General features: G+C 42.0%; 4 protein-coding genes across 9 annotated transcripts; 2 read left to right on the top strand and 2 right to left on the bottom strand.

Annotated features, from left to right (window-relative positions):
- Positions 1-1,890: 1,890 nt before the first annotated feature.
- On the top strand, positions 1,891-28,732 carry clocka (clock circadian regulator a). Of its 4 annotated transcripts, none has more exons than XM_041040243.1 (23): positions 1,891-2,019; positions 7,171-7,255; positions 13,597-13,788; positions 13,887-13,978; positions 17,087-17,146; positions 17,426-17,574; positions 17,669-17,760; positions 17,853-17,942; positions 18,169-18,289; positions 18,449-18,562; positions 18,657-18,775; positions 19,301-19,383; positions 19,792-19,898; positions 20,014-20,161; positions 20,281-20,356; positions 20,494-20,632; positions 20,734-20,834; positions 21,006-21,182; positions 21,940-22,098; positions 22,289-22,450; positions 22,592-22,779; positions 23,001-23,280; positions 23,963-28,732. In XM_041040243.1, exons 4-23 carry the CDS (start codon positions 13,959-13,961, stop codon positions 24,188-24,190), a joined length of 2,613 nt encoding a protein of 870 aa, XP_040896177.1. In that variant the 5' UTR covers positions 1,891-2,019; positions 7,171-7,255; positions 13,597-13,788; positions 13,887-13,958; the 3' UTR covers positions 24,191-28,732. The 4 variants fall into 4 exon arrangements, with proteins under 4 accessions (XP_040896177.1, XP_040896175.1, XP_040896178.1 ...); XM_041040241.1 differs by having other exon boundaries at positions 22,253-22,450; XM_041040244.1 differs by having other exon boundaries at positions 22,241-22,450; positions 23,001-23,202.
- A 163-nt stretch (positions 28,733-28,895) lies between these two features.
- On the bottom strand, positions 28,896-33,451 carry tmem165 (transmembrane protein 165). The gene is made up of 6 exons (XM_041040951.1): positions 33,117-33,451; positions 32,455-32,680; positions 32,186-32,361; positions 31,337-31,519; positions 31,072-31,177; positions 28,896-30,591 (listed from the first exon to the last, which is right to left on the bottom strand). Exons 1-6 carry the CDS (start codon positions 33,264-33,266, stop codon positions 30,515-30,517), a joined length of 918 nt encoding a protein of 305 aa, XP_040896885.1. The 5' UTR covers positions 33,267-33,451; the 3' UTR covers positions 28,896-30,514.
- A 547-nt stretch (positions 33,452-33,998) lies between these two features.
- srd5a3 (steroid 5 alpha-reductase 3) lies at positions 33,999-36,205 on the bottom strand. Its single transcript, XM_041040558.1, has 5 exons — positions 35,973-36,205; positions 35,657-35,808; positions 35,269-35,454; positions 35,061-35,186; positions 33,999-34,690 (listed from the first exon to the last, which is right to left on the bottom strand). Exons 1-5 carry the CDS (start codon positions 36,182-36,184, stop codon positions 34,431-34,433), a joined length of 936 nt encoding a protein of 311 aa, XP_040896492.1. The 5' UTR covers positions 36,185-36,205; the 3' UTR covers positions 33,999-34,430.
- Positions 36,206-41,447: 5,242 nt separating this feature from the next.
- Positions 41,448-57,145, top strand: kdr (kinase insert domain receptor (a type III receptor tyrosine kinase)). 3 transcript variants are annotated; one of them, XM_041040521.1, is made up of 30 exons: positions 41,448-41,761; positions 42,615-42,708; positions 42,800-43,002; positions 43,300-43,421; positions 43,744-43,909; positions 44,179-44,318; positions 44,745-44,928; positions 46,329-46,446; positions 46,567-46,733; positions 46,835-46,991; positions 48,085-48,205; positions 48,293-48,404; positions 48,494-48,838; positions 49,216-49,362; positions 49,451-49,582; positions 50,986-51,092; positions 51,442-51,577; positions 53,006-53,110; positions 53,201-53,314; positions 53,591-53,679; positions 53,934-54,096; positions 54,203-54,294; positions 54,406-54,528; positions 54,619-54,730; positions 54,816-54,915; positions 55,013-55,118; positions 55,499-55,641; positions 55,742-55,826; positions 56,107-56,192; positions 56,345-57,145. In XM_041040521.1, the coding sequence occupies exons 1-30, from the start codon at positions 41,695-41,697 to the stop codon at positions 56,559-56,561; spliced, it is 4,053 nt and encodes a 1,350-aa protein (XP_040896455.1). In that variant the 5' UTR covers positions 41,448-41,694; the 3' UTR covers positions 56,562-57,145. The 3 variants fall into 3 exon arrangements, with proteins under 3 accessions (XP_040896455.1, XP_040896457.1, XP_040896454.1); XM_041040523.1 differs by having other exon boundaries at positions 43,741-43,909; positions 55,499-55,638; XM_041040520.1 differs by having other exon boundaries at positions 41,449-41,761; positions 43,741-43,909.
- Positions 57,146-60,948: the final 3,803 nt, after the last annotated feature.

Genomic DNA, 60,948 nt, shown 5'->3' with positions numbered 1-60,948 from the left:
ACAAGATAATTTTGCTGTAGAAAGGTTAAAATGATAATCCTTGTTTTTCCATTATATATGTTGCTTTAAACATGTCCCACTGGCCCTGTGAAGTACAGATCACTGGCAGATAATTGTCAATAATAATTATTATTGATTGTCAGATAATTATGACCTCAACCCAAATACAACTCCAACCTATGCATTTTACTTACAAAGATAACATATACAGTATTAACAAATTTCCAAACAGGCACAGAAATGTTCAAGACAGTAAAATTATTAGTATTTCATGCATTACTCTTAGAATTGGTACACCATGGCAGGAGTTCTTTAATGGTTCAGCTGCCCCACAGCAAACCACCCACCACACTGAATGTGAACAATTTACAGGCCACAACATTCCTGGCTATGTCCCAGTAACCTCATCAAGATGGAGTGCCAGCATTTTCAGCCACAAATTGTGATTTTACCACAAACAACAATAAATATAAACGTTTTCACAGTAAAGTTTTAATTAGTTTGAGAGCCTCTGGATTTTAGAACAAAATGAGCTACTGTGTTTATCACAGGACTGGCTGTTCAGCTCCATAAAATATAACACCACTGCAACACCTCACACTGGACTTCAATCAATGATGTAAGGCTGACTTCCAAATTGTTTACTGTGAGCACTCAATATTACCTGAGAACAAGAGTACGATTGTCAACAACTTGACTGAAGATTAACTAAAGCAACAGAAAATTATTTTGACCAATGTTCCCATTTGGCATTTTTCCACTGAAGTGGACACATGAATGTAAAGTCATACAATACAATAACAATTTGCACTGGATGTATGGAAATGACTCAACATTGTGTGTAAAAACAGAGGTGGTATACAAAACCTGGGTTCAGGGTCTGTAATTTGTCAGAGCACAACCCCCTGTCCTTGCCTCTTCAGAATAAAATGAGTACATGGGCTTGTAAAGGAATTATGTACAATACAATAAATGATAAAGATAATGAATGGGCATAGTATATTACATTTTTTTTCACACACTAATAGCCAAGTTTATACTGTTAATCTCCCACTCCCAAAATGTGGAAACAGCGTCACATTGACTCCATCTATGTGGCCAAAAATGGTATTGCAGCTTTGGCTGCTTCAGCTGTTGCCACGGTGATGAGTACCACGCCAGAGAGGATAAACATTAAAACAATGTCTTTTAATCCAAAGACAGTTGTCTAAAGGGCAGAGTAGAGAAGTACATTGTAAAACTACAGAGTTGTTTTTTTTCCCATTCAGAATCTATTTGTTTTCCCACTGAAAACTGTGACTGAGATAATTGAATTAAAAATAATTCTGCAAAGTCCAAGGCACAAGCCCATCTGTATGGTTTATTAAACGAATGTAGAATTTTAACTCATAATGTCATAAACTATAAAATATACCATCGTCCGAATGGGATTAGGAAAAATCTGGATAGCATATTTTTGACCATGTGCTTCTTTCCTGTGAAATGACTGGAAATAACACAGACGTAAAAAATAAGAAGAAACAAACAAACAAACAAATAAACCTTAGGTAGAATTTATGTTTTTTTTTAATGCTGAAAACCTTCCGAACAAACAAAAGAGCACTTTTGTAGAGTTTTTCAAAACTAAATTTACAGTAATGGGACCAATCAGGCATCCAGATGACAATATGTTGTATGTTTTATTATTTATACTACAAAGCGATTGGGGGAAAATAAAGTAGCTACAGTGCATTTCTTCTCTCCACAAATGTTTCAGTCTAATGCGACAGATTTGACACTATTAAAAAAAACTACTCGATAAAAGTATAATATGGTGTAAGTGTCCACTCCAGGTAATCTGCCTAAATCTGGGTTTTGATTACCTCCCTCTATCAGGCATGTGTGTTATCTGGAGTACAGCAGTAGGCCCTTTTGGCTCCAGCTACAACTTCAGTCAGCCTGCCTCAGCTCTGCGCAGTCAACCGTCAGCAGCGCCACCGGGTGCAGGGATATCCCGATGAAAGGGGAGACTGTTCGGGGGTAAGTGTGACATCTCTACCGGTGAACTCCGCTCCGTGTTCGCGACGCTCGTATCCGCAGTCTCTCTGTGTGCTATTGACAGGCGTGAAGCAGCAAACGGGAACAGTTTTGCCTTTGCTTGTTTGGTGACAGAGACTGGCCAAAGGCCCGGTGACCCACATTCTTATCTAATGCTGCATGTTAGCTAGCTAGCTAGCTCCGGCTAAAGTGGGTTGACATACATACAGTATGTTGTTGCAGACGAGTTGAATTCTTCGCTACATTACATCGTAAAGTCGCTAGCGAGCGGGAAAATAACGTATATTTAATTTTCACGGATAAAGGCGCCTTGACAGTGTGCGTCTCATGTCGCAGTAAGTGTGGAGAAACTATAAAGCTGTTGTTTTGTTTCTGTAGTTGACGTTAGCTGGCAAGCTAGGTGACGTTAGCTTTCTAGCAATCACTGCCCGGTTTTGCCGGCCGGCATCACCGGCAGACCGGCAGATGGATGTGCTGTACCGGGGCTCCTCACTTCAGGGGTGACTGTAGTTCAGTTGGCTTTACATACATGACAACCGTACCGCCTTTTCCACATCTGCTGCCCCCTTTTTAAGGGTATGTCTCCTTTTCCCTGGTGTTAATTACTAGATCTGTGGCGTCTGCGTTTCTGTATATCTATATATCTGCTGGTGCTGCTCATCATTCAACACACGACATTCATCACATAGTCACTTTACACAGTGTTCAAACTGTCATACGTGTCCAGAAATGTCTGAACAACACTGTACATCTTGTCTAAGGGGTGAATGATTTGGACCAGAATCATATGGGCTGCCGGGTAAGATGATTAGTTATGCAGTCTGATGTGGGGATCAAAGATGTCTTATTTGTGAACCAAATGTGTAAGAGCAATGGCTGCTTCGTGATATAAAAACAAAAAAAAGTTTAAATTTGGCTTGGAAAAATATCCGAATAGGATGCCAATTAGCCAGTGTGATTTATTTAGACGAAAAGACATAAATGGGAACATTGAATCTCTGAATCAGGTTCATGTTTTTTCTGAGTTCATGTTTTCTAGCTTAACTGTAGATACAAATTTCATGGTTTCTATGAGTAAATTAAAGCAAGTATTAGCAAAGAGTAGCTCTCCCTCAGACACTAGTTTAATACACATTTGTATACAGCTTCAATAATAAAGTGCCTTTAAAGTCCTTTGATTCAGTACGGTTTGATTCAGACTAAATGCCATATGGTGTGATGTGTTTTGGTACAGTGCCTAATGCAATAATTTCAGTTCAGTTGTGCCAACAGTTTCATGTCAAATCTATTTTAGCCCAATGTTTGTTGCAAGATGGAATCGTTCACACAAAGATGCAAGTCAGTTATTGTAGGATATAGAAATGTTTTTTTATACATTGGACTGTAGTAACACCGTTTTTTGAGTGTAATTTCAGGATATTACAGCAATACATCAGAATTTATCATCTGTCATTGTAATGGCTGTAAATCAGTTGTATAGGCTTTTGATTTGAGTAAGAGTTTGACCAAAATGATTTCCTAACTACTTGAGGCTGCAAGCTGATAAATAACTAATATGCAGTCTAATGCAGGATTTATTTTTTAAACTAAACCTTTCTTTAAGCAACAGTATTTCATTAGTTTTTTTAATATATTATCTGGCCATAGGTGATTGTAAAAATGAGAAACAATGCTTTCAAAGATGCCGTTATTATTATCATATACCTTATATCATAATACCTTTAAGATGTATTAACCACAAAAGAGATTTATTAATCAACCACTCAGAGTTGTTGGACATGTTAGTGGAGCATTGAAAATATTTACGATTACAATTTATAGTATAGTATAGTTCTTAAAAAAATACCAGGCAAAATTCGTAGTAGAGCACCGGCAAGTTTGCTTTCTTTACATGGTGGATGGGGTGGGACTGACAACACTGTGAGGAATGAGGAAGGGAGCGAACGCTTACAGATTACATTATGACATGCTACGCCTAATAATGTAATTACTATACGCCTGTCGTGTGAATCATTCAGTGCGCTTCTAAGAAATGGTGGTACTACTGGTACTGTACATCCCTAGCTGATAGTGACTGTCAGCAGAGTGGAACACTTCGTACCAATTAGAAATCTGTTAATGACAGCGGAAGTTTGGAAATTGCTGCAGTCTGTGAAGGAGCTTCCATATTCTGCTTCCGCAGCTTTGGTGGAATGAAAAGTCGACTCAGTGACTGTGTAATCGTCAAGACCATGAGCTTAGTGCTTAGGGCTCACAATGTGAACTGCACATTCAGTGTCTCAAGGATGACTTCTATAGGAGCCTTACCTCAGGGTAATGCAGGCATCAGTGAGAAGTTTCACATCCTACAGCAGCCAAAGTGGTATTCAATTCACGTACCAAGATTTAGGTACAGGAAACTTTCACTCTTTATTGTATTTGTTTTCTAACACGACTAACTTCGTTAAGGTTTGCAGTGTGTCAGACCTGCTATCATGAGATTAAAGACTTGACTTGTGTTGTAACTCAGTCTTTGCCAGAAGCGACCCTGACTTTGATGTCATCTGAAGTCCTTTGCAGTTGAACCTCTCTTAGTTATCCCGTCAAAAAGTAAAGGAGCAGTAGAGGTTTTTGAATTACGCCACATGTGAGACTTCATTTTTGATGTGATTTCAGAAGTTGACATTTATGTTGTCAGTCTTTACTTTTGGCTTCATCTTGTGATGTTAAATATAAGTTTACATGCACCACGTAACTGTAATTTTAATTTGCTATGCCAGTACTTCAGTATTTGGTTTGTTTTCAGTGTATTAGATCAGCTACATAAAGCTTTTTGTTCTTGAAGTTACTGTGACTTTATCATCATTTAGGTATTTAATATGCCGACTTCACCAGCAGAGCTCATGCTTTCCGCTCTCGGCCCCACAGCAGATCATTTGGTCTGCAGTCGGCTTCATACAGTAATTGATACGATTTGTTGAGATAGACTGTATTGCACGTTGAAATGAATGATTTATTATTATGCCTCTGTGCAGCCTTGGTCGGAGGCATTATGTTTTCAGGTTGTGTGTCTGTCCGTGTGTACAGTGCGGTCCAAAAGTCTGAGACCACTTTCCCAATCACTTGGGAAGGTGGTCTCAGATTTTTGGACCTCACTGTCCGTCTGTCCGTCTGATTCTCTTGAACACAATATCTCAGGAACGCCTTGAGGCAATTTCTTCAAATTGGGCACAGACGTTCCCTTGGAGTCAAGGATGAACTGATGGTGGACAAAGGTCAAGGTCACTGTGAGCTGGTTATTGTACGGCCTGTTGAGGCTGGCTTTATTAGACAACAGTGTTATACTTCACTGCTCACCTTTAAACACTTTTGCAGTGTAAACTGGTTTGATGAAGGACAGTATAATTTATATTTGACCATAAGGCCTCTTCTAAAAACTCCTCCAGACCATCTAAGACCAGGATAACACTGTCATGAAGGAATAAGTCATGAAGGAATAAGTCATGCAGTTGCTGTTTGCATGTAACACACAGAGATAGCTATATGTTTTTTGCTGTAGTAGGAAATTGTGTGTATGTGGTGTGGTCTTGTTTTTATGACTGTATCATCATCATTTGACTGAAATAAAGGTAGTAAGATATAAAAGCACAGGATATGTGTCACCTTTAACCATATTTATCTATACTTGAGACAATAAAAGTTACACTTGCTCAGTGTTTTTCAGGCAACAGTTGTTTTTTGTACAAACGGAAAAACAGTGACCTACATGGAGATCAGGGGCAATCGAAGACTGTCTTAGAAGTGATGCTATCTGATCTTACTATGATCAAGAAAAAATGGGTCAAGTCTGTTTTCCCTAAAAGGTCTTGGGGATAGATGTTCATGGGTGTTATCTGTAGAATCAGTATCCATGTTGGCAGCTCCTTAGCGCTCATTAGTTAATAGCAAATTAATTTTACTGTCGGTTGTGCAACTGATTGTTGTAAGGTAAGATGTGATGTGTTGTGACAGATGTTGTCCTGCAAAAGAACATAATGAGTTTACTGTAGTGAGAGACCAGAAATTAGTAAAAGTTGCCTGGCAAAGCAGCAAATAGCCCTCTGAACAGGAACATGAATGGAACTCACATTCAATTTGTGGTGATTACTTTGTCGAAGAAAAAAAAAAATCATTAACATTTTTGATAATCTGTTTATTTTTTTGAGTCATTTGTCAAGTGAAAATCTGAAGCATTTGCCAGTCGGAGACTTTCTGTGATGATTTTCTCTGTGTTTTTCTTTTTTATACAAATTTAAAATTTTGTATTGTGGTTTATTGTTAGGATAAAATTACCGCTTTGAAGATTTAACCTTGAGTTCTGAGAAAATGTGATTGTCTTTTTAAACAGTTTTCTTACTGCTCTTACTCTTCCAGTAAAAAATAGTTAATGAAAAAAACATTAAAGGCCAGATTAATCAATAATGAACATAATATTTGCAGTTCTACACTTAACTGCCCCATTTCACGCCACTGATAACAGTGTAAACGAGTCCTTGGTTTTGAGAAATCAGTGTCTACACTGATATTTGAACCAATAAAAGACTATGTATATTGTAAAACCGTGGCAGGAATCCTTCAAATAAATATTGTAGTATGAGGCCAACGTATTATCATGAGTAGCATATTAACACCATTTTGGTGTAAGTGCTAGTATGATAGTCCTTGATCATGATAAGGGCTATAAAATAATCAGTTTCCGGTGCTCAAATGCACACTTGGATGCACACTCACGTACCTTTAGCACCACTTTTTATGATAATGACACAAAGTGACACTCAGGTTTACATGAATGTATGAATGTACTTCTAAGAGCAGATGCTTATGCTTACTTTGCCTGGAAGTAGACCCCTATCCCAGCTGATGGCCAGGGGCTCGGGTTGAGATTGAACTTCCAAGAGGTGTGTGTGTGTGTGTGTGTGTGTGTGTGTGTGTGTGTGTGTGTGTGTGTGTGTGTGTGTGTGTGTGTGTGTGTGTGTTCAGAGCTCCTCTCTTATTTCTGCAGTGCTGTGGGAGGCTCTCGATGACCCAGATGTTTTAGTTCTGATTTAGTAATGTGAATTTCTTTGCTCTAAGCTGCTCATTTGTAAATTTAGCTTTTCTCTTTCTGTTCCACAGGTGAAGAATTCAGACGAGTTGACTACAGAGCCATCCATCATGAGATGAAGCAGTTACCTGATCAACCATCACTCAAAGACAAAAGGTAAGACATCTTGGAAATAACCTACTGGATTTTCCTCTTGCTTGTGGCAGTGGACTCTTTTGGGATTTGTCACATAAGAAATGGACAGTCTGGGCTAATGAAGCTCTGTGAAGCCTAATTCATCAGGAGCTGTTACAGAGCTATTAATCATCCATGTATTAGAAATGGTCTATTTTTGATTTACAGTCTGCTGTTAGAGATGGGATTTTATGGATACCAATGCCATTATTGTTCCTGCTTATCAATTCTTTATCAATTCCCGTAACTATTCCTGATTGGTGATTTGGTGTGGGGTAAAAAACGTAGGCGTAGACACATTTTTTCAGTGTCAATGCAACTGTTTTATTATCTCTGAACACATGCTGTAGAGTGAGAGCTAGCTATAGCAACAATCTGTCAACATCTAAAATGGATGAAATAACAGAGTATTTGTACAGCATTCATTTAGGTTTTTTTATTCAAAGAACATTCAGCGTTTTAGTCCATTGTTTTGGCTTTGGGAGAGTTACTTATGTTCAGTGCTGCCCGAGAACTCTGGCACACAAGACTAACCGCTGCAGTAGATTCATCGAATGTGCACGATGTAAGAAAATGTTCCCTGCCAGTTATTTTTACAACTTTCTACTTGTGATCTCTGAAGTCTAAGAACGTATACACCTTTCTGTCCACTCTTTCCTGCTGTTACCACAGACATCTTTGAATTAGGCCTGACTCATGAACTGTCTTTACTGATGCTTTTCGGACAAATGGCGGACGAAAGAATGTTGTAATCTTTTGCATGGCTTTACTGACAGTGCACCTCCTCTTGTTCTCACTTGAGCATTGTAGGAATTTTTTACAAGGTCCCAAGTAAGCAGTGTAAAGTTTGATGAAAAATGATTTGGCGTTCTTTTCAAACATTATTATTTTCATTGATTTACAACAACTTCAGCACGTCACATTATTCCACAAGATGTCAGTAGGCTCTGCGCACACGGTAGCATCTTCAGTGTAAATGTTTGACCAACTGTCAAAAAGTGTCATTTAGTTTATAAAATATTCGATTTACAAGGCAGATAAAAGCAATAAATCCTCACATATGAGAAGCTAGAAGCAGTTAATGTTGGTTTTCCTTGAAAAATTATAAATCAACTATTGATGCTGATTCTGCTTTTTCTCTCTTCTCAACCACCAAGTAATTCATGTGTTCTTTGACACTAATACCAGCTACGGTGTAAGTCTAAGTAGGAGTTGCGAGCTTATCAAATCTCGTATCAGTAGTTTGCGGGTTCTGCGTGATGACTAATGTTTGATTTGAGATTGTGCATTGGCACACTAAGAAAGCGCTTGTCTTTATCTGAGATTAACTACAGTCAATAAAGTGTGAGTTTGGCCGGGACAAAGTAGGTTGGGCGTGTCCTGACACATTAATCCGTAGAGTATAATATAATGTGGCTCAGAGTCTTCTGGGAAATGACAAGGCCATATGTTCACATAGAGCAAAGTCAAGAAAAGATGTCAGTTGTTTGGATTTCTAATGGTTTAACTTGATCAGAGCATTGCTGCTGTATATTGTGAGAACACAATTGTTGAATCATGTGGTTGGTTAGTTAGCATACTTAGCGTTTATAAGTGTTGATTGTCATGTGTCGGTCACATGTTTTGATCATACACCCTCTATGTCTATAGTCATTCTTGATTGCTTCCCTTGTGCTGCCACTCATCCCTCTGAACTTCAGTAACCCACTTGGCATCAGTATGAGGCCCCTGGCTGAGTTCCTGCTCCGCTGGGACAAGAGGCCAGCAGCAGTCGAGGGGCCCCTGCCAACCACTGCTGCTTGCCTCTCAAACATTCCTGTCTGTGGGCTGTGGAGTGAAAATGCAAAAACAAAGACTCCTTTTGTGCTGCTGCTTCTGTCGATGTGTTTGCGTCGAGTGGAAACACAGCTGGCTGTCCAGCGCTGAGGGTTTGGTTGTTTCAACTGTGCAGCAGTATGGTGGGCAGTGTTGACAAGCTCGTGTTGTGGATTTTTTTTTTGTTTTTTTAAGTGCCAAGTGAACATGACATTATTAAAACCATCCTCCGTTGAGCCTCATACCCCAGTCATCAGGAAACAGCAGTGCCTGGAAGCTGAGGGGATCACATCTTTGATTACTGCGTGGATGCCTTCATGATGTGTAGGCCTCGATGCTGCCCACAGACAGGATGTATGACTGAGTAATTTATTCGTTGATGTGTTTTTGTTGACCTCATTGGCAGCAAGTCTGTTTCTTGCCGGCTGTCAAAAAGTGCGTAACATTATCCTAGATATTTCCCAGCACTCAGAACGCCTCTCTCTTACTTATTTCCTACTAACTTGAGCACCAAGTCTGTAGACTGCAGAGTATACAGAGCGATGTCTACCAGCACCGGTGAGTTTTTAAGTTTTAAATGGGTAACTGAAATTAAACAGTCTTTCTAGAAACCCTATCAAAGCTGTGGTTGTGACATAAACCACATTATGGGATTGTTGAGGGTTCACAAATCCTGTGCTCTCGGGTGTCAGGGCGTGACGTGGATGATGAAGAAAACACAAGAGTTGCTATGAAACCAGAGTTAACCTATTCATGTGATACGAAACCCACCAGACAGAACTGTCAGCAGTTAGGGTTAAAAGTCCCAGTAAAACATGCCTCTGTGAAGACTGGAACAATAATATTGGATAATTTGAGGCATTTTAACATATTAAAACTGCTAAAATGCCTCAAATTATCCAATATTATTGTGCTAAAATGATCGGTCAGTTACTCAGACGATTGCTACTTTAATAAGCTCCACTGAGTGTGGACACGGTGCTAGGAAAATTCCAGATTTTTTTTCCACTGAACTGAAAGCATCTGGACAGCCCTCAGGTTTAGTTTGTCACCGACTGAATGAGCGTTCAAGATGACTGAGTAGCTGCTTGATTTTAGAGCTGCCTGGAAGTGTCCACTATGACTGTTAAGGTCCTAAATCTTACTACCACAGAATAATATAAGTTGATTTTGAAAAAGAAATCTAATTTTAACTTATTAGTAAATTGAATTAATATTTTGATCACAGAGGACACATGTCACAAATCTTATTTAAAGAATCATATTAATTTGTTTGTTTTCTGCATAATTGATAAATTTGATTTGGTAGAATTGCATCCTGACATTTAAATTTTAAAGGGATGTGGCAAGACAAGGTGCTTGGGCTTTAGTCTGCCTCTGCATTGAGTACTGCAGCTCCAGCCTTTGCATATCAACAAGTAGTTTCAGCCCTCATTAGAGTGATCTTCTAATACGCAGTCATATTATCCTCTCCAGTGGAGCATAAAAATACAAAAGCGGTATGCCTGCTGGATATTGATGAGTGGTCCTTGGCTTTCTTTTGGATGTGTGTTGGATACGGTTAATATATCACCTATTATTTGAATTTCTGAACTCACAGAATCATTAGAGAAATCTAGCTTTCCTGTGTTCTTTCTTTCTCTCCTTTTGCCTCATCCTTTCTCTGCTCTGTTTGTCATGTCCTCTAATTTAATAGTGATAGCACTCGCCCTAATGCAGAGATTCCGCCTTATAATAGAATAAGGATGGGAGGGCTTGCTTGTAATTGGTTCCGAATGGGGTCCACTGCATGACACAGTAATGTTTACATGACACGTGTGTTACTGCCGTGCTGCACTGGTCACCCTGTCAGTGTTTTCCAACACAACAAAGGGAGTAACTCCCTATAGTCTTAATAACTCTCAGTGTATGATGGAGGGAGTATCAGCTGTGGAGGAATTCAGCCGGGCTATTTTTACTCCGCACGGTGAGGCCGGTTGCTATGGTGTTGCCCATTGGCACTGTTGCTATGCTGGCATCTCAGTGCGGGGTGTGGCGGGGTGCGTGACGAGCGGCGCCATAGATCCACTTCAGAGTGACTCATATCCTCAGAGCTCTGCTGCCCTACATCTGAGTATGCTCGCACACACCCACATGCACACATACGCATGCACTCAGACATCCAACAATGCTGTGTGAGCAATGGAAAAATGATGATAGAAGAGAGAGTTTTCAGTCTGTGACTTGGTGTGTGGAAAAAATATGCATATTAACACCTCACACATGCATTTTTATTCATGTGTGAGGTGCTCATTTGAATACATCTGCTAGTCGATAGGGTTGACATTCATGAAAACGGATCATGCTGCTGGAAATTCAGCACCTTCACACATCTGCACTGTTTTTTTTTTTTTTCCTTGATGTCTGTCCCCGCCGACGCTCAGGAAACACCAGGAAGCCTTTGTACATCATGTGATTGATGTGATATGCGGGGACTTTGATTCCCTGCTCACATTCCCTGCCACTGTGACGTTACCCGCTGTGCAAAATGTGCGACTTTTAAAGGGTTTGTGTTGACAAGGAGTGTTGTGTTATTGGTAAGAACAGGAAGGTGCTGCCTGTGGAGCTGTGATTAAGTTCATTGAAACGGAGGAGGAGGAGGAGGAAAGTAGGTCATTGGGCCAGCGGGTCAGTGAAGCACGGATGACATCACAGTTATACAACCCCTGCTCCCCCGGTTACACAACGCTCGCTCTGTGCTGCAGCTACTGCTGCAACCTCTGCTGATACACTATTGTCAGTGGCTCACAGTTTCCTATCGTCTCTTATTTTGCTTTCATTTCACTAATATCCTTATTTAATTTCTGACTTCCTGGTTTTTTTTTTCCTTTTTTTTTTTTTTGGGCTTTGGTCTTCAGGCTCCAGTTAGACTCTGACTGTCAGAGACGCTGTAGAGCGGAAATTCAGAAAAGCCTCGTGCTTGTGTTTTACAGTATGTACAAAGTCTGTAGATAAAGCTCGATACTACACTCCACACTTTATGGTGCTGCCACAAAGTGTAGTTGGCCGCTTGTGTTGACAAAAACTCTCATCTTAGATAAGACACCCATTCTCTGTAAGTTATTTGCCAGTCACATGCAAGGAGCAGTGAAATAACACTGCATGTCTCGTAGTCAATGGGCCATGAGAAAACCTACTCCACCTCTTACTGTTATTTTTTTCCGTTGCACGTCTGAACTTGAAGGTGTGAATACTCACAGTACTGGCTCCCTTTCCCAGTTTTGACGGACCTGGCACCAAGTTCATTTTTATAACAACAACCACAGTTAGAGCTGAATGGGGTGTCCCTCACAGATCTCCTGTGTGCTGCAACTAAATAGACTGTGATCCTAGGTCAGTAGTTTTAGTACTAATTTTATTCTGTTTTTTTTTATTATTTGTATGTGTTATGTTTGTCCTACTGTATGTTGAAATCATTTTATGGCTTCTAAAGTTGGAACACGGGTCTCAAGTGCTATCAAATGTGAAAAAACTGAAAAATTAAAATTACCGAGAACCAAGTTCCATTTTTGTAATATGTGTCGTGGCTGCTTTGATATTTTTCTGGGCCTCCCCTGATTATGAATATAGGGTTATGCAAGTTATATCAATAAATGCAGGTGTATTTAACGCTGTTTGGCTTTACCAAGTGTTGTGAGAAGAATTTAGGGATGAGTCAGAATTTAGACATGTGTGTGGCATGGCTGTAAAAGTCATGTGGGTAAAATGATACATGCGGAGCAACACTGAAGGGATTTTCTCACCAACACAAAGGGGCCATTTTGGTGAGAAAACCTCCCACTCAGGTTGTGACGGTAATTGGTTCATGAAATAAATGGGTCAAATATTTAGGCTAGAGACCCAGTGGGCCTTCTTATATTAGTTTGACAATCTATTGTAAGCCTACCTGCGCAATGAGAAGAGTAGAGTCAGGTGACAGGGCGAATGCATGGGCAGCTAGGGACAGGCTGAATCAGGAAGTGATTATCAACACTTTTATGCATCCCTGTGCAAACCCCTTAGCTAATGTCGGGTAATTGGACATACATGCAAAATTTGAAGTGCACCTTTTTTCAAAAGCAGCTAGAAAAACAGGTCCGACTGCAGCGTCAGTTTGTGTTTAGCCAGCCTGCTAAAGTAAGAAGGTCTGCCCGCAGTGCAGCAGGAGTCAGCTGGCCATCTGGACCTGTAGGAGAGCGTACATGTGAACAACAAAAAATATTCCGTGTAGTAATTTCACTCTGCGCAGTCAGCTTTACATGTGAGTCCATCTTAAGTCCTCAGCTAACCTCACTTTGGTTACACTGCAGTCTGCCTTTCACGTGCTGACAGAGACCTAGCAAATCTGTTATATATAAACAGAGTTAATATGTTTTATATGCCACACGTTGCTATGAGGGCAAATTGATAACATTACACACTGAGATATCTCAGGCATCTTAATGGGATAAGACTTGTTTAAACATGCATGTTTTCTAATCTTCTCATAGACTCAGATGTTGCTGCCATGTGCCACACTCACGCCCGAAGCAGACGAAAAGCTCAGCCCGTTAAAGACCTTTTGGCAACTTTCTACCCTCTGATCGAGGACACTTTCAGTGACTCTCCACCAAGACTCGCAGAGCTCCACCACCACAGTGCGTCCACCCTGCCTTCATCACCACAGCTGTGCTGTCAGTAAGGTAAGAGTTGGATGTGAATTTAAACCAGTTTGAAATCCTGGGTGAGGATGAAGTTGTCATTTTGTGGTGTTTTTTTTTTTTTTTTTTTTTTTTCAAAGGTTCATTCACAAATGTCTACCTCACGATTAAAAGAACCCTCTCCGACACTGCGAACCTGAACAGGATACAAAATGACCTCGAGCATTGACCGGTGAGTCAGTTAATTAAAAGACCTTTTTTGATCTGAGCAATTTTAGATTGATTTGAGACCGATCAGTTGACTTATTGTTTCAGCTCTAGATACAAGTCGTTTAACCCTCGTATTGTCTTCCCATTTACTACGCACCTTTTGTCCTCCCGGGTCAAATTGACCCGGTCTATTTTGACTGCTTATAAAGCATGAGGTATAAAATGATCACCAAATTTTTTTGTTTCATCTTTTCAGTGAACTTGTTTCCAACACATTAACATATATTTTACTCTTATTTTTGTCATTTATGGTATAATAGACCTCATTTACATAAAATTACACCTCATTTTTGGGTAAAAAAAAAGCAGAAATTGTGAATTATTTTGACTGTAGTTATGATCAGAGGCACATATGTTGATGCATTATCACAGACTGGTATATGTAAGAGTTTAGTCAGGATACTGTTTTGAAACCATTTAAAATTTATTAATGGCAGCAAATAGTCACACCTGTTGTCCTCCCGGGTCAAATTGACCCAGTCTATTTTGACTGCTTATAAAGTATGAGGAATGAAATAATCACGATTTTTTTGTTTCTCCTTTTTAGTGAACTTGTTTCCAACACATAAACATATATTTTACACTTATTTTTGTAATGTATTGTATAATAGACCTAATTTACATGAAATTATACCTCGTTTTTGAGTAAAAAAAAGCAGAAATTACGAATTATTTTGACTGTAGTTATGATCAGAGGCACATATGTTGATGCATTATCACAGACTGGTATATGGCAGAGTTCAGTCAGGATATTGGTTTGAAACCATTTAAAATTTTTTAGTGGCAGCAAATAGTCACACCTGTTGTCCTCCTGGGTTGAGGTCTGGGCTCTGACTTGGCCACTCCAAAAGGTGGATTTTGTTTTTCTGAAGCCAGTCTATTGTGGACTTGCTCTGGTGTTTTGGGTCATTGTCCTTTTGGATCATCCAAATACTACAGAGTTTCAGCTGACATTCTTACATTATCCTGAAGAATTTTTTTTGATACACTTATGAGAATTTTCCCATCAATGATTGCAATGATTGCATAATGTGCCTAAAATAATAACACAAAAAAATCTGATCTTTCAAGTCTTGAGAACAACCATCTCATTGAGAACAACTACAAAAACGAGTTTGGACTCTTTGGACTAGAGCTACTCTGACTGATAAAAACCACTCAAACTTTTTGAGTTTGCTCCGCACAAGAAGAATATGCATATGTGAGCCATGCCTCGCCAAAAAGAGCTTTCAGAGGATCTATGATCAAGAATTATTGATTTACATAAAGCTGGAAAGGGTTACAAAGTGATTTCTTTGCGAACTTTAGAAATTCACCAGTCCAATCATTCCAACCATAAAGTATGGTGGAGGAAACATCATGATTCGGGCCTGCTTTGCTGCATCAGGCCAGCTTGCAGTCATTGAGAGGAAGATGAATTCCCAAATGTATCAAAAGATTCTTCAGGATAATGTGAGAATGTCAGCTGAAACTCTGTAGTATTTGGATGATCCAACAGATCAATGACCCAAAATATCGGAGCAAGTCCACAACAGACTGGCTTCAGAAAAACAAAATCCACCTTTTGGAGTGGCCAAATCAGAGCCCAGACCTCAACCCAATACAGATGCTATGGAATGACTTGAAGAGAGCCATACACATGAGACATCCAAAGAATATGGCAGAGCTAAAGCAGTTCTGCCAGGAAGAATAGTCTAAAATTCCTCCTGAACGATGCGCAGGTCTGACTCAAAGCTACAGGAAGCGCCTGGTTGAGGTTATTGCTGCCAAGGTTGGGGGGGAGATCCGATCACATATAATGACAAATTTATGCAGAAAACCATGAAATTCAAAAAGGTTTACATACTTTTTCTTGCCACTGTGTTTTGGGTGATCACTGACAGGCATATGTCAAACAGTAGCTCGGAGCCAAACAAATATGATTTACGAAGCACAATACTTATTTCAAAACATGCCTAAAACTGTTTTGAACTTTAGAAAAATACAATCAACAGAGAAACTGTGTGTGTGTGTGTGTGTGTGTGTGCGTGTGTGTGTGTGTGTGTGTGTGTGTGCGTGCGTGCGTGCGTGCATGCGTGTGCAGCCCCATGTAGGTAAATCAGAAGTTGTGATGAAATCAGGTTTACACATCTGTAGCTTTGAAGTTGTGTGTGTGTGTGTGTGTGTGTGTGTGTGTGTGTGTGTGTGTGTGTGTGTGTGTGTGTGTGTGTGTGTGTGTGCGTGTGTGCGTGTGCGTGCATGTGTGTGTGAGTGCGTGCATGTGTGTGTAGCCCCATGTAGGTAAATCAGAAGTTGTGATGAAATCAGGTTTACACATCTGTAGCTTTGAAGTTGTGTGTGTGTGTGTGTGTGTGTGTGTGTGTGTGTGTGTGTGTGTGTGTGTGTGTGTGTGTGTGTGTGTGTGTGTGTGTGTGTGCGTGTGTGCGTGTGCGTGCATGTGTGTGTGAGTGCGTGCATGTGTGTGTAGCCCCATGTAGGTAAATCAGAAGTTGTGATGAAATCAGGTTTACACATCTGTAGTTTTGAAGTTGTGTGTGGGTTAGGGTTAGGGTGTGTGTGTGTGTGCGTGTGCATGTGTGTGTGCGTGTGCATGTGTGTGCGTGTGCGTGTGCATGTGTGTGTTAGAGGTAATTTTGTTTGTTTGTGTGTATGTTCATTGTGCTGGAAAGAGCAATAGTGTGACCCACTGCACCACTAAATATGGCTGGGTCAAATTGACCCGGGAGGACCACAGATGCTATAAATTTGAATAAAACATACATACTTCAACAAAAAAAGTCATAATTAATTTTCCCTGCAAAGAGCATAGTGTGGAACCATCCATGTCATTTTCAGGCAATTGTATGGAAGAAAACCAAAGTTATGGCATATTAACTTTTGAAAACGGGTCAAATTGACCCGAAGACAACACGAGGGTTAAAGACACAAGTTCTGTGTTCAGTTGAGTTGTTTTCTGCTTTAGACTCACAATAAAAACTTAGGATCAGGAGGGACTCTCTTATCAAAGTGTTCATAAAAGGTTATGAGGGGCCGAATATTAGCTTCAGCCTTTGTTTTGTTTGCTGTGCAGGGATGACAGCAGTATCTTTGATGGGTTAATGGAAGAAGATGAAAAGGACAAAGCAAAACGGTAAGATCCTGCTGGTTTCAACTTCCATCATTTTATAATTTGAGCTTTTTTTTTTTATGAAGCTTAATTTTATTTTTGTTTGATTATCAAAGCTTCACTGAGAAAGGTTACATATAAAGGTACACCCGCCCAATCAATATCATGGAGTAGGGGTGCATCAGATTTCATGCTTTCATAACTCTCATGCATCTTGATGATGCAGAATTGCTAATATAGCTTCTACCAGTGTTCAGTCTATATAATGAAGAGAAAACGAGTGAACTGCTTCTGAATCCTCAGTGTGTCCCGTAACAAGTCTGAGAAGAAACGCAGAGACCAGTTCAATGTCCTCATCAAGGAGCTGGGTACCATGTTGCCGGGAAACACCCGGAAAATGGACAAGTCCACTATTTTGCAGAAGAGCATCGACTTTCTGCACAAACACAAGGGTAAGAAACTCTAATGACTGCTAGAAATCGGTTTGGAGTTACACTCTCTTCAGCTGAACCTGACGATTAACACGTTTCACGTTTCTTTTATCAGAAATCGCTGCTCAGTCAGAGTCAACTGAGATCAGACAAGACTGGAAGCCTCCTTTTCTTAGTAATGAAGAGTTCACTCAGCTGATGTTGGAGGTGAGTTAGGACTTTAGCAGTTTTTCCATTTGCTTTTATTTACACTCAAGAATATAAGTGAATTAAAAGAGGGGTACATTTTTTTCTAACAGGCATTAGATGGATTTTTCCTTGCAATTATGACTGATGGGAATATAATCTATGTCTCTGAGAGCGTGACGTCTCTACTAGAACATTTACCTGTAAGTACAACGTGCTCAAGTTCTGAATTAATGATAATATACAGTCCACTTAACAATTTAAAACAATTCCAGTGATTGGAAAGTGGAAAGTGAAATTTTCACTTTGTGTATGTTCTGATCTAAAGCAGCAGCCACACGTAAACCCTGAGTTAAGTCTTTAAAGATCACACATTCTCTGATGTTCATTAGTGTTAAAGATGTTTTAAAGACATTTTGTGTGTTTCAGACTGATATGGTTGATCAGAACTTGTTGAACTTCCTGCCCATGGGGGAGCATTCAGACGTGTACAAGGCTCTGTCCTCTCATATCATGGAGGGAGAGACGCTGACGCCTGAATACCTGAAAAGTAAGTGACGCAGCTTCTTCACTGAAATCCCTTTTCATTTGCTTTTATTATGCTGTGATATTATTGCACTGTCACATTTTGTCAGCCAAGTGCCAGTTGTTAGTTTGAGGTCTTGTTTTTTTTTTGTGTTTCTTTAACACTGATCTTTTTTTTTCCCAGCAAAAAATCAGCTGGAGTTCTGTTGCCACATGCTCAGAGGGACTATCGATCCCAAAGAGCCCCCCGTGTACGAATATGTGAAGTTCATCGGAAACTTCAAGTCCCTGAATAATGGTGAGTTCCGCTAAGAAAGCGTCTGAGCCTCGAGGTGAGTTTTCTTGGCTTCAAGTCAGGGTCTAACTTTTTTTTGTGTTTCTCTTCTCGCCAGTGCCTAACTGTACCCGAAACAGTTTTGAAGGAGTGATCCAGCGATCACTTCACTCTGCCTTTGAAGACAGAGTGTGTCTCATAGCAACTGTGAGGCTAGTCAAACCACAGTTTATCAAGGTGAGACTCATTAGCTGCTCTTCCACACTTCTCACCTCTCCTTTTCATCTGCTTGACACACATTCAGTTTCGTGCTGCAGGGTTAGAAAAAGGTAGTTTTAATTAGGACACAGCTCAACGGTAACAGTTGCCCAGTCACCCCAGGCAAACATTTGGACTCCTGTCAACCATTCTGTGCAGTCTCCTGTTGCCACTTTTCCTTTGTCTTTTTGTCTCTTGCTCACTGTAAATTTTTTTTCTACCAGCTCAGTGTAAGAGTGTTGATTTCACTAACTCTGTTTAGATTGAGTGTGGAATAAAAATAAAACAATGACCTGTCCGTATCATGGAATCATAAACAAGATGGGACTAAAATTGAGACAGTAATTGAGAGAGAAGTTTAATTTTTATTAAAGCTTATACACACACACTTACATAGATATATAAAATGGGAAAGTGCTCTCAAACTTTTAGACTCCACTGTGTATATAAATGTAGAAAATGTCTCTCGAATACATTCTACACTTTCACCCCTTTCCTCCACAGGAGATGTGCACTGTAGAAGAGCCTAATGAGGAATTCACCTCCAGACATAGTTTAGAGTGGAAGTTTCTCTTCTTGGACCACAGGTACAGTTTCTCCTCTATTTCATGAGCGTTTTGTGGCTCCAGAGACCATAAATAGACTTGCAAAGTGCAGCATATCTTGCTGTCAGTCACCAGAATCAGATTTCCCCACGAGTCCATGTATAGCTGATTATGTAGGATGGCATCGTTAAAGCTGTCCAAGGCCTCAAGTGTTTCTCAGAGCATAACATGTGACACAGTAAGTCACATAGGGTCACAACTTCAAATCCTCTGTGAGTGTGAGTCTTTAGCTTGATCGGTAAAACACAGTTTTAAGAGATAGTCACGAAGGTAAATGTGTGAACCAGACAACAGACAAGTCTTCACGGTCTGATAGTTGGAGTCAGTGGGATCAAAGAGGAGGAGAGGAAAGTTTCCAGTTTCTCAGTACTCTTTATTCTGTTTGTCCAGAGCTCCACCCATCATAGGTTACCTACCGTTTGAGGTCCTGGGTACATCAGGATATGACTACTATCATGTAGATGACCTGGAGACGCTGGCCAAATGCCATGAACACTGTGAGTACACTTCTGTTAGCCATCAATAAATCAATCTGATCTAACAGTTGTTAGCTTCTTTGTGAGGTTTCAGACTGTCAACGTCAGTCAGCTCCGTCTCATGGTTTCTCTGTAGTAATGCAATATGGGAAAGGGAAGTCCTGCTACTATAGATTCCTCACGAAAGGGCAGCAGTGGATTTGGCTTCAGACACACTACTACATCACCTACCACCAATGGAACTCCAGACCAGAGTTTATTGTCTGCACACACACTGTTGTAAGGTACAGGCAAGATTTACCCTCTGATATTTACATTCTTAGACACGAGAGTAAAGAAATTGCACTTTAATCAGATACAGTACATGTGTATTTGTATTTTTTTCACTGTCTTTGCTCTATAGTTATGCTGAAGTAAGAGCAGAGCAGCGCAGAGAACTTGGAATTGAAGAATCACCACCTGAGATCACAGCAGACAAGGTGAGACTTTTGTCCAACACCATTTTTTCTTTTTTTTTTCTTTTTTTTTTTCTTTGATGATTCTTTTTTTAAGGACACACAGAAGCCCTTTTCCCACACTGATACTGACTACAGCGACTCTATACCTCATCTCACAGCAGTCCCAGGATTCAGGCTCCGAGTCCCAGCTCAACACTTCCAGCCTGAAGGAGGTTTTAGAGCGATTCGACCACAGCCGGACACCCTCGGCCTCGTCTCGCAGCTCACGCAAATCATCACACACCGCTGTGTCTGACCGTTAGCAAACAACTGTTCATTGACACATTCAACATCTCATGACTTTTTTTTGTTTTTAAAAAAGAAAAAAGCTGAGCATCATGTTGATGTTTTACCCTCAGCATCACAGATGAAACTTCAGGGTGACAGGAGTACACCAGGTCGCCAGTCTGTCTCTGCTGTGGAGATGACATCACAACGAAGATCATCGATCAGCAGTCAGGTCAGTGAGGGGACAGGAACAGTCCGGTGAAGAGGTTCTGAATAATTGTGTCCTGGTTCCTGAGGGATTTAACTGGGAATAAAGAAAGGTGTAACACCCTGAACTTTCTGTTCCCTCTCTGCTCTTTATCTTGATTTTCCTGATGTTTGGTGTCTGTATTGTTTCCATCAGCAATCGATGAGCTCCCAAAATACAGGACAGAACATGACTCCATCCATGGTTTCTCAACAGCAGCAACAACAACAACAGCAACAGCAACAGCAACAGCAGCAACAGCAACAGCAACCGCAGCAGCAGCAGCAGCAGCAGCAGCCTCAACAGCAACAGCAAGTTCAGAGCAGTGGACAAGTAAGATGTTTATCTTATTTGATTTAAAGCCTAATTTATATCTTATTTTAAGTGTCAGATCAGCAGCAGCTTTTCATGCACTCCAATAAATACAGAAAACCACTGAAAGATATAAACATTTCCTTCACTAGATCTGCTTATCGATTCAGTGTCTAATAAAGCATTTTATTTATCCCCTGGTAAAGAGATGGTAAAGAGATACCAGAATTTGCCCAAGCCAAACTGTTTTACCCCAAAAAATGCATATACCAGAAAATACATATTTACAACATAAAAATGGAAAATAAAATGTGTAAGTAGAACAATGATTAGTTTACTAATCAGTTAGAAAATAATTGGCAACAGTTTTGATAATTGACTAATTGCCTATTTTTATTTTTCTGCATTTTTTTTTTTTTTTACATTTTTTATGGTAAAAAGTCAAACTTTCCTGGTTCTAGCTTCTCATTGTGAATATTTGCTGATCTTCAGTCATGTGATGGCAAACTAGAAACTTTGACAGTCATTTTTAATTAACTTCTTACATTTTATCTGCCAAACTATTAATCGAGAAAATAGATGGCAGATTAATCAGTAATGAAAATAATCTGCAGTTGCATCTGTATATTGCCCCGGCACTGGCTCGTCCTGTGATGGCTAGAAATGTCTGATTATATTGTTTGCTGGAGAGAGAGTGACTCTTTACCTCATGCACCAGATCCAAGCACTCATGCCATTTCATTCCTTGCCATGTTTCCATGTCACTGTTCTTTGACAGTCAATAGTGCAGTTCTCCAGCCAGTTAGAAGCCATGCAGCACCTGAAAGAGCAGCTGGAGCAGAGGACCAGGATGATTGAGGCCAACATCCAGCGGCAGCAGGACGAGCTGCGGCAGATCCAGGAGGAGCTGCAGAGGGTGCAGGGACAGAGCCTGCAGGTGAGACTGAAGAGCCGTGTGTGGCAAACGGGCGAACATACAGCCCAAAAAAAATCTACCATTGCTTTGCTTGTTTTCATTTCGTTGACTGTTTGGATGGATCTCTTGCTGCGGCAGTCTGAATGTATGATATTTATTTCAGATGTTCTTGCAGAAAGGAGCAGGAGGACTAAATCTTGCCTCTGTTCAGATGGCCCAGGGGAACACTGTGCAGCAGGGGGGTACACTCAGCATGCAGGGCCAGGTGGTCTCTGCTGGGCCTCTACAGAACAGCATACAGCAACAACATGCTGTCCAGCCCCAGTCCCAGCAGCAAACACTCCTGCGTGAACAGAGCGCAGCACTCTCACAGGTCAGACAAACTAAACGATGCTGTTCATTAGACACATCTAACACAGCCACTCACTGACACACGGCTTTGTTAGGTTTGATATAGATTCCATCCAGTATTTTTTTTAGATCGTGTCATGGACTCTGGTTCTGTGTATTTCAGTCTCAGCGGTCGTCTCTCGCTCTGCAGCCACAACAAAATCCACTACCGGTGTCTCTCTACAACACAATGATGATCCCTCAGCAAAACCCTGCTAATGTGGTCCAGATTGCCACTAGCCTGGCACAGAATGCTGGACCCAACACTCCTGCTGTGGCAACATTTGCACAGGACCGCGGCACTCAGATTAGGTCTGCATTTTCTTTTAAAAACTCCTGATTTTATCGTCATGGTTACATTTTGTTTCTTCCCACAAGGTGAACTTCTTATTCAGTGGTATAACTTCAAGTTTACAAGTGTTTCTTCAGTGCAGTGCCATTAGTGCAAGAGATCTCCTGAGAATCTCCTGACCTTATTTCTATGTGCTTCTGTTACCTCCACGCGACCTTCGCTCTCTTCCCGCCGCTCACAGGTTTCCTGCCGGTCCTCAGCTGCTCACCAAGCTCGTGACAGGACAGATGGCATGTGGGGCAGTCATGGTCCCCACAACCATGTTTATGGGCCCAGTGGTGACGGCCTTCACTCCTCAGCAGGGCCAAACCCAGACCATCAGCATTTCCCAGCAGCCGCCCCCGCCACCACCGCCGCCGCAGCAGCAACAGCAGGAGCAGCAGGTACAGCCGCAGTCACAGGTCACAGCCATGCAGCCAGGGCAGGCTCCACTGGCCCAGCAGCAAACACAGTTCCTACAGGTAACGCTCAGATTGAAATGAAGACTTAGACTGCTATAGGTAACTTTGCACTTTAATGGTTTCACAAAACAGCGAGAGATAGCTGCAGATGTCTGTACTAAGCCACTTCAGTAAAATGATGGAACGTGTTGTCAGGAAACTTCACTGGCCACATTCAGACAACCCACAGATTTTTACTACGTCAGCTAGATGGTGCAGCCTGACTGATACTGGATTTACGAGGCAGATACTCATATCCATACATGGCAGTTTAAAAAATATTGACCGGTAGTCATTTATTTCGACATAAACATACAGTCTTGATACAGATCCCTTGTGATTGTGAGATACATACTGAGTGGGACATTTTACAGTGTAAAAATCAACCTGTCAGTGCTCTCTGGTGGACAAACTGTGTGACACTGTTTCTAAATTAAGTCTAGTTAGGCATTCCAACATACTGTATAAACCAATACTGATAGAACTGCAATAAGCTAATGTTGCTCTGGACCATTCATTGGTCTAACGCTAATAGATGGATAAGTTTTAATTTAAGTTGCTGTTTTTTTGTTTGCAGTCACAGTGAGCGTGTTTTTCCACTCGCTGGTTGTGCCAAAACCAAAATGTTGCCTAGGGCACTTTTAAGTACAGCCAGGGCTCAGCTGGTTAATTTTCATCCTGAAATCTACATTTTTTACTGAAGGCTCCTCGGCTTCTTCACGGAAACCAGTCCACCCAGCTGATCCTGCAGGCGGCGTTCCCTTTGCAGCAGCAGGGTACCTTCGCTGCCACAGCCCAACAGCAGCAGCAACAGTTACAACAGCAACAACAACAACAGCAGCAGCAGAAGCAATTACAGCAGCAGAAACAGCAACTGGCTCCTCACAGAGCGGATAGTTTGTCTGACCGCTCCGCTACGCAGCCACAGTAGCCGACTGCAGCCAATCAGAAGTGGAGTGAGCCAAATCCAGGTGTGCACGTTTTTGTGACAAGGGTCTAAGGAGGAGTTCTGGTGAAAGTGCAGCACTGAGGCCATGCCTCAGAGGCTCAGAAGTGACGGGCAGGCTGTGGCTTCCCTCCCCTCACAAGGATCTTTGGCTGTTTGCACTTAGCTCCTGAGCATAAAGTGCTGCAGAGAACCCAGGACTGGGCTCGCTGTGGCTCTGGCAGTGGGCTTTGGATTAAAGCCTTTTCTCCAAGGAAGCGGGGAGCCGCGATCCCTGTAATGGATTCTCCCCCCCCCCCCCCCGTACGCCTCCCCCGGCCCTCTCCTCGTGTGTTTAGTGTGTGTGTGTGTATGTGTGCTCTAGTCACCCTCACAGGATTATTTTATGCAGAGCTCACCCGTTAATGCAGTGAAGCTTCTCTCAGAGCTTCAAGGACGTCCTGGAAAACAGCCAGAGGCTTGTTTGTTTTGGATGTTTTCTCCTATTCTTGTTAAATAATTATGGGTCAGAAAATATTTTTAAGAATGTGGTGTAGATTGAACTTTTACTGTACAGAACATCATGTGTAATATATAATGTAAATATATTGAAAAAGAACGAACTAATATTTTATATGATGCATGAAATGAAATGCGTAGTCTGTTATTTGCAGCTTTGAATAAGCTTTTTTTCTAGAGCTCTAAGGAAAAAAAGATCTTAAACTGCTCAGTGGCTGAAATTTTCACAGACTTCCTTTCTCCTAGGGGATGTGTTTGTTTGTGTGTCTGCATAGCAGACAATGTCAATGCTGCTTGTTGTGTCACAGTTTGTTTAATCCTTGACCCATATTTTCACAGAATTTCGTAAAACTGTACGAATGATAGACACGTATTTTTAAGCTTTTTAAGATGTGCTTAAAATCTGCACAGGAAAGACTCTGAATTCAGCTTGAGTCAGATAATGTGAATGGAATAAATACTACCAAGGTTAAGCTAAACGTATGCAACAATAAGATTTGCCAGCATAATCCTTCATATCCTTATTTCTTGATTTTTAGCACTTTCACTGATGTCTCCTCATTTCACAGCCATCCATGATGCCTGTATCTGAAGACACTTTGTTCCATCTCTAAACATTTATCCGAAGACATAAAATCAGTCTGGTTGCTGTTCTTCTCAGACTGAGCTTGAATCAAATGATTTGTGCTAATCAGATGATTTCCTCGTTGGCATGCTGATCATCCATCCAGTCTTTAGGCATTTATCTGGGTCAGCAGGGTACACAGAGCAGCCCGGGCGTCCTCCTCCTCCTCCTCCTCCTCCGGTCACCCCTGTTTCAGCTGTGAGATGGCCCCAGATCCCCTGACAAGCTCTTAGAGAAGAGGTGGCTCGACACAGAGCGCCGCTCATGTCTCTGAGCTCTGAGCAGTATCAGGGAGAGAGAGGCCAGCCACACCACAGAGACCTCAGTTAGAGGTAGAAATAGTTGTTGTGGTTAGAATGACGTTTGTTTCATGGGAACTTTGCTCTCTGGCTCTCAGTCATGCTTTGATAAATTAGTTGCACTACTTAAGCTAATTCATCTAAAGCTTACTGCAGTTCTCTACATGTTCACTCACCTTTAGTTAAACTTGCAATAACCTCTGGGCAGGTGTTTTCCTTTACCACCCGTCAGTTTATAAAATTACACGTTTATTTCATCATGGCCCATTTTAGCTTCAACTACCTACCTTCAACTATGCAGTGCTAGCGCATTTAACTGCTAATGTTTTCAGCATGCTAACAATGAGCTTACAAGCTGACACCTCAGCCCGTTCTTCACCTGTGTGAAGTGACGGGCTGAGCTCAACTCATGGCCACAGGTCTGGTGAAACGCATAACACATAATTCATTCGCTGTGCAAACTGAGAGTGATGCACCACAGAAGTCGTGTTTGGTTTAAGCCTAGCCTTGAGTAGCGATGGAAAAATGCTAATATTAACCCTGGTTTGTGGCCTCCTGCTTTGGGATACAGCATTAGACCCAGGAGCTGGCACAGAGAGCCTTTCTAACAGCTGAAAGTGGCGGAGTTTGGGTTTATCAGAGAAGAAATGATCTGTCAGCTCAGTTTGAGTGTTTGAACAGGTAGAAATTTGGTTTTGATAAGATCTTCTACCGTTGATTACCACCTTGGCATTAACCCCAGATAAAGATGCATCCGTAAGTTAGACCTCGTGGTCTGGACCCTCTGCAGAGCGCTCTTCTGTCCCTCCCACCCTCGCCATCAGTCGCGGTGCTGCAACACATATCAGTATTTAAACAAGACGCACAACAGTTCCCTGCTAAACGCTGACCATGTTTCACAAACCTGTAGATTGGGCCTGGTGTTGAGCTGCATATTAGCAGCACGGTGGAGTGTGATATAAGTGGTGCAATAAACCTGAAGGAATGTAATTAAATGTCATTAACATGAGTATTTTGCATGAGGAGGTGTATGACTGTGGGAGACTTTGTACAATGTGTATGATAAGACAAAGAGTAAATAAGAGAACTAAATTATTTTTCTGTTGCTGGAATAAACGTCATGGAGTGAACGTACATGATATCAAATCAACAGTTTCACTGCTTCTAAATGTGCAAAATAAAGTTTAAGATAAAGTTCCAAATCAAGGGTTTAACCACACATGAAGGATCTAAACCAACTGTGACATACACACTAAGACTGTTGAAACTTTTTTCCCCCTGAAAGATCTGGTTACTTGTGAGTTTATCATTATGCAAAGACTTTGGTGTCAGATTTAAAGGTCACTTTCTCTTTTCATTTGCTTTGATTCAGTGTTCAGACTGAATCTTTACCTGCCGATCAACTTGTTCTTCTTCATGCTGGAAATGGTTGAAATGGACACATTTCAAAAGAAAGCGCAAAGTTCAGTTTTGTTTTTAAAAAAAAAAAAAAAAATACACAATTTCCAAGGATAATTTTGGATTTTAAAGTTGGTCATTTCCAACTCAGAGAAAGATGAGGGATCCGTTTTGTTATCCAAAGAGAAGTAAACTCAAGGAGACGAGCCCTAAATGAAAGAACATGGTGCATTATGTTAAATGTTGTGTAGTTCTGATGTACACACCAGAAACTCTGAGTGTCTATCAGTGTTTTCTCTCCACTATCACTTCATATTTGTATGGCATTTTTGTTTGGCTCAGGAAATTTACTGCTGCAGTCCACTCGACCACACAAGCACCGCACATAATGAAAGGGTTAATCCACACTAACCCCCCCCCCCATCAGAGCAGGTGATGGATGGTGAACACCTGCCTGCAAGATGCTTCAGTTAATCTGTTGGTTTATAAAATTCTAGAGATTATTAAGAAATTGATTGTCACTATATCCCAGAGCTCCAGTTGATGTTTTCATAAGTTTTATTTTATCTGACCAACAATGCAAAACCCCCAAATATTTAATTTACAGAGACATAAACGAAGAGAAGCAGGAAATACGTAAACATTTACAAATATAAATCTATACATCCTGCAGTGCAACCGAAACACAATGTGCAACCAGAAAATGTGCAAATAAATAACTAACTAAAATACTGTAGCATGTATCTAAAGATGGGCAAGCAATAAAATAAATAACCCAGACAGTCAGATGGAGCGATATTCCTGATATTTCTGTTTAACAGTCTGATTGTGTGGTGAATCTGAGATTAACTTACAGTCAATTATCAGATCAGCTGCCAATTAATTTTCTGTTGCACTAATCTATAAGTCGATTCATTATTTCAGCTCTACAGTTTTAATAAAGCCATTAGTTACAACTTCCTTAATAACTGCTTTGTGGTGGATCATTAGAAAGTGGTAATAAAGTTTTGGTAACACTTTAAAGTTTAGCATTTCTGCGCAGTATATAAACATGTCATACACAGTTTATACTGTAACACACTGTTACATGGTTGTAAGCAGGTATAAGTGTTTATTAATGCATTTGTTAGCAGCTATATCTCCCCCTCTGGGCACCTGGAAGTGGAGGTTGGTGGATAAACAAATAATGAATGACAGTGTAGTGAAACACAGTTGGAATAAAATGTGTCTTCACAGGAGAGGATATAATTGCTAGTGAACTGTATTTTAATAAACACTTTAATGTTTGTATACTGCTTATAAATTAAACTTAAGTTACTATTTTTTTAATTGATGTGGATACGATAACAGAGTTTGTCCCGATACTAACATCTGAACTTTGTTTCTTTGCACTCTTCACGGCAGATTCACCCCTGACATGTAAACATGTTGTGTTTATTTTCCTCTGATATGAGGCACAAGGGACAATCTGCTCTCTTCACATTCACTACTGCCACCTGCTGTTCAGTTTGAGGTCAAACATTTTTAACGTCCAGTGTTTCTGAAGCTCCCCCCACCAGAATTTAACTCTGGTCTCAATCTCTTTTCTTAGAAATAATGTGAAATAGGCCCACCGGTGTGTGTGGTTGTGCTTTTGCAATGATTCCACCACTTCATGTCTGCAAAACGTGTGCTGCCTTGCATTCATGTCTTCAGCCAAACTATTCCGAAATTAAAACTTAACATAACCTTTTAAGGCAAATGTATCATTCGTTTGCTCCCCTTCAATCTGAAAATAAACCCGTATGAAATGTCTCCGCTGTTTCTGTTGCATCCCGTTCATATTTATTCATTTATTCAGTTCATTCAGTACAAGTGATTGGTTTAGAAATAAGACAACACATGAAATGTTTTTATTGAGCATTTCCAATTTATAGGCATTTCGACCAACCTGTATCACAAACAGAAGTAATTTCACAGATGGGCACAGACTGTCAAATATTGACAATGCGGCTTTAGTCTCTTCACTTAAAAAAATATTTCCATTCCTTGTTTCTAGTGACTTCACTCCCACCCTTTTCTGTGTCTACAGTACATATAGCGAAAAGGAAAGAAAATAAGCTAAATAAATACATACCGTTTTAAATACAAAGGAAAAACTGTAGGTTTGAATTACACCGCCGGCTGAGGTGTCGCTGTAGCTACAACACAGCTGCTTATGGCAAAAGAGGTGGTGATGATTCTGTCACTTGCTCAGTACCTGATGTAGTCATGATTACAAACTGACTGTGATTTGAGGCAGCAAGGAAATGGCTATAATCACAGAGGAAGAGTTGACTTGTGATTACTGGCCTGTCTTTAACCTGGTCCGCGGTTCGTTCACTGTGTCTGAAGCTGGCAGGTGTTACGATGAAGAGCCCTGATCGATATCTCTGACGCGTGATTAGCATTTTGAAGAGGTGCACATAATCTATGGATAAGCTGTGGTGTAGCTCTCAGGATAGGGTACCTAATGCAGGCACGTCAGGTAGGACGACACCTGGACACAGAGGTATTGTAGTGGTTCAGGTCTCCGCCTCTTAAAAGAAAAAACACTCCAATGTATCAGCAGTCAAACAGGGGAATAACTAAATATTTCAACCGTGTCTCTAACATAAAATCTCAGCTTAAAACAGATAGTAAAAGCAGTTCCTTCACCATGTGCTGCTGATTCAGTTTTAAGTTTGTCCTCACAGTGGGTGCACCCCTCAGGAGACTTTAATGGATTGTAGAAAAGGTGTGACCCACAGAGGAAGGGGGGAATAAACGAGCTAAGGCTCGAGCTAAATAGACAAAAACCAACCATTCGACATTTAACAACAAAAAGGCAAGGCAAACTGGGATGGCTGCGGAAAGTACTGCGTTTCAGGTTCTGCCTCTGAACCACAGAACCTCTAAAAGATGGGTTGGAGGGCAGTGATCAGCAACAATCCAGTCTTCTTTCTCTCATTCATCTCATCTCATGATGAGAATACAATTCTCATGATAAAGCCACAGTCCTGCCTTCTCTCCTAGCGAGCCTCTGTTCCACCTGCATGTGTTAATGGTTGGTTTTCCCCTCATTGAGGGTTTTACTTCAGACTTTCTCAAGGGTTTCCAGGGTTTTCTGTTCTGATCTAAATGTGTATCTAACCTCTGTACATCATAAAAATAAAACACTACTACAACTACGCCTCCCATGAGGCTTTAGTGTGCACTTCAGGCTAAGACTGCTGGGAAATGTTATCTAATGCTAAATTCAACCTCTAAGGGAAACCCAGCTGAGTTACAGGCTGTAGAGGAACAGAGGCTTCCTCGGGAAGGTGGACAGGACTTCAGCTCTTCGGCTCTTTAACTTGTCACTCATTCTGTTGGACACACACACACACACACTCTCACTCACTCACATACACAATCAGAACTACAGTCTCTCTACAGCAGCTCAACCGAATACAGGTATGTACAGAGCGAACCGTAAAGTCTTTTGTCCAATTAAAATCCAGATTCTGGCTTGATGAACAGGGCGGAGAAGGCAAACGCCAGAAAAACAATCCCTCCAATGATTGTAACTGTGGAAACAAAGCAAGAAAAGGCATTTCAGTTAAAAGGTGTTTTCCAGTAAGACAAACAACCAGCAGTCAACAGGAAGATGAAGCAGACTAACTCATAACAACACTACGTCCCCAGGCTGGCCTCAGGGCTCTCTGACATCCTCCATGAGGAGCTGGAAGAAGTTAAGGTAAACTGTCCGGGCTGCCCTGGTTGCCCTGTTACTACGACAACACTGACCACGTTAAGTGACGTGGAAAAAAAAACAGATGGATGATCATTTGAGGAGGAAGCAGGTGACTGACCTGCCTGGGAAACTATGCTGTAAAAGCACGTCCCTCAAGTCAAACACTGTGACCAAGATCAATCAACTCACTGAGTCGATGACTTGTTGTGGTCCTAAGCCCTCATAACCTCTGTTCATGCAGTACTGTGAAGTTTAAGGCTGCAATGATGAAAATATGAACAGTATCAAAAAAAACAACAGTGACAAAACTCACCTGTTCTGACAGATATTTTCTGGGCGATCATTCTCCCACCTATCACAGCCAGTCCCGTACACAAACAGTGTCCAAGTGTACCACCCACTGCAACTCCAAATGGATCCTGGGAATTAAAAAAAAAAAAAAAATTGAACCGTGTGTTAACACAGCAGAGTTGTTTACAGTGTGGCAACAAAGGGTTTGTTTGTAGACGCCTGACATGCTGCAACATGTTTTATGTTTAAAGCAAACAGATTTGTGTCGTAGAAGAAATGCGACAAACCTCCCGTGCAGCTAGAATAATGGTGGTCAGCTGCGAGCGGTCCCCCCACTCTGCGAGGAAGGTGAGGGTGAGGGCTTGGATGAAGATGGGCGAGATGAAGCCGTGCCACTTCCTCTGAGGCAGGGCAGTACCTGATCCAGCCTCCACATCGGGGGTCCCGTTGGCCAGCTTGGACCGCTGAAGCTGGGCAGACCACGGAGGACAGAGTGATTTTACTGAAACACTGGATATGAGGCTCTCGAGCTTACCTGCTGAAACAGGTAACTCTGTTACATTTCACTCTCGTATGTACAGTGTAGAGGAGACTGTTTTAGGTTTGATGAGAGGTGTGATTAGTCATCTGGGATATTTTTAATTCAGTCTACAGTACAACAGGTATGTGCTTCAACCGTTGCTTTTCTATCACTACATGCAATAGTACCATTTCAGATAAGTACAAGGTACAGAGGAGTGTCCACCCATAACAGGTAGGACTCCCAAGATAACTGACTTGAGTTCAACCCATAACAGCTCCACTTGAAATAATAAAAAACACCATCTTTCCATGCAGCCTGGTGATTTTTAAATTTTTTAAATGCATTGGATAACAGCCGTATTCCCTCCTCCCATGTGCAAGTACCACATTATCTTCTTCTGAGAAGCAACACTGTGATAGAGTTTTCCTAGAGATAAAGCAATGTGAGCCACCTGTGAGTCAGCAAGAGACAGCGCTACCAGTCTGAAACAGTATCCACACATAAATTATGTATGTTCACTCAGTAACTTTTACAGTCACTGTGGACTTTTATGATTTGATGTGCAGGGGATAAGTCTTTCTTTTCTGGGCTTTACAGTACAAACGTGACCCACCTCTTCATCCTTCTTCTTGATCTCTGCCTGCACCTCCTCCAGCTCCTCCTGGCCTTCATCTGGACTCATTCTCAGCCCCTCTCTCAGCATGCGTACACCAAAGATGGCAAACAGAGCAGTAGACACGTAGTATGTGTAGATTCTGGGGATGATGGTTGTGGCATAGCCAAACAGCACTGCAGAGTGGTGGGGAATTATTACTACATTATTATACAGAGAAGAAGGAATCATTCTAAAACCAAGTAGCGAATATCCATATATATACTAACCAGAAAGACAAGTCATGACTCCCAGGGCCAGCATAGCACCTGCCAGCACAGTGAGACGGTTGTAACGCATGGCCATGATGGCTGCAATGAAGAATGTCTTGTCTCCCAACTCTGAGACGATGATGACAGAGATAGAGGCGACGAAGGCGTGAATGAAACCCAGGTTTCCTTTAGTGGAGCCATCTTCAGAAACTGCTGGGCCTACTGGATGGGGACTTGGCGCTTTCTGCAAAGAAGACCAACACATGAACACACAGTGAGAGTCCGCTGAGTTGCACACAGTTTGTAACGGGAGTCAAACTTGTAGGTCTGTCCCGGCTGTCTCAACACGGCGGCCGCGTGCTTCAAGAACATCACCGAAAACGTAAACAAAAACTGGTGGTGCAATTACAACAGCGAGACCCTATCATGCTAACACCCACCCGTTTTCAACCGCATCTCCACCTCCCTTCAAATCTTTGCTTTGCTGGTCATTTTTAGGCGTGAACAGTAACTTAACCCACTTGAGCTGAATCTGGAACACAATGTGACATGTCTCTGTTAGCATGGAGGCTAGCTCGGAGGTGCTAGGAAGCAGCGGCGGCATCGGATTAAAAAAAAATCTGTCACCTACCGACGGCGATAAAAGATTTAACGAGTAATAATGGAGTTCAAGCTTTTACCTCTTCTGGTGGCTGCTCTTGGACAGATTTGTGTTCCTCTGGACTAGCAGCAACTCCGACCGACAACAACAACACGGCGGCGAGCGGAAACAAGACGCATACTACACTTCTATCGGCCCGTCCATGTCCTCCGCCGACCATGAGAGGCATTATTGCTTCCGAAGCACTGGCCGAAGACAGTTTTGTTTGTTAGTTTCTCTTCCGCGAATCACTTGATATCACCGGCAACAAGACTGGCTAACTTCATATTAGCATTCTGTACAAAATCAGGGACTCCTCGGCGATACACGTCACGATCAGAGAGAGCGAGCCAACTCGAGAGAGAGGAAGTTGGAGTCTCGCTGCGGCACTGGGGAGAAACCCAGAGAGATGATTGGACCGTCCGACGAATGACGTGCAGCTGTAAAACTGACGTACGCACAGGAGCGTCCAGTGATTGGACAGTCTCACTGTCAGCAATAAATCTGTTCAGCTGAATTTAAAAACCACTTCAGTAATACAAGAACATAATAAAAAAACAAACTATCAAAAAAGATACTAATAAAAAGAATCGATCTTAAATGTTAATAACCTTTTAAGTGTAAATGTATATCTATTTGCTTCATGTTTTATTCGGTGGTTGCAAGAACCTCTGACCACTTTAAAAGTCTAAACGTTCAGTAATGCTTATTTTACGATAAATGTTTAAACGTAAAAATACAAATGGTCTATCCAACAAATTAAAGTAACTTTAATCAGTTTTTCAGTCAAAGTTTGAGAGTAAATTACATTGCCATCTAGTGGATAATCCAAATCCTTGTGTAAATTCCAAATGTTCACCTAATGATCAAAATAAACAAGGCGACAAACAGTAATTAAACATGAAAGGCATTTCATCCATGACTCAGTTTTCTTTTTATTGAGTATTGTGCTTATGTACATCAAACTTGATCTTATTTTGCAGTTCAGAATTATATATATTAAAAAAATATAGGCAGAGGAAACATATTATTACGTGACAGTGCTTAAAACAAAAACAAGATCTTACTCTAATGAACTGTTTCAGTCTCTAAGAAACAGCCCACCTTTCGCCTGGAGAGACATATGCTGTGGAAGAACACTCCTGATATACCTCACATTCACACCTGGGAGCTCTCAGCTACATCTGATGTTGTCCTGTTAGCTACCGAGCAGCTTCGAGAGCATTTTATCAGTCAGTGCTGAGAGAGAGGTGAGTTTTATTCCTGCACATTCAGATCCTCAGATGTGTCAGACATCTGTCGAGGAGTTTACTGTTTCCAGAACAGAATAACAAGACATACTGATGACAACTATTCAAAATACAAAAGGTATGAATGCTTTTCTATGTCTTGGGTATGACTCATATTTGCTAATGTAAAGGTCATGACAGAGCTGTGCTGCCAGTGACTGGTTGAAGAGCACATAAAGGGCAACAAGCCACCAGGTCAGTGACAGGCCTCCGAAAACCACGCTCAGTGAGATGTAGATCAGCAGCTCAGCAAAGTAATGTGGGCACGAAACCAGCTCAAACCAGCCTCCCTTTGGCTCTCTATGAGCCAGTGTCTCCACTGTCCCTGCAAGACAACAAACAAAACAATACATCAGTAAATTTGTAATTGAACAACAAATTAATGTTTTAATGCAATTTATGTTACTATTCACAGTAACAGAGTCATTGTATATCTGTTAAACTAAAGCTGCATTAATCAAGTTTTCAGTCTCTTTCAGCTCACTGTTTTGGTTTTCTAGCCTCCATCTCCACTTTCATCATTCTTGTTTTCAGACACAGCAGGCAGATGTTGTCAGCAAAAGAAAAAGCTCTCATGAACTTACTGTGCATGTACCCACCAGCAAACAGCCGACAAACTTAGCTACTAGCTAGTTAACAAAGTAGAGCATCTAGTAGCTAAAGGAACACACTGAAAGACAACTTCACAAATTTACCTGACTTTCCGATGCGAAGCCCGGCCAGTAGGACCATGGACTGATGCTGCAGCAGTGAGGCCGCGATGAAAAGTGCAAATCCAACCAAGTGAAACCAGTCCAGCTGAGAGAGAAGGGTGCCGGCCCCTACACGGAACAGCACAAGCATCAATACCACAGAGTAGAACCGGCGAGTAATATATGTAGAGAGGTCTAATTTCAGTCTAACCTTTTCCCACATGATCTGAGCAGAGCACCGTCAGCCCCAACACGATGTAATACCCCAGACCGAAGGCATACTGAACCACATGCATGGATCCATCAGAGAAAACACTGACAAACAGACACTCCAGCAGCCTCCTGAGGGAGTGGGCCCAGAGGAGCAGCTGCACCAGGATAGTAGACAGCTGTGGGACTGCAGACAGGACTAACATCAGACACCAGGATGAATACAACAGGAAGCTTTAACAGAGCAGAGGGATGCCATCTATGGTGGCCGAGAAAGGCCACGCAAATGCAAAAGCCGCAACACAAATACAAAAGTGTTTGAGGCTTTTGCGTTTGTGTTGTGCCGTTTGCACTCGCGTGGCCTTTCTCGGCCACCGTTGTCAGCCTACCTCGGCTATCAGTGCTTGTTACACCTGTCAACGCGTCTAATATCCCTGTTAGCCAGGACGGATGTGACTGATGCTGAAATATGAATCTCAGGTACAAGGCCAGAAGGAGACCATTCCAACAAACAGAGACGGCATAAAAGTGCCAGAACCACCTGAAGGAGAGGAAAGAAGCAAGAATTAGTAAGTCATGATTTTTCTGTATGTTCAAAGAAATTAGCATCCTCTTGTTTGAGTTTTTAAAATCGGTTAGATATATTAGAATTGTAAAAATTAGATCCAAATAAGCTTGTGAAATGATCTCCTAGTTAACAGCTACCTCTTAGGGACGTCAAACACACGCAGCCAGTCGTCCCGTTTGAGGTTTTGTTTGGTTTTTCCGTAACGAATAAGATCCTGAAATAACACGTAAAGACGACATGTTTCGCGATTTCTCGAGATTGTGTGAGCACCCAATGCTACGAGGAAACACAAAGCCAGGAAAGACCAGAAAATATTGATAAAGCTGAAGCCGACTGAGCTCCAACTCATCTTTGAGTTCTGCGGGTCATGGACATTGTTTTGTGCAACACAGAAAAGGGACCGGCGGGAAACGCTGGCATCTGTTCCGTGGGGAAATCTGATGGGAATGCAAAACAACGATCGAATCGTAATAATCTGATCAATTACCAGGCACTGGTGAGAAACACGGTCTGAGCAGCGTCCACGAGAAGAGATTTGGACTTTGCATTCAGACCGAACAGTCTGGGGAAATGGTGCAGCAGGTGGCAGCACGACCCTGCACCACAAGCTCGCCTCATAAACATGGAGCCAACATGACAACATGGACCGCTCATAAATATTCAGAATATTTCAAATTACTCCTGAAACCATGAGTGATAAAAGTTGAAGTTTTTGTTTTATGCCGTACCTGCCACTGATCTAAAAAAAAAAAAAAGGTTATGTCAATGTGTGGCGTACATCCCACCAGCCATGACCGATGCCTTTTCAAACATGCATCAGTTTGACTCTGAACATACAAAGTTAAAGGCAGTAGTGGAAGAAATACTCAGATCAGGGCTGCAATTATTGGTTATTTTTGCAAATCTAATTAATCTTTGGTCAATAGAATGTGAGAAATATTATCATGGAAGACCAAGAAGCAAACATTCACAGAAACTGGAACCAGTGCTTTAATTAAAAAATTGCTTGAAAAATGGATTAATCATTAAAATAACTGCTGATTACTTTTTCGTCAATTGACTACTGGAATAATCAGTTAATTGACTAATCATTTCAGCTCTGATTGAGCTTCTTTACTTAAGAGAAAGTAACAGTTCTTGTTACAGAGCATGGCCCAATTTGTGTTATGCGTTATATTTGTGAGCTGGTTTTAGTTGGTAGAAGTGGACGTGGACCTGATTGTTGCTACTTTATACATTATTAAGGAATTTAATTTTTAGCAATGTATTTATAATTTATGAGTTCATTATGTGTTTTGTTTGTAAAACATTGTCTGCAAAACCACTTATAAACAACAGCTCCAGATAAAGTGGAGGACAGAGAGGAACATTTCATTCAGAGATGAGGTGGAGCAGAAGCAGAAATACAGGTGCGTTTGTGTGCATTTGAGTTGAGATGTGTGTGATTGTTCAGATCAGTTCTCTGGATTCAAAATCTGCATCACTCCATCGCACTTTGATCTTCATGCCAGTGTTAGCAAACAATCTGTTGAGCTGACCTCATGGCCTCTGTGCTTCACTCCTTCTCACTTTGTGCTGAGCTTTCCACTCAGATGCTGACAAGTCGTCTGTGTGTTCCCTCTCTGTACAATGTAGTGATGTGTCAAAGGAAAAGAAGTGTTTGTGTGAAAGACTTGGTAAGGCCTTTGAGGCATTAGATTCCAGGATGCCTCTTAGAGGAACACGGTATCCTGTCGGAGGAAGTGGGGACTGTTTCCTGCTTCCCTCCCTTCCCTGTCCTCAGTGTCCTCCTCGTTTTTTTCTGTGCCAGGTCCTGGACCCTCTGCAGACCCCCCAAACACTGCAGAAACTTCTTGCTTTGCAAACAAGGTGGAGTTTGTGGGCATTGGACCATAAAAATAAGATTTGTGTTGAAAATACAACTTGGTGGGTCCAGATTCAGACATGGATCCAAACTATGAGAGAGCTATACGTTTTGGCTTAGCCCAAAAGAATGAGACACACAGAAGAAGTGATTGATGGCTCTTTACTCTCTCCCCTTTGTTTCTTAACAATGGAGTGTACAGCACAGCCAGAAGCTTGTGCGTAAACTGGCTAAACCTACGTGTTTTCGTGCTCCTACTAACAAACCTCAGAGATACTGCTGCAGAAAGGAAGAAATTACAATAGAAAGTGTGACAAGATTGTTGTCTGATTATCTTAAAATCCCGTTTGTCTGCAAAGCAATAAACAGCTTTGTCCCACCTGCATTTCATAACTCCTGTCCCCATCCCACACCGTTAAAGACCTGTTATTGTCTGACCCAAGGCCCACGTTATCCTTAAATCTTTGTAACCTGTACACTTTTCTCACTCTGTTGATGCTTTTAGGAGTCAAATGAAAGCACACTTTTACTCACTGGAATTAGCTGAGCTCTTACAGCTGTCTGTTAAACATGCTTAGCTTAGCATTTGGACATCAAGCAGGGAAAAACAACTAGCATGGCTGTTTCCCAAGGCTTATAAAATGCCTACTAACATATATTTTTGTTTAATCCATACAAAAATCAATTATTAGTTATTAGCAACAGGATTTTCATTTTTAATTTTTTGTGTCCTCTGTTTTCTTTTGTTCTGTTTTTCCATGCTCTGCAAATTGCTTCAGTTCAGCACCCTGAAAACTCAGTGTATTTGATTTTTTAATCGTTTCAAATAACATACGAAGAGAAGTGACACAGTTGTGTAGCTGTACTAACCACACTAACACTGAGCTGTTTGGTCGTTTTAACTTGATTTCAGTCATTTACTGTGTCCTGAGACATGGATGGTGTTTTGGACATTACAATATGTGTCAGCGTTGCTACTGTTGCGGCAGCATGTTGTCTGCTTTGGCCTGTCTGACTTGTGTATCTGTTGTTTACTGTGTATGAGTGACTGAAACTAGTTTCCCCAGTGGGGGAAAATAACGTTATGTAATGCACTAATTTCCTTTATGTATTTCTCCTTTGATTTGTACGTCAGTCAGGTCAGTGCCGCACGCTGTAACCTCCTGTTCCAGCTGAGTTGCGTGTAGTTCTTCTCTTGTCTGTACAGTATTTTTCTGTCAATCACAACAATGCAGAGTGAACACACAAATTCAACCCCCCGTCTCTCTCTCTCTCTCTCGGTGCACCAAGACTTCGTACCCATTCTCTCTGTACTGAATTGTGGGACATTGACCTTTCAAATCCCTCCTGTGATCTCAGAGCAAAAACACAAAGGGTTACCAAAACAATTCACAGCTTTTTATTTGTGAAGACTTTTGAATAGGAGTTGTTTTTAGATGTGATTTCAATGCAAACTGTGGTTTTTAGTTTACTTTTAAAGAGACTGACTTGACACAGCTCGCTATAGAAATTAAAAGCTGAAACAAGTTAAATGTAAACTTTGTTTTAACAGCTTTTTCTTTATGTTTTGGGACTATTCATTGCTGTATCAGTATTTGGAAATGTAAAGACAAATTCCTGCTTTAAAAGTGTTGTAAACATATCGAATAGACATCACTCATGTCATGTCATTTCTAAAGATCAGTCTCCAAATATAAAAATATTTTATAAAACATTATGTTCCACACAACCTCAAAATTGCTGTTTTTCCTTCCACTGTGTTTCCCCCCACATACTTTTAAAATAATCTTTTATGTTTCTCTTTGTCTTCAGATGGGCCAGAGTTCAAAGCAATCACCTCATATTGAGTTTGGAAAACAAAGGCAGATAGAAAAATGACAAATGTTTTCTGTTTCCATCTTTCCAGAGGTGCGCTTTGTGTGGAGTGCCCTCCAGGAAGTGTTAGTTAGGAGGAGGGTAGGTGGTTTAGTAGGCAGGGAGTCCCTGTAGGAATGACCAGGCCAGGAAACATGTGGATGTAGCACATAACAGACAACCCCATCATCTCCCTAAACCCTGCTGAATCCACGCCAGCTTCAAAACACAAACCTCCTCCTCATCATCATCAGGTGAAGTGCTACCACTCATCACATCGAGGGCAATTGTGAGTTCCTGTGAAAAACATGATCATCATCAGGGTCTGATGTTTTCTTTTGAGTTGCACTGCTTTCATTTTTCCAAGGTAGATCTTCTACAGTGTGGACTTTCATCTGTGTTGTGCTCCCTGCCTCCTCGACATGTTCAGGCACTGTCCCAGATTATCCAGCTCTGATTTGCAAACCCTCATCTTTGGGCATGCGATGCAATCTTATCCATGGATTGATTGGTCCAACACAAATAACTCGGATTTGATTTAGTAAAGAAACTGTTGGAGTTAATTATTGTTACAGATAAAGTAAATATACTGGGTGATTTCAACTGAACATTTAATAACATTTCCCGAAAACCCTCTTTACTGACCGTTTGTCTCTTTGTCTGTCCTATGTCTCCTTGTCCTCACTCTGCATGTATCTCTGATGATGATAATGATGATTGGTGCTACTGTCATTGCTGCTGTTGCTGTAAATAACATTATTACACCTCTAGCTATCAGTGTTATTACTATCATTGTCACAACCAGTATGACAGTGCTCGAATACAACAGTATAAACAGCTGTTCCTGCTCTCTCTCTGCTCTCTCCCCCTCTCTCTCCTCTCTCCACCATTTCTCTTCTCTCAACACAAACCCCCCATTGGTTGAGAGAAGAGTGTGGTTGTGTAGGAGGTGCCTTCCTGTTAAAAGGGAAATTTTCCTCCAACAGTGGAAACTGTTGGGTTTCTCTCTATAATATCACTCTGGAAAGTGCCTAAAGATAATGTATGTTATGATCTGGAGCTGTTTACATGACACTGAAGAAAAAAACATTGCACCTTAAACAAGTCAGATTATACCTAAATTTTAAAATTAGGCTTTGAACCTGTCGCAAAGATGTAGCACAGAAACAGTTTTTATAAAACCAAAAATTAAAGAAAAAGTTCTAACAAAATTCTAAAACTCTATTATTTTATATACCAATTGAAAACTTGCAAGCACATTCATTCTTAAGTTTAAAGCAGCTTCAGTACGGTCCATACACCCAGATAATTATCATCTGAGTCTGTGGTTCCTTCCAGCTCTGTGTTTCCTGCTTTAGTGTCTTTTAGCTCATTGTTTTGATTTTCCAGCAGAAACTTTACTGTTTCGGTTCACTCCCACCACTCTAGAGACTTTCAGCCTCAGCAGGCAACTGTTTCCAACAGACACTCTTAAAACCCTCCTCTGTAAATGGTAAGTTAGTATTAGCTTATTTAATTTAATTCTTTTTACAGCTCGTTTTACTGCCCCCAATGGCCAAAAAAAAAAAAGAAAAGAAAAATAAATGAACCAAAACAACATGGTTTAAAAAAAAAAAATTTGTTCAGGTGTTTCTCACTTCCTGGGAAGCATCTATTTTATTTAAAAGCGGGAGCCAAGGCTAAAGTGTAAGGTAACACCTTCACATCTCCACATAGCAGAAAGGTTGGTTACTACGCAGCTCACTTAAACTTTAAAGTTTCCTTCAAAAAACTGTGGTCAAAGTTCACGGTTCGTCCTGAAGCGTCTCTCATGTGCTGGAGGCAGAGACGGACGCTCCTCCCCTGCAGGCTGCTCCGCAGAAGCGCGTCTCTCCATCCTCAGCTCAGCAGCAGCTTCAGCTCCGCGGACACACACTCTCAAACACACACACACACACGCACACATCGCACTTCACACGCTTGCTGATCTCCGGACAGTGCTGCTTGCTTTCATGACTTTTCGGCGGGACAGACTCTCTGCGGAGTGGAATACAAAGCACCAGGACTCAGTGGATTAGTGCCGAGCGTGTGGGATTATTCTCACTGCAGTCAGACTATTTTAATTGGACTTTGATGAGGACTCTGTCCATGTCTCCCGTCGGATGATGGCCCAGGCAGGCTCCGTCATTCCAATACTTGGCATTATTCTCAAAATCAGTTGTGTTGCTGGTAAGATAACAAAATTAACACTTATCACGTCTTCTACCTTAACTATTGACAAAAAAGAATAACAAAATTAAGCTATTTTATAAAACAGATGTTTGTAACCCAAATTATATGCTGCCAAATTGTTTTTTATTTTTCTGTCAGTTTAATGTGGTCCTCAGTTGTGAGTGTCAGGACACACACACACAGGCTTTCACAGTGGTCTGCACTGGACAAATCTGAAATGTGACAAAGTACTGTAGTGTGGAACTTTTCAGCCAAACAAGAATTAGCGACTGTCAGTCGTATTCCCAGCTTGTAATTGTCATGGGATAAGGCTTGGCATATTAATTTAGTGGTCAAAGACGGACTCGGTCATCTCAACATGTATGGCTTTTTTTTTTTTTTTTTCCATACAATACAATATGTGCTTTAGGGCCTCACAGGGAGGTGGTGGACAGCCTGTATCCTCAGAAACAGGAACCCCACCTACAGCACACTGTGCTGAGCTATTGAGCCTGACCCAGCCCATCTTCCCCTGCTTCCTGTTTTTACACAGCTCCGCCATTTTCTGCAGCGATGGAAAAATGGCCCAGGCTAGCATCAGAGCCAGTTACAAAACACACACACACACACCATACTGGAAACTTTTCTTTCTGTGTTGTACTTTCAGTTTGTACCTTCTGCTTTTGACCTGATTTCATTTCCATTTTTTCAAGAACCACATTGTGTGTGTTTTTGGAAACAATAATGACGTGACCTCTGACCCCTTTTGTAGTTATTACTTGTTAGGGACACGTAGGACTGATGTGGTCACTGCTGATTGTGTCTGTAGTCAGTCTTTGCTGTGACTGACTTGTGTTATTCATTCCCGCAGCCATTGAACTGCGGTTTATGCCTGATCCGCCAACGCTCAACATCTATGGCACTCACAGGATGAACAAATCTGACAACCTGGAACTGACATGCAGGTATGAACAAATGCACCCCCGTCCATCGACCCGTACCTGCACAGTGTATCACACACAGATCATTTGTAATCGTCTGTCTCTTGACTGGCAGAGGTCGCCAGTACCTGAGGTGGTCAACTCCTCCTACGAGCACTCGCTTCTCCGTCAGCGACTGCAGCGGATCAGGACTCTTCTGCACAACGCTGAGGATCTCCAATGCAACTGCCAATGAAACTGGGCAGTATCAGTGTTCCTACAAAGACCTGAAAGTCGAAGACGGCAAGACGGCAGCTGCGGCCTATGTGTTTGTCCACGGTATAAGTCATTTTAACCTTATTTTGGGGGTGGCTGGAGTGATGGTGCCGTGTCGTGTTCTGATCCTGAGTTATACAGAAGACCACAGCAAATGTTCTTAACTGGACAGTAAGAAAAACTCATACCCGGGGATTTATTGATCTAGGCTGTTCAGTCATAAAATAAATACTTTAACATAACTCAGAGGTACTGATTTCATGATTAGTCAGTTCCATCCTGACCACCTCTTTGCTGTGCCCCTGTCCTAATTTGATTTAAATGTATGTCTGATGTTTGTGCATGTGTTTTGATTTTTAGACTACAAGGTGCCATTTGTACCATCTGAGAAAGAATTCGAGGTGGTGTTCATCCGTGAAGGAGAGCGGGTGGTGATACCGTGCCGAGGCTCGGTGGAGAATCTCAACGTTACGCTCCGCACTGTAAGGAGCTGGTGTTTCTGTTCCCTGTTATTTTTGTGCTCTAATCTGGGGGGACATTAATGTAAACTAATATGATCTCTCAGTTCAGGGTGCTGCAACAATTTAGCTTTGCCTTTCCTTTAAAGTTGGAAGACTCTGAAGAGTCAGATTTCTAAAAGGCTGAGATATCCAGATTCTTTTGTCCACAGCATGGATCAGTGCCCATGTTTTTCAAACTCCATGGGGCCAGTTTTTAGCATAAATAACACTAATGACATCTGCTACTGATGTTTTTTTTTTAATTCTTTGTTCAAAATCAGTACATTTCTGTGTCTGTCAGAAGTATCCGAATAAGGAGCTTCATCCCGACGGGAAGGATTCTCTGTGGGACGCTAAGAAGGGTTTCACTCTTCCCAGTTATCTGATCAGCTATGCTGGCGTCGTGTCCTGCCAGACTCGTATTGGAAACGAGACGTTTAAGTCCCCTCTCTACATTGTGGCTGTTGTCGGTAAGACGGAAGAAGACTGACACGGCAGAATAGCAGTTGTAGAAGTCGGCATTGGAGATGTAATCTATGTGTGTGTTTTATTGAACGGAATAAATGTAACTACGTAATGGAAAGACTGTGTGTGCATGTGGAATTTTGCTTGTGTGTGATTTGTTGGAGTGACTGTGCGAGCCAGGGAGAGTAGGTGCAGATAGAGAGCGAGAGTCTGTATTCTCAGGAGAACAATAGGCCGTCGACTGACTGCCGTGTCTTCCCTCCCTTTTCCGCAGGATACAAGATCTATGACCTCACCCTGACCCCGACGCAAGTGAGGCTGTCTGTGGGGGAGCGGCTGGTGCTCAGCTGCACTGCCCACACCGAGCTCAACGTGGGCATCGAATTCAACTGGACGCACTCTGGTCAGGCCCTGGTCAGTGCCCGGGGGGCTTTCTGCTCTTCTTCTTCTTCTTCTTCTGTGGTGGTTAACGTCCTAGGCGTTTAGTGAAGTCATGTGACAGGCCTCAGTCAGCCTGGTTGACTCACCACTGAGGACAGGCAGAGATGCCAGAAGTGCTGCATCTCACTTCCTGTTGTACATATTCCTCATTTCCTGCTTTTAGGAATCCTTCAGCTTATCTCTGTACCAGGTCAACGTGCAAAGATGTGTTTCTGATGTTATGACTGTTTCCATGAGAAAAATAAACCTGGAGGTCTAACACCAACATTTGGTTGCTTCTGACTTAAAAAAAAGTTTCCACAATGCAGTTTCAGTTATTTCTAAGTGTCCACATGTGCTCTGTGTCTTTTGTATCTTGTAAACACACATTACATTTCTGATGTCTGTCCCTCATGTCAGACCGCAGTGAACGGTTCGAGGCCGAGCCACGCGACACCCCACAAGAGGAAGCTGTGGAGCTCTCTGGAGCTGTCCAACACACTCATAGTGGAGAACGTGACAGTCGATCACAGTGGAGAATACACCTGCACTGCGTCCAGTGGGCAGATGGAGAAAAGTGCCTCAGCCGTCCTGAAGGTGTATGGTACGTGCATTCATTCTGCATTTTTATGGTTATTGCACCTTTACATCGAATCTGAGCATTCAGGATGTCTTGAACAACTTTCCCTGTAATTCAGCCTGACATGCTGACGGTTGTATATTTGGTGTGATACTGTGATATTGTTGAGAATGTGATACAAACTGATGACTGCTGTGTGACATTTCATCCATTTGGAGCAACACAACCAGCCATAGCTAAGGTGGTATGCTGTAATGATACCGTGTGCTGTTTTTCCATGCATTACAGTGGAAGAATCTCCTGTGCAGTCAGAACTTTTTTTTTTTTTCCAGTGGGTTTTTCCGTCACTTGTTTTCAACCCTAGATGCTCAGCGGAGCCCTGAAACTGACTAAATGTAGTAGAAGGTTATCAGACAGACCCAAATATAAATGATTGAATCAATAAGTAATATTAAATAATTAAAAATGTTGATATAAACAGTTGATATAAAAAAAAAAAACCCTAAAAGGCTGTGAATTTACTCTTTTGTTTGTCTTTCTCTGGCTCATGTTTCATTTTTTCAGCTCTGATTTGTTTGGTCTTGGCACACACTTTATCATTTATTTATTTATTTTCCCCAAGCAACAATTCCCATTTTCCTAATTCTTATGTTTCTCCTAAAAACCAACTGACTGGAGTTTAAAGGAAAAGTACATGTATGAAGCTTCACTGTCTTTCTTACAATACATGTTATCAGTGATTATCGTTTTTTGTGGGTTTGGTATTTGTAGCAGTTCGTTAGCAGAACTGTTGAAACCACATACACTATAGGTTGTGCATAATTAAGCGAATCTATTGTGTCAGTGTTTAGATTGGATTTTGTTTTTATATATCTGTCAGCAGTGGTGCATTTGCAGCCATGTCGCCAACAGTGATATCTCTGACTGAGAATTACAAGTCGGAGGCTGACGTAAATTTTTGAACTGTTTTGTCTACTTGTAATTACTCTTCATATGATATATGATGTGAACACGGAATAAATGCTAGAGCCGGGGTACCGGTTTGCTAAATAAGATAACATCGCCTTCCCTTCCTGAAAAGAGTGCAAATGTTTTATCCAAAAAACATGGCCATGCATTTAACCAACAGAAATTCCCGAGTGAACTTGGTTGAATAATTGTATTTTCTTACTTGTAACAACTGCACATCAGTGAAGTTGATTAGCCAGATTCAGATTCTCCTTAGACTATGCCATTTTTTTTTCTTTTTACTACTGGAAGTCTCAGTGTAGTTATATATGTCATCCTGGGGTTTCCGTCTGTTTGATCTTGTCAAACCAAAAAGTCCTTTCAGCTATGCTGAAATGGCAGTAAAGTACTGCATACTGAAATATTGTTGTTATATTTGTGCAACTAACAGCATTTTGTGATTTTTATTTTTCCAGAAAAGCCTTTCATTGAAATGAAAGAGCCATGGATGAAGGTTTGGGAGGTGAATGTGGGAGATCAGGCTACTCAGATCCCTGTCAAGTACTCAGCCTACCCAGAGCCCAGCTTTAAATGGTATGTTCACAGTAGAACACTAATACTAAAACCAGTTTGTCATACAGTTATTCAGTATGGCTCTGGTGACATGTGAAAAAGTTAGATAAGTCTTTCCACTACTCTCCTCTGTCTGCCCAGGTTAAAAAAGGGTCAACCACTGAGGGACGATTACAGAATAAAACAGAGGAGTGATGCCCTCGTCATCCGTGGAGTCACAGAAATGGATGCAGGGAATTACACAATAGTCCTGACCAACAGGATTACCAAAGAGGAACAGAGACGCTCCTTCCAGCTGCTGGTCAATGGCACGTTTCCCCCTTTCCTTCGCTTCTCTGGTTCTTCCTGAGCTGCCTGATGCTGTTGGTAAAGAGAAAGTGGCGATAACTCTCGATGTCTTCTTCCACAGTGCCTCCTCATATCATTGAGAAGGAGGTGGCAGTGGACACTGATGTGTACCTGTACGGCAGCAGTCCCACCCTGAGGTGCACTGCTCGTGGATTTCCCACACCTGCTCACATCCAGTGGCAGTGGATGTCCAAAGAGGACTGTCCAGAGGTCTTTCTGTAAGTCGCCTTTCTTCAGTGTGCAAGCTTTTTTTACTATATTTGTGGGGTCTGGAAACCTGGAGCTTGTGGGGTGTTTGTTTGAGGGAGTCTGACAGCTTTGTGGGGACCTATATATATATATATATGTGTGTGTGTGTGTGTGTGTATGTTTGAGAAAAGAGAGAGGGGGTGGGGGGGGGTCAGTCACTCATTGTCAACAGGTTGTTGATTTAGAGAGGAATAGCTGCTTTCGTGATGTTGACAAAAACAAGAGAAGAGACAATGAGAGCACACTCTGACCTGATGCAGATCAGCGGATGTGATTCATGCTCTTCACAATGTCCATTTTTAGTAGGACATCAGTTTTTCAGACTCAGGACGGGTTTACTAAATTTGTACCAGGCATTTGCGCTACGGTCCGTGTCGTCTCTGGATCAGCTGTTTGAAACAACAGCTCTGTCTGTGTAACACCCTGAACAGACGGGAGGTCTCAGCGGTTACACAACAGTCTCGTCAGGTATGCGATGATTTGACGAGTGTTGATAGAAAGGAGGAGGTGTGCGTGGCCGCGTTGACCATCAGCAGGTTCCTTATCTTCTGCCGACACATCAGAGCACTTCCCCAGCTCTGCAGTACGTTTCCTGTTTTCCCATCCTGCTTTCTGTCAGAACAGAGCTTCTTCCTGCTGAAGCCATGTCTCTTCTTGTATACTTTCTTTCACTCGTTATCACGCACCCAATTTTGCAGTTGTTTTTGACAAAATATTCAGTTTTCCTGTAAAATTTCCTGTGATTTTGAAAGCTAGAAGTTCGTGTGCCTCTCAGATAAAAATAACCTGAAAGAAAAAAGAGGGTTGGGTTTAACAATTATCATCTTTATTTTGCAAATGGAAGCATGAAACAAAGTACAGAGCTGTTGTGCTTTTGTCAGTGTTAATAAGTACTGAGTATATCTGAATGAAAGAGGAAATATTCTGTAGTTGTGTAACACCTACACACCAGTTTGCACAGTCGGTGCCTCAGTGCCTTTGTGAGGAAATCTTTTAAAAAGTATCATAACAAAATATTTTAGTTCCAGCTGTTTTTTTTTTTTGTTCACTTGTGTCCATCAGGTCTGGGCTGATTAAGTCTGAGAGACAGCTGAAGGAGTGCACAGGTTGGAGAGACATCAGCAACAGCACCGGTCACAACCCTGTAGAACGAATTATGACAGACACTGATCTTCCCCAAAAGGTAAATCATTGCTCCCCTGCAGTTAGCCACCATAGATAAATGAATCCCATCAGATAAATGTGGATGTTGCATCGTGTGTTTCCATAGAAAATCATGAGCTCTTTGAAGATTCAGAAAGCTGAGACCCACGCCCTCTACAGATGCATGGCTACCAACAAAGTAGGAGAGGACACGCGCGTCATCTTTTTCCATGTGACACGTGAGTGCTTTTTCTTTTTTCTTGTTTCACGTGGGCTTTCTCTCATTATCTCGGTATTCGTCATGTCTGTTTCATTCTGTCTCTGTCAGGTGGCCTTGAGGTGAGCGTGTCACCATCCAATGAGCCTTTAGAGGAAGACCAGGTAGTTTTGAGGTGTAAGGCTGACAGGCTGCTCTACGGCAACCTCGCCTGGTTCCGTGTGACCAACGTCTCCGAGTCAGAGCAGGTGACACCCGTGCAGCCCTGTCGCTCCCTGTCACTGCAGCGGAGGCCCCTGTCGCAGTCAGTGCTGCCCAGCCTGCAGGGCACCAACGTAACCCTGGAGCTGATGCTGCCTAACGCTTCCCGTCAGGATGAGGGCCTGTACGCCTGTCAGGTGCAAAACATCAAGACTGGGGAGAGAACCTGCCTGCTACGCCGACTCTCTCTCAAAGGTAAGAAAAATGGACAATTCCCTTTTAGTGGTTGAAAATATTGTGCAATTCAGAAAATACAAATCAATGATTCACAATGAAAAACCAAATTTCATCAAATAGTGCACATTTCTCACAGGTTTGTGAACTGAAAAACAAAAAACAGCACTGTTTTCATCATATTGTCAGTCTCTGAAGCTGTCGCTATCTTTAAACACGGCAGAATAAACTGGATGAATATTAAAATTAAGAAGAATGTGCATTAATATAAAAAGACTCATAGTCTTAAAACATTATAATTTCAGTGTTTCACAGCTTAAACTGATTCTTTCAGATGTTAGCACGTGTTTTATAATTCTTCAGTGATTAAAATGAATCTGGTCTTATTCTGATTTTAGGTCTTGAGTCTGCAAGGATCCAGAATAATTTAACCGACCAAAAGGTCAACGTAAGTGCAACGATTACTCTCCTCTGTGACGCTGCCGGGACGCCAAACCCAACGGTGGTGTGGAGTAAAAACAACCGCACTGTGGTGGAGGGCTCAGGTGAGAGACGTGCATGGCTTCTCAAAGAAAACAAACTCTAACTGCGTTAGCTGACGCTGCAGTTAAAAACCCTGTGCATTGCTTTCAGGTGTGATTCTGAGCAAGCACAACCACGTTTTGACCATTCAGCGCGTGAAGAAGGAGGACAGCGGCCTGTACACCTGCACTGCATGTAACAGCCTCGGCTGTGAAACCTCGCAGGCCTTTTTGACGACCGAAGGTCAGACCCTGTCTGACCCATGATCTAAGTCATGCTAACTATAACTGAAATAAAGCAGATTATAATTATGTAATATTTCCTTTGATTGACTTTCCAACAAGAGATGTTAACAAGCACTTTAAACCCAGTCTGCGGCTCAGGGGCCCCCTTACCCTTTGGGCCTCTGTGCCTGTGCCTGATGGGCTCCTTCAGTATGGCCGATTGTAAAGAACAAACTGTTTATAGTTAATGCAAGTGAGTTTAGTCTTAAACACTTGGCAAAATTCACAATACGCACAAAGGCCTTGTATTTATATCTGGCCTCAAGGTTTTACATCACACATACGACATTTCTGATATCAAAGATGTAGCGTAAGAATAACTTTGCTTCCGCATGACAGGAAGTTGGCCCAGTTAGCGCACATCCTCCTGGGAGTTTCTAAATTGAAAACAATGAAGAGTCTGCAGGACAAAGGGAGAGGCCAGCCTCTGCTCCCCTGTCCACCCTCTCCTGTCATGAACACAGAGACACAGCAACAAACAAACAAATGCGCTAACTAGAACCAGGGCCTACGTGACCTGGTCCCCGACAGCAGAATGCAGACCCAGTTACTGTAGCTCCCAGTTCTACTCAGGCGCCAGCTCCGCTAACGAGGGAGAGTAACTAACAAGTAAATCTCTGTATGTGAGGGAGTTTGGAGTGAAACAAACACAGGGAGTAGCTCTGTGGCTTCTGATGGACCTGGATTCCAATTAATAATAAAAATATGTTTGAATTAGTTCAGGGGGAACTATTGCCTGGTATTTATGAGATCCGACGTCTGACTGTCCCTCCAATCAATTAAATGATGCCAGAGTCGCAAGGCCAGGCACGGCAAATGAAAGCCATCTTTGTGATGTAACTCTTTGCTTTGTTAAAAACATTTTTTACAACAATATAATACAATATTCAGACTACCCACCTATCCTCCTTTCAGAAGAAAGAAAAGAATACATAACCCTCCCCTCTTCTGACCCTCTCTTTTCCCCAGTTCTGGTCCCTAAGCTGGACTGTAGTGGATAGATACGGCTCATTGCAGCATGTAGTTACACATGACCGTGGCTCTTACAGGGCTTTTCCAAGTTGTCTTTGGCTGTAGTTGCTCGCGCTGACTCCTGACCATTTGTTATGACTAGATAAAATATCAGCTTGCTTACAGTCCAGATTCCAACAGTCTCCTTCCTCCAACCCAAACACAGACACACACATACACTTGTACACGCCAAAGACAATGACAAACCTGTCTGAACTTTGAGCAACACTGCCAAGGCACGCCGTTGAAATTGTACTTGATTTTTCACTGTGAGCTCTTCTTTGATTCTTTTTTTTTTTACAAGGTTGTTTGCGAATACCTCTGCAAATCATATTGTTGTGTTTATTCTAGGTGCAGAGGAAAAGACCAATGTGGAACTGATTGTTCCGATCGGGTCAGTGGTCATCGCCATGTTTTTCTGGTTACTGATCGTCTTTGTCATCCGTGGAAGAAAGAGAGTAAGAACTTCCTCATCCACATCCTCCCTTTGCCACACTTTTCCTTCCTTGGATTTTCCCTCCAGTTACGCACAGGGGACCAAATAACGGAATTTAAAAACTGTAGCTGAAACACATACATGCACGAGCACACACGCTGTGGGGGTGTAGGACTGATTAGAAGTGACTGATCTGGCTCTCGGTGGCCGACCTCCTTTGTATCCAGGAACAACAGGGCCACTCTCTTCTCCCATAAGTCACGTAGCCGTTCAGTTTTAATTTAGTGAAAATGGAGACAAACTGCGTCTCATTAATTCACACATTCCATCTCTGCTTGTCTCTCATATTTCTCACTCTATCACTGTTTCAGCCAAATGGTGGGGATCTGAAGACGGGCTACCTGTCCATGATCCTGGACTCAGAGGACATGCCCATGGACGAGCAGTGTGAAAGGCTCACGTATGATGCCAACAAATGGGAGTTTCCTCGGGACAGGCTGAAGCTGGGTGAGACGCAAATCTGATTCGGTACAGAAAAGACTGTATAGTTTTTCAACTTGTGACAACAAGCATCTGCACCACTGAAGTGTCCCTGAGCAAGACACTGAATCCCTACAAGTCCCTAAGGAGGAAAAGCAAAGACAGTTTTCCTTAAAGAGTTTATAAATGATCACATCACAATATTCTGAAAAACAGTTCAATTTTTGGGTTAAACAGTTCAGTTATTATTCATTTATTTTTTGTTATTTCTGGTTTTCATAGTTTCGGCCTCAGTTTTTAAAATCATTTTTTGCTGTTCTAGGGGAACAGCCCTAGAGGTGGCAGTGTCAGTCTAACGGAAAACATTAGCTAAACATCGGCACGTTGCTGTCACTGTGTGAATTTTAGTATGGTAATTGGTAATTTTAGTATTACCAAGATCAGACTCGTGGAGCTGCCTGCATGGCTGTGTAGTTTTGTTCCATTGTTTTTTTTCATGTTTGAGAAGTTCAAGTTCATAGTGTCAAGAGCAGATATCCCCCTTTAACACCTGTTAAAAAAGAGAGAGAAAATTCAAGGTGAGAGAAAAGAAAAGAAAGAAAAATTAACAGCAGACATTCATGCATAATAGGATTCCTGCAGTGATTCAGAAATAACAAATCTTCTACCCCAGGGGGTAAATTATTTCTGCAGTTATCACAGGGTGTGTAGAACGATGGTGGAGCTCAGCTAATTTGAAAAATTAGAGATTATGATTTAGTAAGAAAAAAGGTGTAGATGTTTGAGAGGACCCACTCAGTTGAAACACTTCATTCTTGTGTGGGCGTATCCACACCTGCTTATTCATGTAATTATCCACACAGTCACTCATGTGGCAGACCTGTGATGCAGATACAGGTCAGGAGCTTCAGTTAATGTTCACATCAAACATCAGACTGATGCAGATACAGGTCAGGAGCTTCAGTTAATGTTCACATCAAACATCAGACTGGAGAAAAAATGTGACCGTGGCTTCATCGTTGGTGCCAGACCGGCTGGTTTGTGTGTTTCTGTTGATTTCCTGGGATTTTCACACACAACAGTCTCTAGAGTTTAACTCGGAATGGAGCCAAAAACAAAACACATCCAGTGAGCTGCAGCTCTGAGGACACATTGTTGATGAGAGAGGTCAGAGGAGAATGGTCAGACAGGCTGGAGCTGACACAGAGGCTACGCTAACTCAGATAACCACTCTTTAAAAACTGAGGAGAGTAGAAGCAGCTTGAATGTGCAGCTCACAAATCTGCAGAAATGTTGTGATGTAAACACGTCAACATGGAGCAGAATCTCAGGCGACTGTGTGCAACATCTTGTCGAATCAATGCCACGAAGAACGACAGTATTGGATAAAGCTATCTGAACTGATGGCGTTGCTTGCCAGTGTGTCGTCCTGACGGATGTTGTTTTGCTTTAAAGGTGAACCACTGGGACGAGGAGCGTTTGGCCAGGTGGTTGAAGCTGCCGCCTTTGGCATCGAGAAAGCTACCACATGCACCACTGTTGCTGTCAAGATGCTTAAGGGTGAGTATTTTGTCCACTCCTGTCCACTCCTGTCCACACAGTGAAGACCCCCAGAAACGCATAACTTAAATCAATCTCTCTGTGTTGCAGAGGGAGCCACATCGAGTGAGTATCGTGCCCTGATGTCAGAGCTGAAAATTCTCATTCATATTGGGCATCATCTCAATGTGGTCAACCTGCTGGGAGCCTGTACAAAGCCAGGGGGTGAGTCATCATACAAACGTTTTCTGTTCCCAGCATGCAGTGTTCCTGACTCGTTTTCTTCTTAATGAGATCTAGTGATGGAAGTATTCCCTGACCTAATTACACTTCACCATCAAACACAGAGTTAAACACAGAGTTAGTTGTGTTCATTTGTGTTTATATGCCTTATTCTTATCTTTATATCAGCCTCTCGATATCCCCTGTGGTCCTGTAGTGTGTAGTTATGAGTTGTTGATCTTTCTTTGATCCTTAACCTCTTCTTCCCTCTCTCTGCAGGGCCCCTGATGGTGATTGTAGAGTACTGTAAACATGGAAACCTCTCCAGCTACCTGAAAAGCAAGCGCGGAGAGTACAGCCCATACAAGGTAAATGATGTGTAACCCACATGCTGCCAATAAAACGCAAGCCAGCCCTCTTACGTGGTTACGCTAAGCACAGACAGCTGCACACAATCACATCGCTGACCACAGACCGTTACACAGCAATGCTCGCCAGTGCTGACCCACAGGTAATATCTCACATGGGCTGGTACCTGCATCCTGAATGAAATGTTATCATTCTGACTTTTTTTCCTCCTTATTTTCTTACACGATATCTGTGTTTTCCCGTGGTCAAACAGAGGAAGCGCGTGGACAGCCAGAAGTGGGCGTCTGCAGAGGAGGATGTGACTGAAGGGGATCTGGGTCTGGGGAAGGTTGCCCAGCTGGACATCTGCACAGGAACGGCTGTCTGCTCCACAGCTGGAGACAAGGCTTCAGGCAGCAACATGGACACTCACGAAGGTGCTGAAGACGGTTCTGAAAGACACGCTTCACTTTTCTGCCCAGTTCAATACATGTGCACACGTGGCTCACATATATGTTTTTACAATGCATCATGTGACCACAGAGAGCTCAGATGATGACCACCTGACCATGGAGGACCTGATAAGCTACAGCTTCCAGGTGGCCAAAGGCATGGAGTTTCTGTCCTCCCGCAAGGTGAAACTACAATTATTAGGAAAATCTGGCTTCAGAAATTGGGGATGATAATAATAAATTGCTCTCTAATGCACACGGATGTAAATTCTTCCGTTTCTGTGTTCTTTGCAGTGTATCCACAGGGATCTAGCAGCCAGAAACATCCTGCTTTCAGAGAACAACGTGGTGAAGATCTGCGACTTTGGCCTTGCTCGAGATGTCTACAAAGACCCTGACTATGTCCGCAAAGGAGACGTGAGTCCCCCTGAACTAATGTGTAGACTGTCAGTCACATTATTATGGGTGTGTGATGCAGTGAAATATACATCTTCACCTTTGCTACAGGCTCGTCTCCCTCTGAAGTGGATGGCTCCTGAGACTATATTCGACCGGGTGTATACCACACAAAGTGATGTTTGGTCCTTTGGGGTCCTTCTCTGGGAGATCTTTTCTTTAGGTAAACCAAGTTGTCTTTAGGTTTCTTTAGGTAAACCAAGTAAACCAACAGTCATGTCATATCACCTGTGTAATATCTCTTACAGGGGCGTCTCCTTATCCGGGCGTTTGCATCGATGAGTCTTTCTGCAGAAGGCTTAAGGAAGGCACCAGGATGAGACCCCCAGAATACGCCACCTCTGAGATGTGAGTGGAAAGTTAGCATGATGGCGTTAAACATATGACAGAAATATAACTCAGACTGCTGTCTTAATGTCCTCCGCTTTACTGTGTGCATTCATAGATACCAGACCATGCTGGACTGCTGGCTGGACCGTCCTACAGACAGGCCGACGTTTGCAGAGCTGGTTGAACATCTGGGCGACCTGCTGCAGGCCAGTGCTCAAAAGGTGCGTGTGGATCAAAACAAGAGCCGACTGTGTCCTTCTATAACTTCACATTCACATTTTAGGTACTTTCATCACAGCTAACGTTCAACAGCAGCAGTTTCTGCACTGAGCTGCCTCGATAGTCCATAATGAAGTTTTGATTAAAGGCGGACGAGCTTCCTTGCCAGTAGCTCTCACGGTGGTCCCTGTATACCCGTGTGATGCACAGCTGATTGCAGAAAGTTCACACCCCTTCCCTGAGTGATGTGTGTTATTCTGGGAGCTTTGGTCATCACCTGAAGCTGAAGTGGACCAAACACCAGAAAAAAAGCTGATTACAGCACAATGGAATTAACTGATCCAGGTGATATTGAGGTGATATTGTGACTCTTGGTCTCCAGGATGGGAAAGACTACATCCCCCTGACAGCAGGCGAGGCAGTGGGATCTCCAGTGACCCCTGACCCCAGGAGCCCCTACAGCAGACCTAAAAGTGGGGAAATCCCCGAAGCTCAGCTCCACTATGACAACCCTGCATCCCTTGGGTCAGCACCATGATCTTACCTGTCACTCTGCACCGTTGCTTCTGAATGTCAAAGCCCTCTGTGGTGAATCTTCATTCATTGACTTCCTCTCTCTCTGCAGACTGTCCCAGCAGAGTGAGAGGTGCAGTCGGCCCCTCATTGTGAAGACATTTGAGGACATCCCTGTGGCACACAGCAGTGTCATGGTGAGTGTGTGATAGAGCTGTGATAAAGTCGTGAGTAATTTTTATACGATTAGAATCTGAATTCCTTTGGGTTTTTCACTGTTACACAGACTGTGATGGACGTTTTTCACTATTTCCCAGAATTTTACAGATAAAATTATTGATTTATTAGGAAAATAGTTGTTGCAGCTCTGATTTACAAACAAACAAAACTAGAAACTAAAGAATGTGAATGAGGCCCAGTGTTTCCCTCTCAAGTGCCAACCACCTGTGTTCATTTCAACTGTTGTCACTTCTGCAGGAGGGTCACATAGACAGTGGTATGGGCTTCTCGACAGAGGAGGTGAAGGGTTTGAATCAACAGCTGCAAACCACACCAAACTTCAGGTGAGGACTGAGCATCAGCACAGAGCCCGCATTTCGTTTTACTGTTACTCATATTTGGCAATTATGAATTCTTGATTTTGCAGTTGCAAATCTAAAACTTTCAGGGTTTGTTACTGTAAATGTCTCCTGTCTTCCTGTTTTCTCTTCTTTAGCCAGCTGCTGCGATGTAAAAGTAAAGAATCTCTGGCCTCTGAATCATCCAATCAGACGAGCGGATACCAGTCAGGCTACCACTCTGACGACACAGACACCCCGATCTATGCTAATGAGGAGGTGATCATGAAGCACAACATGCTGAAGAAGCCTCCGCTGCCCAAGATGGCCGACAAGTTCAACGTGGAGATCCGCTACAGTACACCACCAGTCTGACCCCAGATATCCCTCCTCCCCAGTAAACCCTTATCCCTGAGTCTGTTCACTGTACAGTATTTGTTTACCTTCCACAGGTATTACACTTTAGGAACAATGACAACACATGCAATAGACCTCGGTTCACTGTGGTGTTGAGATGTTTTTACAAGAGATAACTTAATAAGTCAGCAGAGAAAAATGAAGGTTGTATGATAAGTTTGTAAGCGCAGCTCTCCTTGGACAGCCAGAGGAACGCTATCATGTTTACACAGCGAGTCAAAAGGCCTGGGCAGCTGAGACGCGGGGACACGCCTACTTCCTGTGGCAAAATCCACCCACTTCCTCTATTGCAGGAAATGGCATCTGGAATTTTTAGATAATTGAATCAGCAAATGTTTTTCTTTATTCAGTCTCTTTTTCTTATTTGCTGGCACACTTAACGGTTGGTAAGGAGGCAGTTCTCTCAGTTCAGTCAGAACAATGTTTCTGTAGTCGCGTTTGTACAGTTCCTTTATTCATATAACTTACAGTATTTTATTGAAAGTGTATTACTAAACCTGATATAAATGTTACTAGTTTTATAAAATAAAAATACTCACAGATTAAAATTGTGTTGCTTGTGTGTTGCTTTTTTGTTTTTTGCTTTTTTGATCATCTGTGAGTGTGTTTGTCTGTTTCTTTGTATCGTACGTCTCTCATTTCCTTTCTCTGTGTCTTATGCAAGGAAAACAATACTTTCTCAGCCTTGGTCATTTGCTCTTTGTGTGTGTGTGTGTGTGTGTGTCCTATAGGAACAATGCCCTTCCAGCCTTGGGTATTTTCTTAGCTGTATTCAACTCATACTGCCCATAATAGCCCTGCCAAGGCCAGTGTGGACCAGTATGATAACAAAGTAAATGGCACATTCAAAAAGCAGGTGTGAGATCTTGGAAGAAGAAAAAAAAAAAACATCACCACATTGGATTCTGCCCTTTTGCTATTTCCACTTCCAAGACTTGTAATCATGTGTGATACCCACACAACCACCTCAGAGAGGCAGTGTTGCATGTTGTATGTTCACTTGACATATGAAACAGTAAATATTTATGGATTGTTACCGTGCAAACACTGATGCTGAGTCTAAAATCTCAGAGATGTGTGGCTGGTCTGGGAGGATGATAGCTCATGAGAACACAAAGTGTTTTGTCTACAGACAAGGACAACAAACTTGGCTAATTATAGCTTACGAGAGGAAACAACTTCCAGCCTCTGAGGAGTTGTTTCCACATTTCCACACGTAACACTGGGGGTTAAATTTAGAAAGTCCTCCCCAAATACTGCTGCAGGCGGCCACAGGGGCAGCTTAATGTCTCTGCTGGTGTGTTCAAGACAGAGACAGAGGATATTTAACCCCAATGTTTCTAATGCAAAAACATAAACAACAGATATTGAGAAGGAGAAGGAACTGTGTTTGAGAAACTTTTTTTTTTTTTTACAGAAGAAGATAAAGACAATAAATATTCTGTAGATGAATATTGATAAAAATTAAGATCAAACTCACTAATCAGAAAATGTCAGAACTGCATGTTTCCGCCTCATGGATTTTGGGGGCAACAGCGCCCTCTGCTGTGTGAAAGAGCCAATTTCCCTCATTTCAGTGGGTCAGACAATTGAGCAGAAGATGCTCTTTGCAAAAAGAAAGAAACAAAAAGGTGAAGCTTTTGAGTAAATATGAAAGCATTATTTATACCATGCCACAGTGTCTTGCTGGTGTGTTTAGAAGACAGACACTAGACTTGTGTCTGGGACGAAACAACGACAAACCTTCCACTGCAGGGACTCAGTCTAATTTCCTCAGGAATGGACAAACAGGCCGAAGGCAGATCTCTGCACTGGCAGGAAATAAGTTGGCATTCACAAACAGACATCACCAGTCTCAATGTAATAGCACACACTGAGCCAACCAGGCTGCCAGCTCACCAAACGGAGCCAGACACGACAGATTAACAGGCCGACAGACTCTCCCCACAAACACATATGCATCTGGTAGCTGGTGCATTATTTGTAATAGCTGTTGCACTGTAGGTACTGAAGTTAAAGCTGGACTATATGCAATGGCCAAACCAAGGGGAGCATGGCAAAGATCCTGCAAAGATACAGTCACTGATTTGAATAAACCAAAATTATGATTCGGTCATATTTTGGAAATTGCTAAAAGTAAATTATAAAAGATTGAAATAGTTGGCAAAGAAAAATTTTAGCCAAAGTGATGAATAATTGAGCAAGATAGTCAAAAGTAATTAAATGGCTGTAGTTCACTAAAGTGATGGATAAATGGTTGAAAAGTCCAGTTTCTCCGGCTCCATGTGCTAATGTGAACTTACCAAACCAGCTGAACACTAATAGTGTTGAATAAACAACATTTATGTAAATGAAGACATTTGTAACACGTCTGACAGAAACAGTTGGGAACCACTGCAGTGGACATAATCTAGTTTACATAGATGTAATCTCTGGATAAACTTTAAAACCAACACAAGTTGTTACAACATGCAGCTCCACCCCAAATATGCACACACTCATACAGGCATGAGGCAGAGGGATCATTTGACTATAACTCCCACCACTGAGTGGTAGTAACGCGCCAACATCAGCCTCGGCTAAAATCTGAGACCACAAAGAGGCATAACAGGACCTCTGATGTCGCTTGTTGGCACTCCCTAAAATTTCACAACCAAAGATGCTGATGGTATGTGACATTTGGTATGCGAAGGAAAATGGGATGTGGTTAAAGTGCCTTGAAGGATCGTGAAATCTGCCGCGCTCTTTCCAGTGATCTGCCTCATCACATCAGCGAAGATTAGCTGAAATCCAAGGCACATTTATGGACCCAGACACATACATGCGCACGAGTTGACAAATTGGCTTGTGAAACTGTCAGATGTGAATCAGTGTGTCACTCAGAGATAACAAACTGTGATTTACTACAACCAGGTTCTGTCATTAGACTGTCAGTTCACAAATAACTACCTAACCTGGATGACAAAAATGAAAGAGGAGAGAGAGAACTAACTACTACCACTCAAAGCAGGTCTCCGCTGAATTTATAATACACCACCACACTGCCACCCAACGCGCGCGCACACACACACACACACACACACACACACACACACACACACACACACACACACACACACACGTATTGATTTAGTAGATACACTTATTTCACTGACAGGCTGTAGCAGCTTTATCTCATATTCTTGTCATGTGCCCCGAGCTTTTAAAGGCTGCTTATACAAGCCTGTCACTCACTCGCTGGCTGTCAAGATTGACTTCTGTGATACACAACAACAATTTAGCTGCAAATCAGCTCCTGTGGCATTTGGAGGCAGGGAGGCAAGGAGTAGCCTCGGAGCAGTGTGCTTTCGAATTTTCTCAGACAGGAGCAGTGAAATGGAAAAAAGAACCTGAACTGATTTCATGCCATTAAAACATAATAATGCAAGTATTAACTGAAGCACAGTAAACAACCGGTGATAATGACATGGTGTGCAGGGCAGAGTAAATTGGATGATTTCTCGCAATCAACCCGGGCTAGAGGCTAACAACTGTGCATTTCATTTTATTTCACTGTGGGTAGCGTCTGGAAAGGGAGCTGAGGTCTGGCAGGAGCAGGAGGTGACATGGAGTTCTGGTGCTGCCTCTGGGCACAGACTGTGATCAGTGTTACTATTAGGCTGTCAGTCTGGCCTGCCAGTCGCCTGCAGAATACGCTGCTGGGTTGTATGGAAGTTCTTCCTCCAACACACAAAACAACAAGTACGATCTGTCTCTGATTGTGTGCAGCCCGGCAGTAAAGCTGCTCACACATGCTCTGAAGATGGGGGGGGGGGGGTGTTTAAGTTGGGTTACATCTGCAGTTTGTGAGCTTGACAGTGTTATATTGTGCCGTGGCTTGATGTGGATAATTATTATCAGATTAACTGGAGAGAAATTCTGAAACTGTCATATGCACTGTTACACATAATGGCCTGTGAGAACCACATCAGTATGGTTGCAGCACAGGATAATGTTTTTCCACATTCAGTGTTGTAATTTAATTTAATTTAATTTAATTTAATTTAATTTACATGTGAATTATATTTAAAACTGAGAAAACAGATCAAAGGACATGACCCGTGTGTCCTCAGTGGTTGTTACAGACCTGGTGAGCATTTATACCGGTGGTCTGAACCTTTTTTGTCAAACTCAAGTGCCCCTTAATTGAAACTGGCATTTATTTCATCATATATCATACCTCCTCATCCTACTCTTAGTTATCTGATTTAAACACACGTCTATTACTTTTCAGTCTGTCTTGCTCGCAGCACTTGTTAAAGCTGACTCAATCTCTTGACCTGTATTTTTAATTTCTATATTTACT

The sequence above is a fragment of the Toxotes jaculatrix genome, chromosome 6 (assembly GCF_017976425.1).
Source record: "Toxotes jaculatrix isolate fToxJac2 chromosome 6, fToxJac2.pri, whole genome shotgun sequence".
NCBI classification, from domain to species: Eukaryota; Metazoa; Chordata; class Actinopteri; family Toxotidae; genus Toxotes; species Toxotes jaculatrix.
Note: the sequence above shows the minus strand (reverse complement) of the source record. Positions and strands in the feature narration are given on the sequence as shown.

Coding starts and splice junctions, on each gene's coding strand:
- clocka (XM_041040240.1), top strand. CDS start 13,959: ATGACCTCGAGCATTGACCG. Junction 19,899..20,013: donor GGCCAAATGCCATGAACACT/GTGAGTACACTT, acceptor GTTTCTCTGTAG/TAATGCAATATGGGAAAGGG. Junction 22,099..22,240: donor TGCAGGGACAGAGCCTGCAG/GTGAGACTGAAG, acceptor TATTTATTTCAG/ATGTTCTTGCAGAAAGGAGC.
- tmem165 (XM_041040951.1), bottom strand. CDS start 33,266: ATGCCTCTCATGGTCGGCGGAGGACATGGACGGGCCGATAGAAGTGTA. Junction 32,362..32,454: donor AGTCATGACTTGTCTTTCTG/GTTAGTATATAT, acceptor ACCACTCTGCAG/TGCTGTTTGGCTATGCCACA. Junction 31,178..31,336: donor TTATTCTAGCTGCACGGGAG/GTTTGTCGCATT, acceptor TTTAATTCCCAG/GATCCATTTGGAGTTGCAGT.
- srd5a3 (XM_041040558.1), bottom strand. CDS start 36,184: ATGAGTTGGAGCTCAGTCGGCTTCAGCTTTATCAATATTTTCTGGTCT. Junction 35,455..35,656: donor AACAAGCACTGATAGCCGAG/GTAGGCTGACAA, acceptor TCCTGTCTGCAG/TCCCACAGCTGTCTACTATC. Junction 35,187..35,268: donor CTCAGATCATGTGGGAAAAG/GTTAGACTGAAA, acceptor TGTTCCGTGTAG/GGGCCGGCACCCTTCTCTCT.
- kdr (XM_041040520.1), top strand. CDS start 41,695: ATGATGGCCCAGGCAGGCTCCGTCATTCCAATACTTGGCATTATTCTC. Junction 46,992..48,084: donor GACTGTCCAGAGGTCTTTCT/GTAAGTCGCCTT, acceptor TGTGTCCATCAG/GTCTGGGCTGATTAAGTCTG. Junction 54,097..54,202: donor CAACATGGACACTCACGAAG/GTGCTGAAGACG, acceptor ATGTGACCACAG/AGAGCTCAGATGATGACCAC.